Source organism: Engraulis encrasicolus, chromosome 9, assembly GCF_034702125.1.
Source record: "Engraulis encrasicolus isolate BLACKSEA-1 chromosome 9, IST_EnEncr_1.0, whole genome shotgun sequence".
Classification (NCBI taxonomy): domain Eukaryota; kingdom Metazoa; phylum Chordata; class Actinopteri; order Clupeiformes; family Engraulidae; genus Engraulis; species Engraulis encrasicolus.
Window position 1 is genome coordinate 11,613,683 of NC_085865.1, and position 72,089 is coordinate 11,685,771.

Genomic DNA, 72,089 nt, shown 5'->3' on the forward strand with positions numbered 1-72,089 from the left:
TAAAAAAAAAGGAAATTAGGCACAGCAAACGAAAGAAAACGAAAATCAAAACATGAGGTAAACCAACCCCAGAGGCTCAGCTCAGTGCAGTCCCCTAGGTATCCCCACACACACTCACACGCACCAACGTACACACACGCACACACACTGTGGAATGGCTCACCACCAGCTCACACCGAGCCGAGCGCCCACACACACACACACACACAAACGTCCAATTTCCCGAGGCCGGAGCAGCAGCCGAGATACGGGTTCCCGGCTTCCAGAGGCACCCACAACCGGGGCTAAAAGTCGCCGCTCGTGCACCTAAACGCGTGGTGGGTCTGACCACGGCCACACGGATACAACCTGCGAGGGAGGAGGAGAGCGTTAGCCAAGCTAGCAGGACACCCACTATGACACGATTCTGCTGCCGAGAGGTTACCTTACCCGGAGATGAGGGTGCACCGATGCGCGATTCTCACAGTCGGAGTGCCAATACAGAGGTACACGGCCGAGGCGCCGGTAGCGACCACACGCTGAAACCATAATAATGGCCGTCGTTAGCAACCATGGTACGAAAACAAACAGTCAGGGCTGGGTAAAGGCACAAGCTAACCCACTATAATACATACCGGCGTGCAGGAGACGGGAAATGCGCAAGGTAACCGTTGGTATTGTCCACCGAAGTCCTTGCCAGTGGAGAAGCAAGAGATCACTCTAGCCAAGTAAGAGACGCCAAGTTGGAATCACAACCTATAGAACAGCAGACGCGAAGTTAGCCACTAGCCGCTGGCTAGCACATAAACAGCGACAAGAGATGGTCCACATACTCACAAGGACAAGAAATGGTCCACATCTCCTAGATCTGAACTGGACACCGCACTCCTCTCGACGGCGAGGGGAGAAGCAACCACAGCATTCGCCGGTGGCGATGAAACGCGCAAAGGGGGGACTTTGCAGGCTTACCGAATACTAGCCACTGGCAGTGTTTATGAAGAGACTTCCCATAAGCCTCTACGAGCGGCGTGGTGACGTGTGCTGCAGCGTCAGACGTTCCCTTAAAGGAGCAGCGCTCCACTACACCTTCCTCGCAGTTATCTATCTGGTCAAGACAGGGAGGGAGTCTACCTTGGGACAATATCAGTGTAGGATCCCCAGGGACAGTTTATGAGTCCCTGTGCCAGACAACAAGAAAGGCCCCCTTGTCACCAGGCTAGGCAGGCAGCCGCTTGGGGCCCCAAAGCTTATAGATGGTGAATAACAGCTAAGACTTTAAACTACAGTAGTGGCGATTTTTTTTTGCGAATGTTCATTCTTTTGAATTTTCCCTAAAATTGCCTCTGCCCCACTCACTGGGTGTCAGGCGCGGAGTGGCCATCGGCAGGGCTGGACTGGCCATCTGGCGTACCGGGCATATCCCGGTGGGCCCTCGCGCGTCTCGGGCCCTCCCAGGGCCCGAAATAATAATAAATATATATATCAATTATTTTTTTATTGTCTGCACCCGTAAAAAATGACACATCGGCGCCCATTGGATGCTTCTTCTAATGCACATTGGGCTAGTCCAATGAAACACTTCGGTTCTCTAAGGCCCACCCCTCCCTACAGACCCCCACTTGACAAAACTAATCCTCACCTCAATAGTAGTTGACCACCTGGCTTAAAACTCTGGTGGACGATAGGACGCAAAATGGAGAAAGAAGAGTGGCTACATGACAAGCGCAAGAAAAGATAACGCATAGGCCTACCCTAAATTGGACGCGGCAAAATGTGCTAAAATCACTGACTGAAGTTGTTTAAAACTAAAAACAAGCTCGAGCTAATGTGGTTCGGTCCGTCGGAGATGGGGATTGGGGAACCACTGCTGGACGGCTCGATAGGTTGGGACACTGGGGCCGCGAGCGGACAGGTGGTGCTGGATAATGGAGAGGAGGAGGAGGAGGTGTAGGTGTAGGAGAGGGTTCGAGCAGGGGAAGAAAAGATGAGGAGACGGGAGACGAGACGTGACTCAGGGATACTGAGGTTAGTCTTCACCCCAGCACACCCTCTAGCTAGCTAATGCAGTGTAGCCAAGTTTGGCTACCTCTAGGCCTACCGTCTGGTGATAACTATGCGCTGCTTGTTTCGTTTCTCTTGCCTGAGACCAAGTTGTCATCCTGACTTCATCAAATCACTCGCAAACATGTACTCATTTTGATGCCTTTCCCTGCCCTTCTCTTGTAATGGTGTAATGCCAGCATAGAAATCTTTCATTTGTCTTGTCACAAGGCCGTGATGTGTGCTGTGTAGGCCTAGTTATGCGTCGTGCCCTGTCTTCTACTCTAGAAAAAGCTGGCTTCGGCGTTTTTCCGCATGAAACTTAAGTTGTCGTCCCTCTTCACTCGCTCAAATCAGTAACAAATATGTACATTTATTTTCATGAACTTATTGTAGCCATTTCTTTTCATGTGTCGGCTGTCACACGGACGACATGTGTACCGTGTCTTGTAATAGCATGTTAATTACGTCGCAATGGCACATCCCCGCCCTTTCCCAAACCCTACAATTTTTTTATTTTTTTTACTATTCTGCTTGTCGCCGTCTTGTGCAACTACGATTTTATACAAAATGCATTTTTGTAATTTTCCCCTAATGTCATGTCACGTCATAATCAAGACATCTGAGTATTATCTCTATCTGCCTCTTAGATGGATAAGTAAGACGCCGACCAGCCGTGCCATTGTTAGGGAATCGCTATACTACGCGCTCACTTGACCTGCTGTGAACACTCTAGCTATTTGTGTTGTTGTTGGCATTGCAGTGTGTTGGCTATGTTGGAAGTCTAAGCGATACGACTTGGTTTTGCTGTGGTGAAAAAATGGCGAGTGTCCGAAAAAACCCCACTTGTCAGACGTTGACAATCTGAGCCTCTTTTGATGAGTCTCAAGCTGCATTACAGTTCATGCCTAGATAACAACTTTTGGTTTTGGGGCGCGTTGGTAATAAAGGGGGGCGTGTTGTTAACATGCCATTTAGTAAGCAGGCTCACTGACTGTATGAACTGGAGCAATTTGACATTCAACCAAGGAAATTATTATTTTTACGAGATTTTATTATCATTAGGCTATTAGATTTGGTGTATTATATTGCTTATCTCTGAAAGCCCACCTGGGAAACTCCCATTGTGACACTCCACTCTTAATGTGTTTGGGTCTGTGGGACCCATTTTCAGTTTTTGCTTTAGAAAAATGGTATGGATACTTTTTTATATTGAGATTCACTGGCCAGGGCTCATAATCAGGAAAATAAAGTTAGTTGTCCTCCTCTCTCTATCTCCTACCCTCAAACATAGGCTACTCAGAACTTCAGAAGCAGTATGAAGGGAACATGGTGCACAGCAGTGTTAATTTTGTCAGCTTTTTTTGATTTAGTCGTAGTCTTAGTCACAATGACGAAAATCAATTTTAGTCTTAGTCATATTTTAGTCATTGCCTTCCCAATTTAGTCTTAGTCTTAGTCTAAATGACGAAAATCAAAAAAGGGCTTTGACGAAATATTTTAGTCATAGTCATGGTTATGGCTGCTGGACTTCCTGATGCAGAGACCACAAGCAGTACGGGTAGGGAATAACACCTCAAGCACCCTGACCCTGAGCACGGGGGCTCCGCAAGGTTGTGTTCTCAGCCCCCTGCTGTTCACGCTGCTGACACATGACTGCACAACGACCCACAGCACTAACCATCTAGTGAAGTTTGCGGATGATACAACACTGGTGGGCCTCATCACTAAGGGCGATGAGACCCACTACAGAGAAGAAGTAGACCTGCTGGCCAGATGGTGCAAAGACAACAACCTCCTGCTGAATGTCAACAAGACCAAGGAGATTGTTGTCAACTTTCAGAGGGTCCAAAAACAACTGCCACCACTGACCATCGACGGTGATGCTGTGGAGAGAGTGAGCAGCACCAAGTTCCTTGGAGTGCACATCAGCGACGACCTCTCTTGGACCACCAACACTACATCACTGGCGAAGAAGGCCCATCAGCGTCTCTACTTCTTGCGCAAACTAAAGAAGGCAAGTGCTGCACCCTCCATCATGACAACATTCTACAGAGGAACCATAGAGAGCGTCGTGTCCAGCTGCATCACAGTGTGGGGAGGAAGCTGCACGGAGAAAAACAGGAAGACACTCCAGCGTGTTGTGAACACAGCGAAGAAGATCATTGGAGTACCACTCCCCTCCCTGCAGGACATTTACACCGCACGCCTCACCCGAAAAGCACTGATGATCATCAAAGACACAAGCCACCCTGCACACAAACTGTTCAGCCTCCTGCCCTCTGGAAAGAGGTACAGGCGCCTCCGTTCCCGTACCACCAGGCTTGCAAGCAGCACGATGCATCAAGCAATCAAGATACTGAACACTCAACCCACTCTCCCTTCACTGTCAGCCTCTAGCCAGCCAGGCCACTGACAACGCTCCCCCCCCTCATCCCCACCACCATATCTGCGACTGAACATTCCACCTGCACTACTACATCTGTGACTGAACTTTCAACCTGCACTAACTCAAAACATACACATGCACACACACACACACACACACACACACACACACACACACACACACACACACACACACAAGCACACTGCACTTTCTGCACTAAACCCAAACATACACACACTGACACACAACTCATACTCACACACATACACACACACACACACACACACACACACATACACAGGTACACACACACAGACGCACACCGCACTTTCTACCTGCACTAAACACACACACACACACACACACACACACACACACACACACACACACACGCACGCACACACGCACACAAAACACATACAAACACACACACACACATACTGCTGCTGGTGTATTTAATAAAAACCTTTTTTTTAATTATTTATTTCTTCAAATGCTACTATTACTATGTCAGAACGCTATAAAGGACTTTTAGAAAAAAGAACAACAAAATACCTCCTCTTAATGTATGTTCTCTACAAGTCTTCTGTTGTCCAGTCTTGCACTTTAAATGTCTGTATGAGCAATGTCTACGTCCATACTGTCTATGTCCATGTATGAGTACTGTCTATGTCTATACTGTCTATGTCCTTACCTAGATTAGTCTATGTCTGCATGGGAGAGCAAGAAACGCAATTTCAAATTCTTTGTATGACCAGTGCATGTAAAGAAATTGACAATAAAATTGACTTGACTTGACTTGACTTGATGGTTGACGAAATTAACACTGGTGCACAGCAGCTTTTTTCTTCCTTTCAGCCCAGGTCCAGTGGGCAAGAATATCTTCTTTGTAACAAAAACATGACCACCATATAAAGGCCTATACATTATACTTACATTATACGGCATGTCTGTATATATACGCCGAGACAATATCATCATACACCGATACCGATATACCGATATACCGATAGAGGCACTGGGCCCTCAGGAGTCAAAAATTGCCCGGGCCCTTTTCAGATCCCAGTCCAGCCCTGGCCATCGGGAGATCGGGGACTTGTCCCAGTGGGACGCGGCCGTGAAATGTAATATCACGGCCACCATACTTCCTCAGCCGGCCTTATAGGCCAGTCAATCTAGCGTTTGCCTCGGGACAAATTGCAATAGTAATCATTCCAAGTTTTTTGTAATCCCTAGGTATGTCTAAATAACATATTCAAAATCTACAGCTTAATATTTAGTGGAACATACTTTTTTTCCCATAGTGAGACAATATAGGAGATACTTGCGAAATAGGCTAAAATTTTAAACAATGAGATATCAATTGAAACTTTCACAGTAGTTTACTCAAGCAAAGACAAAGATTTTTTTGTATTGCAAGTTGTCTGAAATATAATGATTGAATATGCAAATTAGACCACATCAACTGAAATATGTGACAAATTATGCAACAACGGCATAAGGCAAAACATAAAACAAATTGCAAAAATAATGATTCACACTTTTTATTGATACTTTATCCACCCTACATCACATATTCAAATCTACCTCCATCACTTTAGAGGAACATACTTTTTTTAAGGTCAGAAGTTGCAGATTTCCAGTGCATTTTGCCATTCAGTGGGTAAAATCGGATACTTTTGACCTATGTTCCACTGAATTGATGAAAGTAGATTTTTAATATGTGATGCAGAGGGTTTGAAGGATCAATATAATGTATGAAGCATTACTATAGCAATTTGTCTTATGCTTTGTCTGCTACCACAGATTTGATCACATATTTCAGTACATATGACCTCATTTGCATATTTCATCATCATATTTCAGAAAACTTGCAATACAAAAATTGTTTGCCTGAATGTGAGTTACCAACTGTGAAAGTCTCAAATGAATTTGTCATAGTTTAAAATTGTACCCTATTCACCTTGTATCTCCTATATTGCCTCCCTATGGAGAAATGAATGGGAAATCTGTCAACTTTGACCTTGAAAAAAAGTATGTTCCACTAAATAAAAAGCTGTAGATTTTTAATATGTGATAAAATGGGGTTTAAGGATCACTGAAATGTAAGAACAATTACCATTGCAATTTATCCTAAGTTTAAACATTTTCAGAGCTAAATAAGCCGTACATAAGGCGGGGAAAGGGTCTTTTAGCAAAATCAAAGAGGATCTGGCGCGGGTCTGCTACACGGATCCATTTCACTGCACGGTCATGTGGCTCTGGAACGGTGGCCGTGCGTACTGGTGGCGACACGCTAAGCGGAATCAAAACTGATTTGGCCCGCTGTGCGTTTGGACTCAGTTGTGAGTCCGTAGGACGGACCCGTGCCGGCTTCAGCTCACACCGTACAACGGCTGCGTCCCCACTCCATTACATCTGGGATGTGCATTATTGAGGAAAGAGACGTATGTCGTAAGTAGAAAGGGCCGCCAAGGGGAAAATTCTCCCGGTGGGAAAAGTCCTCCCACTCCGCCCCTGCTGGGTGTTCCTAGTTTACGAAATGATTCAGGGTTTTAGACCAGGTTTGAGAGCCTGTGTTGCCGAGCGGAAGTGGGTCGGTCCCCCGAGAACATTTTAAAATACAGTTGTTAAATACAGTGTGACTGTAGACTGTAATATGAGAGTGCAAATATAAAGGCTAGAGCTTAAAGGCACACTGTGTAAGATTTTTAGTTGTTTATTTTCAGAATTCATGCTACCCATTCACTAATGTTACCTTTTTCATGAATACCACCACCATCAAAATCTAAGTATTCATTATGACTGGAAAAATTGCACTTTTCATTCATGAAAAGGGGGATCTTCTCCATGGTCTGCCATTTTGAATTTCCGGAAATAGACATTTTAGCTGCAAAAATGACTCTACAGTACTTGGGCCATACTAGAAAACATTTGTTTATTACTTCGTAAACTTTCATGAAAAGATCAAAATTGGCAACATGCAGCCCAGTTTCAATTACAGCGTAGTTGCAGTACCTTTTTTGACCATTTCCTGCACAGTGTACCTTTAAGCGCTCCCTTGACTCTTGGGCTTCTGGGTCTGGGCCAAGGAGGCCCGTACACTGGGCCACGAGTCTGAGACTGGGCCTGGACTGTGGACAGAATGTCCTGCATGTCACCTGGAAGAGCAAGATACATTGCATTACATTACACTTAACGTTTTTACTCAAAGCGATTTAAAGCAATTTACAGAGCACTTGATATAGTCCCAAGAGCAATGTGTGGTTAGATCAAGATTTTCTTATGTCTTTCCAATATGTTGTCTCTGGTTAGCCTTGCTTAGGGGAATCTCAGGCATGGATGAAGGTATAGGGAGAGGTAAGGATGGGATTTGAACCAGCAACCATCTGCCCTAAAGCCCATCTCCTTACTGTGTGTACTAGTAGTGTGGATCGGCACTGCCTTCACGATCCGATTCGATGACGATTCGGGAGGTAGTAGATCCGATTCGATTCGCTTCTATTAGATCCAATCCGAACCGATCCGATCCAATCCGATTCAATTCTACAATGCATTGCAATGCATTACATTTCTACTGAACGCAAAGCAAATGTTTAATCAGCCATGATGAGGCAATACTGAGTCAGATACTGAGCAACAATTTATTGGCTGTTTTCTGTATCAGTCTGTATCCGTCTCGCAATGCTTTGAAGTGCTTTTATTTAATTTAACATTCATTTGCTCCCGAAATATCCATGGAAGTAATTGAAACTTAAAAAAATTGCTGGATCGATTCTGGAACTTGCCGGAATGATTCTGGATCGTCCATGCCCCGCATCGATTCGGATCGCCGAATCGATCATTGTTGACACCACTAGTGTGTACTGAACATAGTTGGGTAATGGAGTAGTGAAGATATTATAGATACACTGGGTTTGTGGTCATTAACAGAAGCTTGATAGGGTGGACAAGCATCAACCAAGAAGACATGTCTTGTGACTTTTATCTTCTTCATCGGATTCTTAGGAAACGATATAAAGGTCAGAATGTTCCCACACGAAGGAAGCAGAGGTCATTGTGAAGTCAAAATGAAGAGAGGTGAAATCAAATGCAGTTAATCGCCAAAAGGCTTTTGAAGTAAAAAAACAAAAACCAAAGCTTTCCTTTTTCTGTGTGGTAAGTGCCCCGATTCTTTTGTTGACAATAGTGGCATTTTGGAAACATTTTAGAGAAATCTCCTGTTTTTGCGAAACCCAAAAATGTCAGCGATCGCATGCATTTACATTGTGGTAATTGTCTTTCCCTTTAAAACATATGAGTGCTTCAAGTGTGTTCAGTCACATGTGACATTTGGCGCTGTTAACTATCTAATTACTTTTTTTTATGTCAGTGTCAGAAAATGACATGATTGTGCCTTTATATAATATTCCATACCATTCTGGGTTTTTGTTGGTTTGTTTTTTAATTACTATTATCACAATATTTTCAGTAACGTAGACTATACACGACACAAAGACACATGCATGACAAATGTGGGGGAAAAAAAGAAATGTTCCAGTTATGGAGTCAAGAGCAACTATCCACTTTGTCATGGGCACGTCTGCAATGGCCATTGTTATTGCACCTTTGCTTGTTGTATCAAGGGTATGGGTATCCTACTCAAATCCTTTACATATATAGCAAATATTGTACATGTTATTTGTATAATGCACAAACCTAGGCATAATACATGTATATTTTGTGTTACAGGTCACACACACACCAAAATATACGGCATTTGAAGATGTCGTCTTCAACTTTCAACACTCTATAAAACAAATTGCAGTTGACAATTACCAATTTTTGAGCGACACATTACAACCATTACTGTCAATCTTTGGCTTTGAGACTGTAACATTGCCAATGATACAAGGTACCACCTCAAACACAGACGAGTTTAGCATCCAAACAGAAACACCTTAATTATCTTTTGTACAATGCTCTTCAGCAGCTGTGGTATGTTTCAGATGTCAGAATTAAAATGTCATGTCCACTTTCCAGACCAAGAAAAAGAGATTGCTTTCATACTGGATGGCTCTGGCAGTATTGAACAGCAAGATTTTAAGTTGGCTACAAGATTTATCCGGGTAAAGATTGAAGTTTTGTCAAGATATTCCAGTGTAAGTGATGTTTTCTATGTACACTGTACATACACTCACCGGCCACTCCATTAGGAACACCTCTCTAATGCTCGGTTGGATCCCCTTTTGCCTTCAGAACTGCCTGAACTGCCTACAACAAAACGTGGGTAGGCTGTGGCATTCCAACAAAGATAAATTGGTACTAATAAGCCCAAATTGTGCTAAGAAAATGTTCTTATGCCATTATATCCCCAGCCTGAAATGTTGATGTAAAGCAGGGTTGACCCATGTTTTCATGCTGTTGACGCCAAATTCGGACCATTCTACCTGAGTGTTGCAGTAGATTTCAAGACTCATCAGACCAGGCAACATTTTTCCGATATTCTAGTGCCTTTTATGGTGAGCCTGTGTAAATTGTTGTCTCATTTTCGTGTTCGTAACTGACAGGAGTGGCACCAAATGTGGTTTTCTGCAGCTATAGCCCATTTGCCTCAAGATTTGATGTGCTGTGTAATCAGGGATTCTCTTATGCATACCACGGTTGTAATGAGTGTTTTTTTTATTTTTTACTCAATGTTGCCTTTGTATCAACTCAAACCAGTAAGGCTATTCTCCTCTGACCTCTGCCATCAACAAGCCATTTTTGCCCACAGAATCGCTGCTCACTGCATTTTTTTTTCTTTTTCGTACCATTTCGTACATCTTTGTAAACCCTAGAGATGCTTGTGCGTGAATATCTCAGTAGATCAGCCATTTCTGACATTCTCAAATCAGGTCCTTCGGCACCCACAGCCATGCCATGTTAAAAGTCATTTAAATAACCTTTCTTCCATATTATAATGCTCGGTTTGAACTCTATCAAATCATCTCGGCCATGTCTACATGCACAAATGCATCGAGTTGCCACCATGTGATTGGCTGATAAGAAATTTGCCTCAATGAACAGTTGTAACAGGTGAATGTATAGTGGCCAGTGAGTGTATATGTGACATATCTATTGACTTAACTGTAAAGACTGGAGTCATAGTACTCCCTGGATTCAGGACTCCCCTGCAGAAAAGTTATTGTAACTCAAGGTGGCCACTTGCTGGTCTAAAAAAAAAGATTAAACAAAGTGTCGCCCCCCCCCCAGTTGCAGTTGTCCAGTTTGGAGAGACCATCAGAACAGAATCGCAATGGTCAGAAAATGCCAGAGGCCAAGGCAGACACAAAGTCTTAAACACCATTGAAAACATACAACAGGTAGGTGGCAGAAGTCACTTCATGCTTTCAGCTATCAGATATGTGGGAGCGTACCTATGTTCCCACGCTCCACTGGTCCCACAGCCCATTGGTCCCACAACCCATTGGTCCCACAGCCCATTGGCCCCACGTCACTAGACTTTTTTTTTTTTTCATTTTTTAGGCCCATTGGTCCCACAGCCCATTAGTCCCACTCCCACAGTCCATTGGTCCCACATAGCTTTTTATTTAAATTTTTAGGCCCATTGGTCCCACAGCCCAGTGGTCCCACATCACAAAGACTTTTAACATTATTTTTTAGGCCCATTGGTCCCAAAGCCCAATGGTCCCCCAGCTTAGGCTTGAGTATATGTTCCACAACTCACTGTTCCCACATTTCTGAGTAAACTAATAACAAAAAGGTGTAAAGACATTTAACCATTTACAGTGTGGCCTACACATGCTAACCTTAATTTCCTCAGCTCAGTGTTTTAGCTTCATTTCCAAAAGTAGAAAAGCACCTACAACTGCACTGCTACTACAAACGTTTGTACTGATAATAACAATAGCAATGTCCTTCATGGCTACTCCAATTGGTTTTACACAATAAAATGGGGCACATAAAATATCATCACAGTCAGGGGTGGCGCACTTGAACAGTGTCATTCATGCCCCGGTGGTAAGCTGCCATAAAATAAAATAGGCCTATATAGGATATATGTGTTCTTAAAGTAGTTGAGGAACATTCCCGGGACTAAATGTGAATAATTTCTTAGAAATGTGAGAACACGAAGCAGCAGGAATATGCTGTGGGACCAATGGACTTTAAGAATAGCCTATGTTAAAAGTCTTTGTGATGTGAGACCCATGGGCTGTGGGACCAAAGGGCCTAAAATGAATTAAAAAGTCTTAGCAATGTGGGACCAATGGGCCGTGGGAACATAGGGCTTCAAAATAGGGCATAAATCAAAGTTAACTGCATCATGGCTGCGACAAGCTCACTCTGTGGCACTGCCAGGAAGTATAACCCGCCCTTAATACCAGCCGAGAACACAGTAAGCCTAACTCTGTTTTTTTCTGGCAAAAAGACACAGAAATGTTGTTTTTTCTGGGTTTTTTTGTGTGCATTTAATTTCTATCCTAAAAAGCATTACCAGGAAGTGTCACCACCACTTTACCGACAACACAGTTGTTGGGCCATAGGCCTACAGGAAACGTTGAAGCCTTTTTTCTCAGTTTGCAGTTTTCAGAGTTAGGCTACTACTTCTTGTTTCTTAGGGCAGTAGCGATATAGCCTAAAGTAGAAGTAGGCCTAGCCTAGCCTTGGCTATAGTCTTACAAATGTTATTACAACTACAACATTACTGATAGGCTATATTACATGGTTACATCTTCGTAATATCAAGTCAAGTCAAGTCAAGTAGGTTTTATTGTCAATTTCTTTACATGCACTGGTCATACAAAGAATTTGAAATTACATTTCTTGCTTTCCCATACAGACAGACTAATCTAGGTAAGGACATAGACAGTATAGACATAGACAGTATATACTACTAGTGTTGTACAATATACTACTAGTACAATATACGACTAGTGTTGTAATTACATCTGTAACAGTAGCCTACTTCTACCAAAGATTCTCTATTCTGCATTTAGAACGTCTCTGCTTCTACTTCTACCTTATACAACTCTGTTGGTTTCTAGAATTAGGCTAGGTCTTCTGTTGCAATGACGCGAACTTTTATTTTGAAAAGTCGAGGCTATCTTTACATTCGCAGATGTCGTCGTCTGCTTCACACCCGCCCGGTGGCTGTGTTGTTTAGCGTGGGCTGGCTGGCATAGCCTAGTGTAGACAACTCACTTTTAAAACAACCCACGGTTAAAACTAACGTTAAAAGAAGACGTCTCTTATTTATCAACCATGGAGGACACGCTACGGACCATTAAAGTGGAGGAGGACTGTGACAATTGTCTGCTGAGTGATAACGGAGGAATTGTGTTTTCTTCAGGTGCTTTGGTTTGCAAGATTGAGACCGACTCAATCGGTTGGTCGTCATCATTTGCCTCCTCTAATGGTACAGTGTCGACAACAGAAGCAAAGGTTTTCAAAGAGGAGAACTGTGAATCGTTACTTTTCCCAATGCCTATCAAATGCGACATTGAAGAGACAACAGTGAAGGCCGAAGACTACTTGGAAGAAAGTGGTGATGATGGTGCTCTGAAAAGTAAGAGATGTGTTCTGATTATGCTATTGGGGTCGGCCGTTAAAACGGCAATTTTAACGGTGGGCTTTTGAGCCCGACACACCGGCAGATACCCACCATTGCAGAGGGGTTTGTGATGAACGACACTTTTCTAATGTTGACTCATTTTCACTACCCTGCTGTTCTTGTTTTTACCAGTAGATGGGGCTGACCGCCCTTGCACAGAGCAGACCTCCTCATCTGCAGGCATCAAAGCTGAACTGCAGCAGGTAGGCTACTTGGCGCGTCATTCAGGTGCCCTCTTCCTATTACCGTACACACAGCCAATTCCCTCATTATCAGGCTAAAAAACTGAACCCAGTCAAATTTCACGCACACCCACTTTCTTTAAGCCGGGTGAAAACGTAAAGTTCAATTTAAGGAATTAAATTAAATTACAAGGAAGATCTGCACACTGATGAGCTCCCTTTTAATCCAGTTTTATTGACGTTATCTTCATGACGTTTTGGGCCACCACAGTCAGTGGTGTAGTCTACGTAGAACGCGGGTATACGGAGTATACCCACTTCTAAATTTCAGGGATTTCAGTATACCCACTTAAAATTGAGTGATCCATTGTTTTGAATGGCACAAATATATACAGTATACCCACTTCAAAAAAATCTCAAATATACAGTATACCCACCATAAAAAAGTAGACTACACCACTGACCACAGTCCTTTACGAAACTGACATCAAAACATCACAACTGACCTGAAAACTGTTCAATATTTTAAACTTCAATTAGCGACTGTGGTGCGTATGATGGAATCATAGTGATACCATAGGGAACTTATGGTGGTAGGCTACCACAAGCGAATTCAAAACGTATGCAGATAGTTGCATGAAACCTTCAAAGTTCACAGGAAATATACAATTAGCGCAGATGCCAAAATATGTCCTTTGGTTGTAACCATTTGTGGGTTTTAGGGTCGAGATGGATCAGCCGTGGCTCCTGTCCTGAGCTCTGAGATGAATTATCCTCATCCAGATATAGTGTCACGGTACCAGCTGAAGAGGTTATCAGTACGACTGGTAGACTGCTGTACAAGACGAGGTCAAGAAGGAACGAATGGCAAGAAAAACGAAGATGGGGAGAAACCTGAACCTGGTAAGTTATCTTACGCACATACACACCTCCCCAGAGGCAATCCTCAATTTCCTAAACCCTACAGAATATCACAACAATCACACAGTATGAGAGACACAATCTCAATTATTCTTGTTATTTAAGTGCCTCTGTGGCTTTGTCCTGTGAAGTTGCATTGTTGAGTTATATCATCATACCAAAACATTCCTGGCAGCTGAATTTCTATACTGTTGAATTCTATTCTGCTAAAAAAAACAGCAGAAATTTTAATTTGAATTTATTTTGCAACCATATGAAAATAGGGCAGTGCTCAGATGCTGTATTAAAGGACAAGACGTTTTTTCCCCCCCTTCAATCTGCCCAATATGTGTTGTGTCAACATCCAGGCTTTTTGGAGTAAATTATCTTTTTGCGAGGCTAAGCCAGTGAGCTGAATGAATTAATGAATGGCAGCATTGTCTCACAAAGATAATTCTCCACATAGTCTGGATGTTTCAAACCAAAAAAACATTCACTACACTTTATTAGCAAAAGCTTTATCATAATATCATAATCATACCATATCATAATAATACATTGAAATTAAAATGTAGTTAAGTGCCTGCATTTACTTGCCTGTACAAATGGTGCTCATGGATTGTCCAATATCACCAGACCCAATGTCTTTGGGAGTTGTCCAAATGACGCAAGACTACCATGGGTGAGTAGAGCATGTTGTTTAACACTAACATCAAGGTCCCAATTGCAAAAAATAAAACGGTCTTGCTTTTTAATGCTTCAATAATAATGATTATGATAATAATAATTTCATTTTTTTGAAAATAAGAATACTGAGAACATTTTCTTTGGTCATATTCCGAACACCAAACATTATGTCCATTAATTTAGCAAACTTTTTATTTCAAATTCACTGCTGGGAATGTATAAATTCATGTATACAAGTCAATATTTTCACAAGGTTATCCTAGACATGTGTTTATGTGTACAGTTGTGTTCAAAATTAGTCAACCACCATTGTAATTATGTCTTGTAGCAAGTTTGACTTTCATCTGCAAACAATATTTCTGCTGACATATCATCAAATGTTCTTTCTGTGTTTACATTATTTTCAACATACATTACACACACATAGAGTGACGTCTCTAGCCGACAGCAAAAGCCAGGGAAGTCCATCTTCCCAGTCACGATTCAATTCCACAAAGTAGGCGCGTAACAAGGACTTCAAACTGGAATGGAACCGCTCTAACTGCTGCTGGATATTGAGTGCTTTGACACATAACCGCATCATCCGCATCATTTTCTGGACACAATACAGACACCCATCAGGTCCTCTATTCCAGTCTGCAAATATCCCAAAGCTTGAGGACCTTAATATATTTCTCAATGCCTGCACCATTTTTCAAGTCGTCAAACCATCAAATGCCTGTTTACAAAACCTGATACCTATCTGCAATCCCCACCACAGACATTACACAAGAGACAGAAATCTTTTCTGGGGTAAAAAAAAAAAGAAAACTAAAAAGTACTAGCCTTAGCATATCATGTAGGGGCTTCCAAATATGGAACCAGCTTGATGAAGAGCTTACAAAAATGCAACTCCTTGAAAGTTTTTAAAAAGACACTTAAACGGAAATTATTGCTCACATATGTCCAATAGATTCGTTATAGATATTTAAAATGCCACAATGATTCCACAAAACACTGTGTACATGATTTCTCGTGCGGTCTCATGGATTGGGGTTGGAAGGGATTTCTTGTTTTATGTGTATTGTTTTGTTTTATTTTGTGGTTATACCTGTGTTTTCCTTTTCTTTGGGTTTCCCTGCGGTTAAGCAGCTTCGTTCAGCTTCCTCCCTTTCAATATCAATGTCAATGAATCAATCGCTCTATGTCTCTTTCACCTGCGAAGATATTGAATAAAAACGTCCTGTATCATCTCATCTCATCTCATCATATCATAACCGTTTAGCGATGCGCTGCACCACTTTTCGATGGGGGTTAATGGGCCAACGCAATCCACTATTACATGTTCAAACGGACGGCCCACCGCAGGGATCGGATGGAGATGGGCTGACTTAATGCTCTGATTTGGTTTACCAGTGATTTGACACACATGGCAAGTCTTCATGAACGCGGCAACATCTTTCTTCATGCAGTGCCAGTAGAAATGCTGCAACAAGCGCTTATAAGAATGCGTATCCCAAAATGCCCAGCTACAGTCATAGGAAAAAGTTTGTACGTCACCTCTTTGAAATTTCTTTTCTGTCAAAATTGGTCATAAAACATGGTCTGATCTTTTTGGAAATCACATGAAAGAACAATCAGTCTGTTTTAACTAATTCCACCCAAACATTTACATGTTTAAAAATGTTATTACACAGACGCTTTCTGCGTTCTGCCTTCCTCGGTGTGCAATAAGTGACAACAGGTCTTAAAAACTCACACCCATCCCATTCCATTTCCCCAACACCCAATGGGGGCTCAATGATAATTTACATGTTAACAATATTTTGGTCAGCACCTTTAAAAGAAGAGAAAATTGTTGGGTGAAGCCTGCTCCAACCTTTATGAACTTAAAAATGTTATTACCCATAAGATGTACAAATTCACAGGACAGCAAGGCATAAGTAAGTACACCCCTATATTCAAAAGGTTTTAACTCTCAGTTAGTCGCAATGATCTTAAACAGACGTGTACTGTAGTTGCAGATCAGATTGTAATGTAAGAAATTCCAAAGGTGCGTACAAACTTTTTCTGGCTGTATTTCCCTGTGCACCGTTTTTAACACTACAGTTTTGAGACTGACGGGTATCACAAACCGTTAGCCCTGCCTGCGTGTGGGATCGTTTTAGGTTTCACCTTCTGATCCAGGGGTTGTAACATAATTGGGATCTCGTCCAGGGATTTGGTGAGTGTTTGTAATATTTAATTATGAACACAGTTACAAATGTACAATGAATTCCCTGAAACTGTGGGGTTGAAAGAATTTGAGCACAACTGTATACAGAGGTTTTATGCAAGCATTCCCTGCTGTCTGTTACCCCTCTACAGCACCGCCGCGACCGGCCTAGGGGTCCAGGCCCCCAGTTTGGGAACCATTGGTCTAAATCATGTACTTGATGCCAGGGTCTAGTCTTTAAGTGGGTTCATTAAAGGCTTACTGGACAATCACACGTTGTCTTATGATGTAATAATTCATTAGTAAGGATATTTCGTCTTATTTTTTTTAGTCTTGTGTGGTGGGCCAGAAATGGAATCAATTTCATTTGTTATCCCCAAATCCATGACTGTCCCAGCAATAATGACACATCCACTAACAAAGGAACACTGCCATTCTCTTTTAGGTCAGTACGTCAATGCCAGAAGCAGTTTGACAGCATACCAGCTCATCCACAGAGGAGAGAGGCCCCATGTCTGCGAACACTGTGGCAAAAGCTTTTCACTGCCAGGAAAGCTCATACGGCACCAACGCATTCACACAGGAGAGAAGCCTTATGCCTGCGAGATTTGTGGTAAACATTTTTCACAGTCAGGGAATCTCATAGCACACCAGCTCATCCACAGAGGGGAGAGACCCTACGTCTGTCAACAATGTGGCAAAAGCTTTTCACTGGCAGGAAGGCTCATACGACACCAACGCATTCACACAGGAGAGAAGCCCTATGCCTGCCAGCATTGTGACAAAAGTTTTTTAGAGGCATCAAAACTCAAATTACACAACCGCATTCACACTGGAGAGAGGCCCTATGTCTGCCAGCATTGTGATAAAAGTTTTTCAGTGGCGGGAAATCTCAAAACACACCAACTCATTCACACAGGAGAGAAGTCCTATGTCTGCCACCAGTGTAGTAAACTGTTTTCACGGGCACACCATCTCAGACGACACCAACTCATTCACACAGGAGAGAGGCCCTATGTCTGCCAGCACTGTGGCAAAAGTTTTTCAGACGCAAGAAATCTCAAAGTGCACAACCGCATTCACACAGGAGAGAGGCCCTATGTCTGCCAACATTGTGGCAAAAGTTTTTCAGAAGCAACAAAGCTCACAGTGCACAGCCACATTCACACGGTACAGAGGCCCTATGCCTGTCAGCATTGTGATAAAAGTTTTTCACGGGCACGGACTCTCAAACGACACCAAAGCATTCACACAGGAGAGAAGTCCCATGTTTGCCAGCGTTGTGGTAAATGTTTTACACGGGCAGAATATCTCAAATCACACCAGCTCATCCACAGGGGAGAGAGGCCCTATGCCTGCCAGTAGAGTAGAGTAGAGTAGAGTAACTTTATTGATCCCCGAGGGGAAATTCAGGTGTCAAGCTTATGTTATGTAACTTACATAAATACACATAATGCCCACATGATGTGAGGTAGTCAGTGATCCAGGTTACCAGGCCAGGCTCCACTCCCAGTATTGTGGCAAAAGTTTTTCACTGCTAGGGCATTTCAGACGACACCAACGCATTCACACGGGAGAGAGGCCATATGTCTGCCAGAATTGTGGTAAGCGTTTTTCACTGGCGGTGACTCTCCAATATCACCAACGCATTCACACGAGAGAGAGGCCCTATGTCTGCCGCCAGTGTGGTGAGCGGTTTTCACGGGCAGGGGTGCTCAAAAAACACCCCATGTCTGCCAGAATTGTGGTAAGCGTTTTTCACGGGTGGGATGTCTCAAACGACACCAAAGCATTCACACAAGAGACAAGCCTTAGGGACTGTTGTCATATTTCTGGTGACTGCGTTTACGTGAACGCATTCAATTCATTTTCAATGGGACGTCCCCGCAAAGGCTCCTGGAATCACGACACGGCGACTTTGACAGTTGACACACGTCAAAAAGTAGAGCTGCCTTGAAGTTTGCCAAGTGCTCACGGCCAAGTGCTCACACCTACAGGAGGTCGGTCGTGTCGAAATTAAATATGATATATTCATAACATGAATTCTGTAATGAAATCTGATAGCCTGTGGGAAAAAATAAAATCATAGAAAACAGACAATGGAGGAGCGTTTCATTACCGCTGTCGGGGGGTACCCAGTTATCGACATGTCCCTGACCTCGTACAGGAACAACACGCTAGAAAACGAGGCCTGGAAGAAAGTGGCAGATATTGTCGTGTCCCTGGTGGGTGTCTTTTATCGGTGTTAATTATACAGTATGATCATACATATATTGGTAGTTTAGCCCCCTTGTAACAGTGTTGTTGAGATTTGGTTGCGGCAGGAAGTGAAAAGTTAGATTTTTGCGGCTATTTTTACTTTACTCTTAACTGTATTAATAGTTTTTTTTAAATGTCGCTGAGGATTGGATAAAAGTTTGTCAGTGATTGAAGAAAAAAAACAGTAAGAGTGGTAATCTTTGAGAGGGTGAATATAATTGTCAATGAAGACATTCTGAAGAAGTGCTTTGTAAGATTTCATTATGAATATAGTTACAAATGTACAATGAATTCCCTTAAACTGGGGTTGAATTCATTTTTACACAACTGTATACAGAGGTTTCATGCAAGCATTCCCTGCTGTCTGTTACCCCTCTACACAGGGTCTCCGCGGATCCTTAAAAAGTCTTAAAGTCTTACTTTTAATATTTGTTTTTTAAGGTCTTATAAAGCCTTATATTTCGCCAATTTTTGGATGTGTGGTATTATATTTACGTGGGAGGTCTTATATTTCATCTGGGTAGCTTGAGTGTTAGAAAAAAAGTCTATTTGTTGACGCTATAAACCTTATTTAACCGGCATACGTCCCTTATCAAAATGCGGAAAAGTAGAGGAAACGGATCTGTGTTTGTGGCGCAGCGCAGCCCGCTGGACACACAGCGGGGGGCAGCCGCAGACCTGTGGGCGCAGCGTCTAGCCTACTTGCGTGTTCTAGTTGAAACAGTCGAAAAAGTGGTCGAAAAAATATGAACGTGCATCGAGATGGGTAGATAGATGCACGTTCAGTGTAATGTGGCTTGAGGACAAGAAATAAAACGGTTAGCTGCTATCCAAAGCAACGTCGGAATATGAAGCTTGATGTTAACTGTGTCGGGAGGACGCATAGCCTAATCAGTCGTTATAATGTTGTCTATCGTAAGCATGTTAACCATGCCCTCGCGTTTGGGTAAAAGCGTTTGCTAAATGTCAAGGGTTCATTTCATAAAGTCAATTATGACCGTATTCGAAAATAGGCTAATTGTTCCTCATACAATAGCATACACTTTCAAAATCGCCTCTAGATACGTGACAGGCTATTTGATGCCTCTGTCAAATGCAAAATGATTTCGTTAACATGATGGCAGCATGAGGAAGTGAGCGCGAGGCAATACGAAATCGGATGAGTAACAGAATATGTACGAAGCCAATGGTGAGGTGCGTAATGTCCAAATCGGCGAGGTGCGTAATGATCTGGCGAGGTGCGTAATGTCCAAATCGGTAACCAGATGGGCAACGGTAAACGCGCTAAATGCTTGTTATGGACATGCTGGAAATCGCTTCCAAGTTGTGCGCTGTTTCTTGCGCCCATCTAGACTCTAGAGGACAACAAACTACAGACAGGCTAAGCTCAAAGTTGAACGCTTGCTTCTGCTACCCGTCTCTGATGAGCTGGAGGACGAGGAACGGCACTCAGAGTAGTCATACATTTAACCCTTTTGACACCAGGTGTCCTCTCTCCTAATGGGGCACCTAAGTCTCCACCCCTTCCGGGCGGCTTATGGGGCTGGCAACGGAAAAACTTTTGACTGGGCTGTAATGGACTGATCAAAGCTATTTTCCGACCCACCTCGCATTTCCCCGTCGATCACACATATGCTGTGCCTCACAATTAATAACAACCAATGGTGTGCTTGTTGACTTCACTTGGCAAGCGATTTTTGAGTTGTGAGTGTGCAAAAATATGTAATTATTTGGACTACACAACAGACGTCGCATGTCCGACGTGCAGCCACTTAAGCCACGGTGCAGCGGTAGGGTTGGCTGTGCCTCGGTTCACGTCAGATATGCGAGGCGCAAGTGTAGTCTCCAACACAGTTTTGCACAAAAGCTAAAATAACGTTTCTTGCGTGCCGAAAATGAGTGGTCTTACGACGCAAATCCAAACCTTTCAAATTCACTGTCATCATATGTGAAATCCGGAGCACATGCCAAACGGGATGAGGATTTAGCTTGACTCGCTCCATTGACTCGCATTCAAAATTTTGCGAGCTTCTGCCCCATGGATCGGAAGTAGAAGGGCGTGACTTAGGTGCCCCATAGCAAAGTGCATTCAACTATTTATCCATCACAAATGATGAATTGTTGAGCCATTTTTAATGTGTAGGCTACATTTAAAGGCATTTGAACATTCATCTGATTTTTCCATAGACCGTCAAAACATGCGTGGGACCCTCAATTAAATGCCAGTTGTCAGTAACCATATGCATGCATGGTGTCTGTAGGCCTACAGATCAGTTACACCTTGCTACTGCTTACACTGTGTTTACCCTAGGCTACACTATAAAAGCACAGTAGTCATATAATATTGTTTATTATATATAATTATGTACTAGGCCTACATTTCATTATAGCAATGCAAACTAATAACATTAGCAATATTGCAATGCCTCACCCCGAGCGGTGGTCTTATATTTTATCATCAGAGGTCTTATATTTGTCTTAAAAAGTCTTATATTTGGTGATCCAAAATGTGCAGAAACCCTGTTTACAGTACCGCCGTGACCGGCCTAGGGGTCCAGGCCCCCACTTTGGGAACCACTGGTCTAAATCATGTACTTGATGCCAGGGTCTAGTCTTTAAGTGGGTTCATTAAAGGCTTACTGGACAATCACACGTTGTCTTATGATGTAATAATTCATTAGTAAGGATATTTCGTCTTATTTTTTTTTAGTCTTGTGTGGTGGGCCAGAAATGGAATCAATTTCATTTGTTATCCCCAAATCCATGACTGTCCCAGCAATAATGACACATCCACTAACAAAGGAACACTGCCATTCTCTTTTAGGTCAGTACGTCAATGCCAGAAGCAGTTTGACAGCACACCAGCTCATCCACAGAGGGGAGAGACCCTACGTCTGTCAACAATGTGGCAAAAGCTTTTCACTGCCAGGAAAGCTCATACGACACCAACGCATTCACACAGGAGAGAAGCCTTATGCCTGCGAGATTTGTGGTAAACATTTTTCACAGTCAGGGAATCTCATAGCACACCAGCTCATTCACACAGGAGAGAAGCCCTATGCCTGCCAGCATTGTGACAAAAGTTTTTTACAGGCATCAAAACTCAAATTACACAACCGCATTCACACAGGAGAGAGGCCCTATGTCTGCCAGAATTGTGATAAACGTTTTTCAGATGCGGCGGGTTTCAAAGTACACCAAGGCATTCACACAGGAGAGAGGCCTTATGCCTGCCAGCATTGTGGTATAAGTTTTTCTGAGGCGGGGACTCTCAAACGACACCAACGCATTCACACAGGAGAGAAGTCCCATGTTTGCCAGCGTTGTGGTAAATGTTTTAGACGTGCAGAATATCTCAAATCACACCAGCTCATCCACAGGGGACAGAGGCCCTATGCCTGCCAGTAGAGTAGAGGAGAGTAGAGTAACTTTATTGATCCCCGAGGGGAAATTCAGGTGTCAAGTAGCTTACATAAATACACATAATGCCCACATAATGTGAGGTAATCAGTGATCCAGGTTACCAGGCCAGGCTCCACTTCCAGTATTGTGGCAAAAGTTTTGGTCGTGTCGAAATGAAATATGATATATTCATAACATGAATTCTGTTGTGAAATCTGATACCCTGTGGGGAAAAAATAAAATCATACAAAAAAAGACAAAGGAGGAGTGTTTGATTACCACGGTGGAGGGATACCCAATACTTAACGACATGTCCCTGACCTCATGCAGGAAGAGCACGCTAGAAAATGAGCCCTGGAAGAAAGTGGTAGAGATTATTGATGTCCCTTGAGGGTGTCTTTTATCTGTGTTAACTGTACAGTATGATCATACATACTTGGTAGTTTAGCCCCTGATACTTTCAGGTGTAGCCTATTTGTAGCCTAAGTATGGAAAGCAAGACACTATAAATGCAGTAATAAATACAGCAATAAAAGTTCTGTAAATATAATAAACAGTTCCACCAAGAATTTAAAAGTTGCGGAGTTGTTACAGTGTTGTTGAGATTTTGTTGCATCAGGAAGTGAAAAGTTAGATTTTTGTTGCGATTTTTACTTTACTCTTAACTGTATTAAGAGTTTTTTTAAATGTCGCTTAGGATTGACAGTGTTTCCCACAGAAATTTTGGAAACTATGGGGGCAGCCGGGGTTTATTTTGTCCGGGGGGGGGACACGGGCCTTTTTTTTGGGGGGGGGTTGTATTCTTGCAGCGTAAATGCAAAACGGCAAAACAATGACTACAGTATGACATTGGCGCATGCAGAAACTGGCCTGGGCCTATATTTCAGCCATTTATATTTTGAGAAATAAGGCTACATAAGATTTTACCCATGACTTGTATAATAGTAGTACATTGTCAAAAAATGCAGTACAGTGAATAATTTCTGTTTACAACACAGTTTCATTCGTCCCTCATGCAGGGGTCTGGGAAACAATAATAAAACAAAATAGGAGCAGAGATAAGAATTTAAGAGCACTGTGAAATTGTTAACACATAGACAAAAAGGGTCTTAGAGGGTAGGCTATGCCTTTTCCCCCACACATATCTGTAGGCGTACACATTCTACATGAGGGGTGCTGGTCACAGGGCCAGTTTTTTTCCAAATTCCTCCCATTAAAATGGCTGAACAACATATTACACATTTATGTCTATATTCACATTCATTACACATTAATTTCTATATGCAGCCCGATGTCTCCTCTGCTGTGTCAATGAAGGTCTGTCACCAAACTCATTACAACTGTAAAACAAAGCCTAGGGAGTGTTAGTAAACTCATCCCAACTGTCCCTTCTCTGAAGGTTTTTTATATTGCTCCCAAACCCAAGTAAACTACAACAACTTAACTAGGCTTTTGATCCCTGTCTTTCAAGCACTTGTGGTTCTCTCTATAGCAGGGGTGCCCAACCTTTTTTTAACCAAGATCTACTTTTGAAGTTGATGGTCTGCCGTGATCTACCAAGTCAAATTCAAGGATGTCAGTATGAAAATTTAAGACCACCATTTATTAATCACCATTATTATGAACAAAATGTTTTCAGTAGGCTACTATGGCCGTATCTTTTCAGTGTGTTTTTAAAGTGTGTTGAATAGCCTATCTTTACAAAGCAATGCAGCACTGATAGTATGCAGAGATAATTTCAGTCATACACAAGTCATAAACAACTGAAACAATTTCAAAATGATAAACATTTGGTATATAAAAGGCACATAGGCCCTATTTCTAAAATATGATGAAGCATTATCATGCCTTCAGTGGTATAGGCTACAAATTAAAAAGGGCTCAGAAATTCACCATTTGTTATGGGTAAATAGTAGGCTACTATGAGAGAGAGAGAGAGAGAGAGAGAGAGAGAGAGAGAGAGAGAGAGAGAGAGAGAGAGAGAGAGAGAGAGAGACAGAGAGAGAGAGAGAGAGCAATGAGAGAACTCATTGGATTGGTTAACACCCCTGTTAAGTGTGACTTCTATGAAGGTTTTTTTTTTTCAGCTCTCTGGGACAGTAGCACAGCAAAGGCTTTCTATTGTGAGTTTGGCCAATCGTTTTGTCCACAACTGAAGCAAGAAACAGCACAAATTGAAGTGAATTCCATACATGTCAACAACTAACATTTCCCTTACACGCGGCACGCGATGTAAACGCAGTTAGCGATGATGCATGCGACTAGCGATTTGGACGAAGATCCTCGCATATCGGCGTGTCATAACGCATCGTTGCGCACATGTTCTGTTACTCACCCGATGTTACACGTGTGCACACATGAATCAACTGTAATACCCTTACGGTCACTTCCTAATGCTTTCCCCTCATTCTGTGTTACCGTGGGACTACTTACTAACCAATACAGAGTCTATAGGATGTATTTACTCCAGGAGGAAAATGCGAAGGAAATTCAAAATCGTAATTCAACGGATATCGTTAAAAAAAAAAAAAAGTAAAATTTTTTTTTTTTTTTTTTACATTTTCGTAAACTATGGCGGCCAAATTTAAACTATGGCGGGCCGCCATAGTTTCCTCAATGTATGGGAAACACTGATTGAACAAAAATTTGTTGGTGATTGGAGAAAAAAAACAGTAAGAGTGGTAATCTTTGAGAGGGTGAATAATTGTCAATGAAGAAATTCTGAAGAAGTCTTTGTAAGATTTCATTATGAACACAGTTACAAATGTACAATTAATTCCCTTAAACTGGGGTTGAATGAATATTTACTAGTGGTGGGCCGTTATCGGCGTTAACGTCCTGCGATAATGTGAGGCTCTTATCGCGCGACAAAGACATTATCGCACGTTAATCTATTCTCAAAATATGGATTTGGGGTTTGGGGATGCGCTTCACCATAGCGTTCGATTGACAGACGCTTTCAGACTGCCCTCCAGTCACTTCGCCTCTCCACCTGTTGCTCAGCAGAGCAGACCTACTAAATATGAACAGTGTTTGCATGCTGTAAACATTAATCTCTCTGCCGTGGTAGGTGTTGTTTTAGTGCTTTTATAAGTGGTAGACTAGAGACACGTTATTGTTTGAGGTGAAGCAGACATTATTGTGTACCAGCCCGACATAGCCTATTTCCTCACGCATTGCATGTAACACAAACAACAGTCCTGTTCCAGAAATCTTGCCTGTGCCATACTTGCAAAACATTCCGTGTGATATAGCCTAGATTTTGAAGATTGTCAAACTGAAACTGTCAATATCTACTCTCGCTGAATGTTTGTGTTATGATCGCGCATTTGCGACTCATGTCAGACGGTAATACACCTCGCGGTTGCGCTTGATATAGCCTACCTCGCGGTCGTCGCGCTTGACTTTTTTTTTTTTTTGTAAACTGAATTCATTTGGAGTTGTAACTCCGCTGGCATTCTAACGCAGAGAACAACTGTCAGGGTTAGGCCAAATCGATGTGGGCCAGTGCTTTAGGATCTAGAACTAGCTTTAGAAATCTAGTACCCTGGCTCTGACTTTGCTGTAACTGCTGCGCAGCTCCTCCCTCTCTAAAGGAGCCGCTAGCCTTTTTAACAGTCAGTGGCAGAATCTCTCTCTCTCTCTCTCTCTCTCTCTCTCTCTCTCTCTCTCTCTCTCTCTCTCTCCATTAGAAATTGTTGAGGTAATTTTGTTTAAATAGTCTAAATGTTTGATAGATTTATCTGTATTTGCCTCTACAATTTATAGCACTGTTCATTTTGAAATGTCAGTATATTATGACTGTAAATGCTTCCTAACATATTCGAAACACTTTTCAAATATTGCAGTGATTTTTTTTTCATCACCAAATATCAACCATTTTTTGATGATGAGATGCATTTTGGAAAAAAGAGATGAGCTCTGGTCTAATGCGCCATCTTAAGAAACCCCCTAGGTTTTTTTCCGTCATTATTTCGCTAGCGTGCCTATTCTGAATGAGCCATTTTGATATAGATTAATCTAGATTAATTTCATAATTACAGTGAGATTAATCTAGATTAAAAAAATTAATCTATGCCCACCCCTAATTGTTACACAACTGTATATAAAGGTTTAATGCAAGCATTCCCTTCTGGACTTCCGCTAATGGCGGCGAGCTAGACAAACGCTGGTTTTTAGTCTCTGTAATAATAATATTTTCTACTCCCTTGAAAGACATACAACGAACTCAAACAGGACACAGATGCGTCTTTAAAGCAAGGTTAACTATGTTAGGTACAAGAAAGGTCAAAACTAAACCAAATAATCAACATAGCAAGCCTCCAAAAACTTCGCCAAGTGGCAAACCGCATGCTAGCCCCGAACCAGCAGCAGCTTCAGTGGAGGATAGCGTGAAGATGGACGCAACAAACAGTGGTCGTCGGGATATGCTAAATCAAGATGTTTTAGAGGCCATCGCATCTCTCAAGACTGAAAGTTTGGCGCGACACAGGGAAGTTATTGATGGCATAGCCCACATTAGATCGGATTTGGACGCTATGAAAACCCGAATGGCTACATGTGTTTTTCAAGCTCAACAAAAATGAAACTTCATCGCTAACCAGATGGGATGCCTTTAAGGCTTACATCAGAGGGCAAATAATAAGTTATACCAGTTTTAAATCTAAAGAATTTTAAAAGAAACCGATAGAAATTGAAAAAGAAATTAAAACACTAGAACAGCAAATTGTAACTAATAAGACACCTTCTGTAGAGCAAAGATTAAACACACTTAGAGCCCAATATAATGAATTATCAGTAAATAAGGCCTTAAACAATCTAAATAAATTAAAACAGCAATTCTATGATCAGGGGGAAAAGGCAGGCAAATTACTTGCCTGGCGAATTAAAACCATACAAAATGAGAGGTCAATACATGAGATAGAAACATCTAATGGAACTATGACTTCAGACCCCAAAGTAATAAATGAAACATTTCAGAAATTCTATGAAACACTTTATAAATCTGAATTTTCAGCTGATAAGACGTCTTTAAATAGCTTTCTTGATGCCCTGAACTTCCCTACTCTCTCTCAAGAAGACATGGAAACTCTGGACAGACCATTAGAATTAGAGGAGTTTTATAGTGCCCTTATGTCTATGCAAAGTGGGAAAACTGCTGGCCCAGATGGGCTGCCCATTGAAATATATAAGACCTTTAAAGACATGTTGATACCCCATTTATTCAATATGCTTGAAGAAGCCTTCAGCATAGATTCCTTACCACCTTCCTTCTCCACAGCCCTCATCACTACAATACTAAAACCTGGTAAGGTATCTACTAAATGTGAATCTTACCGACCTATATCCCTACTAAACTCAGATACAAAAATAATTGCTAAAGTCATTGCACGGAGATTGGAGAAACTCCTACCTAGTCTGATTCACGAAGATCAAAATGGATTTATAGTGGGAAGACAAGCTTTTCACAATCTTAGAAGAGTCTTAAATATTATTAATATAGAAGATGGAAGCCCTGATGTGGCCCTGCTGTCACTGGATTGTGAGAAGGCCTTTGACAGGTTGGAATGGCCATATCTATTTGATATACTCCCTAGATTTGGTTTGGGACAAAATATTATTAAATGGGTGAAGTTACTATACAATGGACCCACTGCAGCAGTCTTGACAAACTCCTTGACATCCAAAACATTTAAGCTTAGCAGAGGAACACGCCAAGGATGTCCATTGTCGCCCCTTTTGTTTGTAATGTCCATAGAACCACTGGCCCTAACAATCAGATCACACCCTCTGATACGGGGAATAACAATAGGAAGTTGTGAACACAGAATTAGCCTTTTTGCAGATGACATCATACTGTTTTTAAAAAATTTGACACAATCCCTTCCTGCCTTTCTTAGCACAATATCAACCTTTGGAAAAATCTCTGGCTACAAAGTCAACAAAACCAAGTCTAACATTATGTTCCTAAATGACAAAGAAAGAGATAATCCAACAGTGGAGAACGAATTTCATAATGCATCCAAGGGCTTTAAATACTTGGGGATACAGGTCACCCCCAAAATTCAAGATATAGTCTCAGAAAATTATAACCCAATTCTATCATCTACCAGTAATATTCTGAAGAGATGGTCAGATCTCCCCATATCACTAATTGGTCGAGTAAACATACTTAAAATGAATATCTTACCAAAATTCTTGTATCTTTTTCAATCTATCCCACTTAGTCCCCCACCCACCCTATTTTCTAAATTGAAGGAATTAATGACTCATTTCATTTGGAATAACAGGCGCCCAAGACTTAGGATGTCTTTACTTTATTTGCCATATGATAGAGGGGGCCTACAAGTGCCAAACTTTCTATGGTATTACTGGGCAGCCCAGATTAAAGCAATAATGCACTGGTTCTCAAATGAACCTAAAAATTCCTGGGTTGAAATAGAAAATGTCACCACGTCCCCCTTGCCATTACAGTTGTATTATAAAGAACACACATAACCCCTTTGTTAAAAACTCCATCATAGTCTGGCACAAAGTGCAATCACATTTAGGCATTGACCCAGACCTATCAGGGTTCACCCCAATATGGGGAAACCACCAATTCCCAGCAGGAAGAAATGACTCAGGGTTCAAATCATGGGCAACGAAAGGTATTAGTAAAATTAGGGACATGTACAATGCAGAAAAGGTGTTATATAGTTTCGAGGAATTACATGGTGCTTACAATATACCGAGGAACCACTTCTTCAAATATTTGCAAATTAGGAGTTATATTTTGAAAAAGTACAAACAACAGATAAACAAACCACCACTGTCCAGTCTTGAAAAGGTTATACTAAATCATATGCATAGTCGTGGTCAGGTTTCTGTTACTTATAACTTAATGGTGGAAAACTCCAATGAGTCTTCAAATGAAAAGAGAATGAAGTGGTCCAGTGATATGGAAACAGACATTTCTGAGGACGAATGGAAAATGGTGTGTCACACAGCACAGACTCAAACTATAAATACTAGGTTTAAACTTATACAGTTTAAATGGATTATGCGGACATATATAACTCCTTCCCTTTTACACCGCTTCAATAACAATAACCCTGACCTCTGTATTAAGTGTGGCCTAGAAGAGGGCACACTTTATCACTGCCTGTGGACCTGCCCTAAAATAAGGGAATTTTGGGAAAAGGTGATAGACCGTATCTCTGCAATAAGCTCCACCAGATTGCCCATCTGTCCTAAGTTGCTCATTCTGGGAATTGTCCCAACAGGTTGTCCAATGCAGATAAAAAGATGGTGTATATGTGCTCACTACAAGCTAAACACTGTATTGCAACTTCATGGAAAGCTATGGAGGCACCTTCTGTCAATGTTTGGTTCAAGACCCTGTCCAATACTCTGGCCATGGAAAAAATGACTTATGCTAAAAGGGGGAGGCTACAGAGTTTCTACAAAATATGGGAACAATTTATTGACTTCTTGGAAAGTCAACAAGATGTACAAGATACATAGGTTGTATTTCTGTCAATATTGTAAGAGGGTTTCTTTGTTTTGTTTGTTTGTTTGTTTTTTCTTCTTCTTTCTCTCCCTATTTTTTTTTCTGTCTTTCTGTTTCTTTAATGTCATTTTGTATCAGTGTTTGTTGTTGATGTTTTCTACCCAAAAAAGTATTTTCCTTCTACTATATGTTGATAAACATATTGCTGTAAAAGTTGGAAAATGTAATAAATAAAACTCTAAAAAAGCATTCCCTGCTGTCTGTTACCCCTCTACAATACCGCCGCGACCGGCCTAGGGGTCCAGGCCCCCAGTTTGGGAACCACTGGTCTAAATCATGAACTCAATGCTAAGGTTTAGTCTTTAAGTGGGTTCATTAAAGGCTCACTGGACAATCATAAATTGTTTCATTATCATATAATAATTAATAAGCAATGATATTTGTCTTATTTTCTAGTCTTGTGTGGTGAGCGCTTCCATGCCAGGACACGTCTGACAGCACACCAGCTCACCTGCAGAGGAAAGAAGTCCTACATCTGCCAACACTGTGACAAAAGCTTTTCAGACGCAACAAAGCTCAGAGTGCACAACTGCATCCATACAGGAGAGAGGCCCTATGCCTGCCAGCAATGTGGTAAATGTTTTTCAGATGCAACAAAACTCAAATTACCCAACCACATCAACACTGGACAGAAGCCCCATGCCTGCCAACATTGTGACGAAAGTTTTTCACAGGCAGCGGAACTCAAACAACACAAATGCGTTCACACAGGAAAGAGGCCCTATGTCTGCGAGCATTGTGGCAAACATTTTTCACGGGCAGAACATCTCAAAATACACCAACACATTCACACAGGACAGGGGCCCTATGCCTGCCAACACTGTGGTAAACGTTTTTCAAAGACAAAGGATCTCAAACGACACCAACGCATTCACACGGGAGAGAGGCCCTATTCCTGCCAACAGTGTGACAAACGTTTTTTACAGACAGCAGATCTCAAACGACACCAACACATCCACACAGGAGAGAGGCCCTATGCCTGCCAGCATTGTGATAAACGTTTTTCATGTGCAATGAATCTCAAACGACACCAACGTATTCACACTGGAGAGAGGCCCTATGCCTGCCAGCATTGTGGTAAAAGTTTTTCACAGGCAGGACATCTCAAAGTACACCAGTTAACCCACTCAGGAGAGAGGCCCTATGCTTGCCCACAGTGTGACAAAAGTTTTACAAGGGCAGCGAACCTCAAACGACACCAACATATTCACACAGGTGAGAGGCCCTATGTCTGCCAGCATTGTGACAAAAGTTTTTCACAGGCAATTTATCTCCAAGTACATAACCGCATTCACACGGGAGAGAAGCCCTATGCCTGCCCACAGTGTGACAAAAGTTTTAGAAAGGCAGAACATCTCAAACGACACCAACGTATTCACACGGGAGAGAAGCCCTATGCCTGCCCACAGTGTGACAAAAGTTTTAGAAAGGCAGAACATCTCAAACGACACCAACGTATTCACACAGGAGAGAGGCCCTATGTCTGCCAGAATTGTGGTAAACGTTTTTCAGATTTATGGAATTTCCAACGACACCAAAGCATTCACACAAGAGACAAGCCTTAGGGACTGTTGTCATATTTCTGGTGACTGCGTTGACGTGAACGCATTCAATTCATTTTCAATGGGATGTGACAACGTCCTCGCAAAGGCTCCTGGGATTGCGGCACGGCAACTTTGACAGTTCACGCACGTCAAAAAGTAGAGCTGCCTCAAAGTTAATGCGAATTGCTCACGCCAGACGCAGTGTGTCGTCCAATGAATGTACAGAAGGTCGGTCATGACGAAAATATAATATGAATTCTGTAATGAAATCTGATACCCTGTGGGAAAGAATAAAATCCTTCAAAAAGGAAAATGGAGGACCGTTTGATTGTCGGTGGGAGCCCAATACTTTCCCTTGACCTCATACAGGAAGAACACGCTAGAAAACGAGGCCTGGAAGAAAGTGGTAGAGATTGTTAATGTAACCGAGTGGATATTTCGTTTAATTACTCAGGATAATAATTAACACCCTGTGGTTTATAGTTGCACGACTACGCCACTGGGGGACTTCCACCCCAGAATATATTTGATCACAACTAGTAAAGGCAACACAGGTTCGTTGTACACTACCCAGAAACGAGGATCCCAAATGATTATTATTTTCTTTATTACTTTCAATTACAGGAGTTAATACATACAAATGTGCAAACGACAAATTCAACATACTCATCCACGCTCACGCACTCACACGCACACCAAGGCCACACAGCACACTAGTCACAAAGGTGAGGTTACAGGAGATGATAGGCCAAATTCCTCGCCCACAAATACCATCAATAGAATAAAAGGAAAATAAACCACAGCAAATCAGTAACGTAAATAAACATGCAAATAAATCCACAGGTAATCAAACATCACGAGACATAAATAAGAAACATGCAAAACACTGCAACCGAAAATCAAAAGGGAAAGTTTTACTCATGAGTGGCATTTAAGAGTAGAAAAAGGCCACGAAATCCTGTGTGCCAACAAAACGGGCAGCTAGTGCATTTACGAGTGACCACAAGTAGCTGCGCTCCTGCGCAGTGCCTTCAGTGCGCCTCGCACACAACATCAAAGACAGACAGAGTTCAAGTCTAATAATAAGGACTTCTCCCCAAACAAAACGACAGCTGGGCGGGGGCGTAGGGCACGTCACACCGAGTCCTTGCCCTGGAGGCCGCTGGCGAGAACGTAACGCACGGTGCGCGGTCGTACCCAACTGCTTCAGAGGGGTCACCAAGCCACCCAGGTTGTCCCACGACCAGGTTATCTGACCAAGGCAGAAATGTAGCGCCGCTTCGCACAGCTTATGTGCGCGCTATACATCAATGCCCGTTTAACGGCGGGTCAATATACGATGCTCTAACGCGGCCCCCAGCAAACAACACGGCGTGCCCTCGCCAAAGGTCTGGTCGGAGCGGAAGACGTCAGCCCCGAAGGAACTGGCGTCTCCCCCTTTATAGCCTTCTGCCCGCCTCCCAGCTGTCAGTCAAACCGAACACGGTTCCCAAGCAGGTGCGCCCTGCTACATTAATGTCCCTTGAGGGTGTCTCTTATCTGTGTTAACTATACAGTATGATCATACATATCTTGGTAGTTTAGCCCCCGATACTTTCAGGTGTAGCTTATGTGTAGCCTAAGTGTGAAAAGCAAGATACTATAGATGCAGTAATAAATACAGCAATAAAAATACAATACAGTAAATACAATAAACAGTTCCACCAAGAATTTGCGGGCATTTTCTCAAAAATGCGCGATCCGAAATACCCGATGGTGCATGAGGATTTCCAGAATATCACGATAAAAGTTGCGGAGTTGTTGCAGTGTTGTTTGATTGCAGTGTTGATTTTGTTGCGGCAGGAAGTGAAAAGTTAGATTTTTGTTGCGATATTAACTTTATTACTCTTAACTGTATGGAGAGTTTTTTTTTAAATGTCGCTGAGGAGTGGATAAAGGTTAATTAGTGATTGAAAAAAACCCAGTAAGAGTGGTAATCTTTGAGAGGGTGCATAACTGTCAATGAAGAAATTCTGAAGAAGTCTTTCACTGATTCTTGAGAAAGTGGCTAAAACAGGTTGTAATCTTGAAAGAAAAAAACAAAGTGAATTACAAAATAATATGGTATATCCTCGTAGACAAAGGTCTTGGCTTTTCAGAAATGCACAAGGCCAATCTCCCCATTTTGTTTTTTTTTTTCAGAAATCAGGTTTTTCTCCGATCATATCTTATTTTTTGTCAACACCGTCAGACACAATTAAAAGCAGTAAAAAGTGTATTGATTTGGTTGCATATGTATCTGGAGTTTTTAAGTGATTGTGTGTGTTTTTTGGTTCACACATACGCCTTTAAATGTTGAAAATTCACTTTCATTCTATTTCAATACTGTTTCATGTGTTCTAATTTAAAAAATATGTGCTGTCAGACAACGCTTACTTAATGCCTAAATAGATCAAACAATTTTTTGTAATTTCACAAATATTCATGTAGGCTTACATTTGCTGTTACTTTGATAATTCAACAACTCCAAAGGAAAATTTTGTAAGGACATTCATTTAAAATGTCCAAAACTCCTTCTTAAGGTGGTGACTTAAAAACTGACGGTGGTGACAGTAATCTGAAGGTGGTGAAAGTGACCTAATTATTGCCTACATTTAGCTAAATAAATAGCCCTCTCAAGTCAATGACATCTAGCATAAACACTTTATTTTTGTGTGTGCACAGTATGTTTGTGCTTGTGTTTTTTCTTCATCTGTTAGATACTCTGGGAAGTAGGCCTAGATTATTGAAAATGTGGCATAAACAGGTTTTAAGTTGTTCAAATCCAAAATATAGAGGTGTATTATCATAGATAAAGGTCTTGGCTGTGCAGTGAATATATTGACCAAGCTCCCAATGTTTTAGATTTTTCATAAAATGGGCTCTTTCTTGGTTTTGTCACCAGCGTCAGACAGAATTAGAAGTAAAAAAAATATGTTTACTGTATTTAAGTGAATTACTTTTACAATTCAACATAATTGTAGATACTTATTGGAAGCATATTCCTAAAACTTGTCAAAAACATGTAAAACACATGCTTTTTTGTGAACTACATCAGATGTCACCACCGTCAGGTTTTGTGACAAAAAACCCTCCAAATGCACCTCAGTGGAGGCTAGAGTATAAGTTTGGGTCACAATTATTACTAACATGTCTGGTAATGTTTCATTAACCAGCACAATTTAGTAAAATATGGAACAAGATGATGAGCGGAACAAAATCTGACGGTGGTGACATCTGATGGTGTGAGACAAAAAAACACACTTTTACATATTATGCATTTTTTGCTCACATTAGCCACTTCGTTTTCGCTCTGTTTCTTAGGGGCTTCGTGCCGCTTCTGAAAAAGTGTATATAATTAACATTAATGTAACATAATGCTATTAAACCCCCCGACGCTGTTGACAGTTTATGGTTGGGACAGTACCAGTGTCCAAACAAATTAACAAATTGAGGAGAAATTAGTAAACTTACAGGAGCTTCAGTGATGGTGAAGTATTCAGTAGAGCTAAAGGTTTGAAAAGGGGTCCTAAGTAATGACAATGACCTTGTGCATACCTGATTTTATAGTCTTTTTTAAAAAAAAACTGACGGTGGTGACTAATATGCTGGACACACTTTGAGCAATCAGAAAATAGTAGTAAATATTGCTTTACACGCACTATGTGCATATCTGCAGAACCACTTCAATATGGACTTTCACATCATGGTGATATTATTCAATAATATCAGTGATTTTTACATTTTAAGTCAATTGAAATGATGATGTCTGTCCTTGGGACAGCTGTTTTTACAGGGTGAGGCCAGGGTAGTGGAGTCGTAGGCGTGTGCATTTTTTCTCAGTCATTTCAAATTTGTGTTAAAGTTTGGTTTTCACTCCCAAGTTGAAGTTTAGGGTCTATAGAACAATTTGGGTTCGAGTGTCAAACACACAGATAACAAAATGGCCTGCGGGGGGCGCTCTAAAATATATAAACTGCTATAACTTTTGATTAGTTTAACCAAATTTAACATATGAGGTATGCATGGATTCAGCATTAAGAGGAGGAGTTGGTGAGCTAAGTATTTGGTTACAGGATTAAAAACACACTTTGTCATAAACACACTTTTGGCCCATGGACAGCAAAATCCAAGGTTTTTTTAAGATAAAGGCTGGAAATGTCCTCCAAGTTGCAATGAAACATCATTTATAAAGCCTGGTATATCATTCAACTTCATTTGTTCAGAATATCCCTGAAACAGAAAGATACCTAGGATACCTATACGCAAATATGGCTGCATAAAGCCTATGTGATATGACCCAACTTGCAACTTTGAGTTTATGAATTTAGGATCACGAGTATCAACTTTTTTCGATGAAGCCATATTCTATTCACACATAAAATCACAAAAAAAACGTTATATCTGGAAGAAAATACTATACATCAATAATAATAATAATAATAATGTAATAATAATAAGACTGCATTTCCGGAGAGACGATGCTATTATGCTTGCGGCTTATGCACACACACACACAGAGCTGTTGTATACACACACAGAAACACGAGGGAAAGAGATAGAGGTGTGATAGAGGTGTGTGTGTGTGTGTGTGTGTGTGTGTGTGTGTGTGTGTGTGTGTGTGTGTGTGTGTCTGTCTGTCTCTCTCTCTGTGCAAGAGAGGGAGAGAGAGAGAGAAGTGTGTGTGTGTGTGTGTGTGTGTGTGTGTGTGTGTGTGTGTGTGTGTGTGTGTGTGTGTGTGTGCGTGCATGTATGGAGATGCTTCAGGTGACTTTCAGCAATGGGTGGGTAGGGAGAGGTAAGGGTGGGATTCGAACCTGCAACCCTCTGACAGACCAACACCCTACCCAGTAGGCCACTGCCGCATATTAGGCCACGGTTGCCCAGGTGACAGCAGAGGTCTAAAGTTCTACAAGGCTGCGTGTGTATGTGTGTGTGTGTATGACTGAAGAATCTAAAGGTGACAGTCAATAGCTGAGTAGGCTAATATGTGCAGCCTTATTTTTACGCTGTCTTATCTCCAAAAGTTTTGCAAGTTGTCAGATGATATTGACACACAAATGGCACAACCCTGCTCTTCATGTCAAAGCTGAGACCACTTTTCTTGGCCAAATGGTTCAGTCAAAAAATGGACATATTCAGGCCTATGCGCTGAGCTGTTCACACATTTTTTTGTAAGTGAATGGGGTCACATCATAGGGATTTTAAAACTGCTCTCTTTGAAACATTTTAAGAGTTGGCTTATTCACACAGTTTGTATTCAGAGCCAAGACCTCTCTGACAATACCTTTACCAGTTGATACCTAGTTAAAAACCCCAGGACAGGTCACCTCTCACTCTAACTGACACAGTTTGTGACATCATCATCTTGACCATTCTACCATTCATTTCAATGAGGGGGAAAACAGAGAGGAAAAATGAGGAAAAACAAGTCTGGTGAACGAATGAAAGGGGGTAGGCCAGCAAAAAATACTCCACCCTGAGCCCTTTTTGAGCCGTTCGTTTTGGCAATCGAACCGTGTCTCTATCTTGAATGCTGCAACGATTCAAAGCCGCCGTACTAATGAATGGCGATTCCCATATGCCGAGGTGAATGGAAAAATGTAGAATAATAATAAACTGTTGATGAACAATTAATATGCTTTCCCGCAAGCATACTAAATAAACTATTGGAGAACAATTAGTATGCTTGCTGGGGGCAAGCAGAGGCCTTTGGCAAGTATACTAAATAATACTATAGCACTATTTCATACATGGTAGACACAATCATCTGCTCTGGGAACTGTCCATTTGTTACCAGCGTAGTTGACAGGAATGAAAACTGTTCTTATTATCTGCATTTGCCAGAAATGCCTGCCAATCTGGTAACAAATGAACAGTTCCCAGATTTGGACTACACTACCAAAGATGTAGTTGCCGAAGGTGTATTCCAACTAGAGGTGAAGTGCAGCTGTACTAGTACTTGTACAAATACACCTGCCAGATCTCGGTGCAAGTGCATGAAGGAAGAGTTAAAGTGCACACGTCTGTGCAAGTGCACATACAATTTCTAAGACTCACCACTGACTGTTTTTGTATCTGTTCTCTGTCATAGTTATTGTAGAGTGGAGTATTGGAATAAATGTTAGCCCTATGGTCTTCTGTTTGCTTTTTGAATGCAGGAAAAAATGATGTTCCCTATAGTATTTATCATCATCATCATTATTATTATTATTATTATTATTATTATTGTTATTATTATTATTATTGATTTAATTTCTTCCAGATATAAAGTGTTTAAGTTGTCAATAAAATGATGGCTGGATTGAAAAAAAGCTGGTACTCATGCTCCTAAATTCATAAACTCAAAGTTGCAAGTTGGGTGCTAAATATCACATAGGCTTTATGCAGCTATATTTGTGTATATGTATCCTAAGTATATGTGTGCTTCAGGGATATTCTGAACAAATCAAGTTAAGTGATAACCCAGGCTTTATTTACAATAACTTGTAACAATAAATTATGTTTCATTGCAACTTGGAGGGCATATCCACCCTTTATCTTAAAAAAGCCCGGATTTACCTGTCCATTGGCTAAAAGTGTGTTTTTTACATAGTGTGTCTTTAATCTGGTAACCAACTATTTAGCCCACCAGTTTCTCCTCTTCATGCTGAATCCATACATACATCATATGTTAAATTTGGTTTAACTAATAAAAAGTTATAGCAGTTTATATATTTTAGAGCGCCCCCCGCAGGCCATTTTGTTATCTGTGTGTTTGACACTCGAACTCAAATTGTTTTATAGACCCTAAACTTCAACTTGGAAGTGAAAACCAAACTTTAACACAAATTTGAAATGACTGAGCCTATTACGACCCCACTACAGGTTTATAGCCATGAAAAGTAATACAATTACATTTAAATATTTCAAACCACTGTACATTTGTGTAACAGACCCTTGGGTCTTTACCTGGATTCATTTTGTTCATGAAAATGTAGTTTATTTTCAACAGAATTGGCAGTTTATTGCTGAGACATATTTTAGCCGCTTTCTCAAGAATCAGTGCTTTGTAAGATTTCATTATGAATATAGTTACAAATGTACAATGAATTCCCTAAAACTGGGGTTGAATGAATTTGAACACACCTGTATACAGAGGTTTAATGCAAGCATTCCCTGCTGTCTGTTACCCCTCTACAGTACCGCCGCGACCGGCCTAGGGGCCCTGACCCCCACTTTGGGAACCACTGGTCTAAATTATGAACTTGATGCTAGGATTTAGTCTTTAAGTGGGTTCATTAAAGGCTCACTGGACAATCATACATTGTTTCATTATCATATAATAATTAATAAGCAATGATATTTGTCTTATTTTTTATTTTTTAGTCTTGTGTGGTGAGCGCTTCCATGCCAGGACAAGTCTGACAACACACCAGCTCACCTGCAGAGGAAAGAAGTCCTACATCTGCCAACACTGTGACAAAAGCTTTTCAGACGCAACAAAGCTCAGAATACACAACCACATTCACACGGGAGAGAGGCCCTATGTCTGCCAGCATTGTGGTAAATGTTTTTCAGACGCAACAAAGCTCAAATTACACAACCACATTCACACTGGACAGAAGCCCCATGCCTGCCAACATTGTGACAAAAGTTTTTCACGGGCAAGGGGACTCAAACAACACAAATGCATTCACACAGGAGAGAGGCCCTATGCCTGCCACCATTGTGATAAATGTTTTTCATGGGCAATGAATCTCAAACGACACCAACGTATTCACAGTGGAGAGAGGCCCGCCTGCCATCATTGTGGTAAAAGTTTTCCACAGGCAGGACATCTCAAAGTACACCAGTTAATCCACTCAGGAGAGAGGCCCTATGCTTGCCCACAGTGTGACAAAAGTTTTACAAAGGCAGTGAACCTCAAAGTACACAACCGCATTCACACTGGAGAGAGGCCCTATGTCTGCCAGCATTGTGACAAAAGTTTTTCACAGGCAATTTATCTCCAAGTACACAACCGCACTCACACGGGAGAGAGGCCCTATGTCTGCCAGAATTGTGGTAAATGTTTTTCAGATGCAGGGAATTTCCAACGACACCAACGCATTCACACAAGAGACAAGCCTTAAGCTGGGCTTACACTGCGCGACTTTTGCACCGATTTTGCCCCGATTTGGCACTCGCACAACTTTTTGAGAGTCGGGCCGATTTCTTGCTCAATCGCAGGTCAATCGTGAGTCTCGTGTCGTGCAGTATACATGGAGTAACGACAAGCGATTTCGCCTCACGATCGTGCAATCGCAGGGTCGCAAGAAAATCAAAACGGTTTGAAATTCTGGTCGTGGCTCGTGCGTAAATCGCACAGTTAAAGCAGTGCTACGACCTGATTTGACACTTCACATGCACAAATGAATAGGGCCGTGGGATTCGCTATTGAGCGCGACCTCATCTCCACCTCAGGTGCGCATGTTCCCAGACCGGGGAAACATGCCTGTCGCGTCGTACGGTGGAAGCATTTCGCTCGCATCCGACTGTCGGCTCGTGTAGTGTGAGGACGTGAGTCGTGAGTTGTGAACTTTTAAACAGTGAAATTCCATCGTGCAGTGTGAGCAGAAGCTTAAGACCCACGACTGAAAATATCGCACAGTGTATGCCCGGCTTTAGGGACTGTTCTCATATTTCTGGCGATTGTGTTGACGCGAACGCATTCAATTCATTTTCAATAGGATGCGACAACGTTCTCTCAAAGGCTCCTGGGATTGTGGCACGGCAACTTTGACATTTGACGCACGTCAAAAAGTAGAGCTGCCTCGAAGTTTATGCGAATTGCTCACGCCAGACGCAGTGTGTCGTCCAATGAATGTACAGAAGGTCGGTCATGATGAAATGAAATATGATATGAAAATATAATATGACTTCTGTAATGAAATCTGATACGCTGTGGGTGGGAAAAAATAAAATCCTTCAAAAAGGAAAATGGAGGAGCGTTTGATTGTCGGGGGGTACCCAATACTTGTCCTCGACCTCTAGGAAGACCACGCTAGAAAACGAGGCCTTGAAGAAAGTGGTAGAGATTGTTGATGTCCCTGGAGGGTATCTCTTATCTGTGTTAACTGTACAGTATGATCATACATATCTTGGTAGTTTAGCCCCTGATACTTTCAGGTGTAGCTTATGTGTAGCCTAAGTATGTGAAACAAAATGTAATAAATACAGTAATAACTGGAAGCACTCAGAGAGCGCAGACCTCCGCCAAGGAAGCTGCTTGATAAAACATTTGACTATGTTACACCCTGTCTTTCTGTCTTGTTTTTGTAGAGTTAGAAACTGGAATGTTGCAATTCAATTTGCGGTGACTAGGGGCGTCTAAATGTATAGGCCGGTAATGGTGAAGAATCTTAAAAAACGTCCTGGTTCCGGTTCGTGTTCCGGATCACCACCAGAATTTAATCACTTGTTCCTTGGGTCATTACCAACACCCCCACAAAGTTTCGTCCACATCCGTTCAATAGTTTTTGGGTTATGCTACTGACAAACAAACAAACAGACAGACGGACAAACAGACAAACCAACGTGACCGAAAAAATTACCTCCTTGGCGGAGGAAAAAATACAGTAAATACAATAAGGGTCAGAATGTAAAACTAGTAATCAGGAGCAACACCAGAAATGTTGGGCCCCCTACCCCCCACCCTTAGCACACCTGACTTCTTGTTGCCTATGGAACATATGAGTTTGTGTGGCTTAAATTATGTTTATATTTATACATTTATTTAATTTAATGAAATAATGTAGCAACTAGCAAGACATCCACTGAGGCTTTGTGCTTTCTAGCAGCAGTCATTCACAGGTTTTTCAAAAGTGGTTTATACATAATTTGAATGAACTCTTATGCTCAAATCTGCAAGCAGCTTTCTATGCAACACACAAATACCTTGAAATACTATGGATTTGCGTGTGTTGGGTAGAAAGTGGATGAGTGTGTTCGGATTTTATAGCCATGGCGGAATCTAGGTGGTCAAGCTAGATGCTGTGTGTTATGATGCCGTAATAAGTATGACAGTCTTCCCTTTGGTTTGTGATGGTCGTCTGTGGTGGACAAAATGTACGATTCCTGCAGAATCCAGAAGAGAACAGAGTTATGCTTGCTGGTAAAAAAAAAAAGTTCTCAGGTAAAAAAAAGTGTACTTAATATATACTTATTAAGTATGTATTTTTAATTTAAAGAACGTTATTTTGGGACAACTTATAGTATGCTTCAATACACTTGAAAGATGATTAAGTACAGCTTAAACACATTTTAAGTTGACTTTTTTGTACTAAAATCAAACTTGTACAAGTGTACTGAATGTACTAAAATCATACTTAACTTAAGTACATTTCAAATATACTTACTAATTCACTTTAAAATATGTTTAATGTGTACTTTAGCATGCAGTTTAGTGTATTTTAAGTATACTAAAAATCTATTTCAAGGTCATAAGAAAGTAATTTATAGCATGCTGCAGAAGTACATACTTAAGTTGTGTTATTTTGGGACAACTTATAGTATACTTAAATACATTTGAAATATGATTAAGTATAGCTTAAACACATTTTAAGTTGACTTTTTTGTACTAAAAACAAACTTTGTACAAGTGTACTTAATATACTAAAATTATACTTAACATAAGTACATTTCAAATATACTTACTAATTCACTTTAAAATATGTTTAATGTGTACTTTAGCATGCAGTTAAGTGTAATTTAAGTATGCTACAAATCTATTTCAAGGTCATAAGAAAGTACTTTATAGCATGCTGCAGAAGTACATACTTAAGTTGTGTTGTTTTGGGACAACTTATAGTATACCGTATTTTTCGGACCATAAGACGCATATAAAATCATAAAATATTGTCAAAAACTGCCAGAGCGTCTTATAAGCCAGTGCGTCCAATGTGTGAAAAAAAATCATGGCCGCGAGACTCTGTCGATATTTTAGAACGACTTTGGGGGAATCGGGTCTGCACGTTATGAAAAAATAGGCTACTTGTGAGTAGCCTATACCAGTAATCAAGAGCGTCGCGGGGCAGGCTGTGTACAGTAGCCAGGTTACAATGGCACCTGTTAAGAATGACGCCTCTCTCTCTCTCTCTCTCTCTCTCTCTCTCTCTCTCTCTCTCGTGCGCGCATTGCAAGCTGTTGCATATTATTTGCTCGATGCAGAGTTATGATGGCGTACGCGCTCTTGTTGACATGGTTGTGTGCATGGTTGCATGCATTCGCAAGACGTTATTGCAGTAAAGCATGTGAAAAGCGTGGAAGGGTCGTTGACTGGTATTTCAGTGTCCTTGACTGAAACAAGTTGCAAGACTCCACAATTCAACATCCTTTGCGATCGGCACAACAGTGATTCTTATCAGAAAGCTATTGTGCCTACGCACAGACCCTATAGTTAAATTTCAAACATTAGCGAACATTGAAAAAAGATCAGACAACAACCGTCGGGTAGGTTTATGAAAGCGGGGTTGAGAAGTTCCGCGAAAATGCATCGTCACGTCAGAGAAAGATGTTTGCTATTGTGCGACAACACTACCACTATTTCATGTCTGCCTAAGTGTCTTCGTCATGGATGAATGGGCAACAATGTTTTTTCCAGCCAGGATTGCACTGAAAAGTAGGCTACTCCTGTTAAAAAAGGGCACGGGTGGCCGACGCTGTGCCTGCGCGCGTGTGTGTGGGAGGGAGGGGAGGGAGAGACGCGGAGCAGATCTCGAGGAGAGATGAGGGTCGCGACTCCTGAAATACCAGGCGATTCTTTTTCAATGTTCTATGAATCTTTTGCTGAATAGCCTACATTAAATGTGTTTAAACATTTGTTTTCTTTCAAAGAACATGCGTACAATTTAATGTTGGCTTCATGTCATACTTTAAGAAACTGCTCGAAAACGCTAGTGATATTCGGCAACGTTTGATATTGCGTGTATTCGGCCACGCATGTTATTTTTAGTGCATTCCTAACAACAACAGCATTAGTTATGAAATTATGTCATTAGTTATGAAGTGCGTCCTATGACGCAGTGCGTCTTGTCTGTGAAAAAAGTCACGGTCCTTGGTGGTGCGTCTTTTAACCCAGTGCGTCTTTTGGTCCCGAAAATATGGTACTTAAATACACTTGAAGTATGATTAAGTAGAGTTTAAACGCATTTTAAGTTGACATTTTTGTACTAAAATCAAACTTTGTACAAGTGCACTTAATGTACTAAAACCATACTTTACTTTAAATACATTTCAAATATATTAGCAAAATTGCTTTAAGTACATTTTAAGTGTACTGACTCTAAATGTATTTTCAGTATGCTACAAATAGATTTTACTTTAAGCACATTTATTTTAAGTACACTTTAAATATACTTCAAAAGTATATAAAAAAAACATTAATGTAAGCTCTAATTACTCATTTCCATCGCACATGGTGTTGTTCACAACTGTCATACATACACATGAACCTTCCTTTCGCCTACACTTCAGACAACAACCACTGCCTCAACCGGGATTTGATCCGACATTTAACTGAACAACATACCTGCACTCTAACCACTAGGCCACAACTAACCTGTTCTTCAATAGGCACAATTACCTTCTTGAAGTAATAGTCTTGAGTAGTACACTTTAAGTATACTTTTATATACTTAATAATAGTACTTAGAAATCATTGGTGGTGGTATGCTTTTATCGCATTAAAGCCACTTTTACATGTTTAATTTGTGCACCAAAAAGTACACTTAAAGTGCATTTAATACACTAAAAACACAACTTAAGTACAGACTTCAGTATTGTGCTTAAAGTTTAATGGGTAGGTAAGGCCTTACATGCTTTTTTAAAGATCTGGGTGTGCTCTTCAATATGGTGTTTTTACCATGAAAATACATTAACAAAATAGAAGGTATGGTTTGTCTTGGCATTACGTTATTAAGCGGGCTTGCGGAGCAAGGCCCTAGCAGAGCAAGGCCCGATTATAGTAATCTCTAAGTCCTGTTTCTTTATTAAGCGGGCTTGCAGAGCAAGGCCCGATTCTAGTAATCTCTAAGTCCTGTTTAGTTATTAAGCGGGCTTGCAGAGCAAGGCCCGATTCTAGTAATCTCTAAGTCCTGTTTAGTTATTATTGCTTGGTCTTGTGCAGGGCAGTAAAAATAGAAAATGGATCTCCTCCTAGGCCTTTCGAGATAGAGACACCATTCAAACACTAAAACGACCGGCTCGACTTGGAGATCATTTCTATTTATAGGCTTGTCCGTGTCTCTTGTCGTTTTTCCGTTTTTGGCGATTTTGTGCAAGCTTGGGTCCCCATTGAAAACAATGGTAGAACCTTCATGAACCAAGGTTCCGCCACTCTAGAGATTAGAGTGTAGGAGGGTTTTTCGGTCATAAAACATCAACACTTTCACCTAGAAGTTTAGTTGACACGTTGTTGGCGAGCTATATGGGATGTCTACTAATTGTCAAAGTTTCATCTCCCAACTCCCATTACTTTTTAAATGGCAGGTGTTTTAAAAACGACAGGGCTGGGTCTATGGAGGTTTCCAGTCTTCCCAAAAGTGCCTTTTTCAAGAGATCAGCGCATGTCCCACAAGAGGTCCATTTGTGCCTGAACCGTTTAACCTATAAACTTCATTCAAAGACTGTTAGAGAGATCACATACATGACTCCGATCTGTGCGAAGGACACGTGCCAACTCCTTTTAGTTTTTTTTACAACGATCTTGTAAAGACAAAAAACTGGGTCTCATTCTGTCCTCTGCTTAGAGCACAATACTAACTGCCATACAGTCAATCAGAACAGGTGCTGCCAATACAGGGTTCCATCTCAACTGTCACTGTCTCTCAACATTCTATTCTTAACGAGCAGGTGTGAGCAACCATTCTAGAAGTCTATTGTTCAGCTCTTCAATGCAATGTGATATAGTCTTGCTGGACTGTGCATGACAGCCAGCTGCTTGGCTCAATGGGAATGCTGCTGGATTAGAGATATGGAGGTTGAGGGTTCGAACCCCAGACGAAGCCATGTTGATTTTCAAAATGATATCATATGCAGTGTTCCTTAGCCAACTTCAAATATCATGTATTGTATGTCATTTAATATCAATGGCAAAGGGGCTGGATTAGTAAAGTAGAGCTTTAACACATTTTAAGTTGACTTTTTGGTACTAAAATCAAACTTTGTACAAGTGTATTTAATATACAGGTCCTTCTCAAATAATTAGCATATTGTGTTAACGTTCATTTTTTCCCCATAATGTAATGATAAAAAAATAACTTTCATATGTTTTACATTCATTGCACAACAACCGAAATATTTCAGGTTTTGTTTTGTTTTAATATTGATGATTTTGGCATACAGCTCATGAAAACCCAAAATTTCCATCTCACAAAATTAGCATATCATGAAAAGGTTGTCTAAACAAGCTATTAACCTAATCATCTGAATTAACCAATTAACTCTAAACACTGGTAAAAGCTTCCTGAGGCTTTAAAAACTTTTTCAAAAGTCTCAGCCTCTTTAATTACTCAAAACCACAGTCATGGGTTAGACTGCTGACCTGACTGTGTTTAACATTGAAGTCAATGGCGGTGGCATTGCATGAGGGTTATGAAAGCCCAGATATCATTGATGCTTAGCTGTCAGCTGTTTTTTGTTCTTTGATCTGGTGACCCACACTTCCCTCTTCATTATACTCCATAGATTTCCATACCAAGTTTTTGTATTTTTAAGAAAAATCAATTCTAATTTGCCAGACAGAACTTTCCATTGACTTTGAATGGGGTTTCATGTCTGGCAAATTAGAATTGATTTTTCTATATATAAAATATATATATCTCATTACTTTAAATCTTGTACTACAAATTGCTCCAGCAGTTTAAACTGATGTCTATTAATAATGCATTACCTTTAAAAAAAAAAAAACATTTGCTGTCAAAATTAACTGTCAGACTGATTAATAAATTTAAGTTAACTTAATGTATATTGACATTTACTGTGGGGAGCATTTTTCAAGATGGCCACCACTGCTATTAAATAGTTAGTGTAAAAACCATTTACTTTGATACAAAAACATGAAATTTGGCTGAAATACTCTCTAAGGGTCACTTTTTAGAAAAAAAATTCTGGCCACACTAAAAGTCAATATGGCAGCCATTTTTCAAGATGGCCGCCTCTGCTACTATTGGTTAGTGTAAAAGCCTTTTACTTTGGTATAAAGACATGAAATTTGGCTGAAATACTCTCTACGTGTCACTTTTTAGAAAAAAAAGCACTGGCCAAGCGAAAATCCAATATGGTGGTCGTTTTTCAAGATGGCGGCCATTGCTACTAAACATGAAAGTTGGCAGAAATACTCTCTCAGGGACACTGTTTTGGAAATAAGGCCCTGGCCACACAAAAATTCAATATGGCAGACATTTTTCAAGATTAGCACCAATGTCCTTGACCATCTCTACCAAGACGGCATTCAAAAAGATGGTTTGAAATCCCTTTTCCAAGCCCACTCTGATGGCAGCTATTGCCCAAGGCTATGAGACTACAAGGCGCCCACACACGGTCAGGCTATGGGGTCGCAAAGCTCTCACCATACTGGCTCATCAAAAGCTATACACCGCTAGCCTTGTTGGATTAGGAAAGACTGGACCACATGAACATTGTCGATTGCCAGGTGGTATACTGTTGCTACAAACTGTAAATTTCCCATCGTCAGGGCTGGATTAACCCACAGGCTAGTTATGGCTGCAGTCTAGGGGCCCCCACTTGCCAGGGGGATCCAGCTGGCTAAAGGGGGGTGGGGAGTGTGGAAGACAGAATTGTGACAAGAGGCAGTACTAAGATTTGTCTCCATATGTTATTTTTAATTTCTAGCTCAGAATTATGACGCTGGCCATGTAGTTTTGCCGCGAAATTTCCTGTCAAACTGTAGCCTAGAGGCCCCAGTCCATCTTAATCCGGCCCTGCCCATCATGCTTTGCAACATGACTGACCACAGTGTCCTTGCAGATATCAACTAGACTGCCTGTGCAGTCGCCTTCGACTGCTTAAGGTATATCCCCGAAACGCGACGCTTCCAGTCCCCCATCATTCCTACCACTCCCGTCCACCATTTCGTAAACGTATATACAGACGTGACATGACGCGCATAGGCTTAAAACCAAACGACTATTGTGAAAATGAAGCAAAAAATGGGGCAAATGGTAATACTGTTTTAATGGTTCAGTGGATATACCACATTAGGTACAGTGTAATAACCAGTGTAACAATATTTAATACAATGTAATTTTTTTACTTACATCATGTGTTTGTGCGTAAGTGGTATTACATGGTATTGCATATTGTTACACTGGTATTACACTATATTACATGGTATTGCATACTGTTACACTCGTTACTACACTGTACCTGATATTGCATATTGTTACACTGGTATTACACTAGTATTAAATGGTATTAAATATTGTTACATTGGTTATTACACTGTACCTAATATGGTAGATTCACTGAAATGGTGAACCATTAAAATAAGGTGTTACCGGGCAAATCAATCCACCCAGTCAGAAGTTATGGGCCAAATGAAAATTCCGCCATTTTGAAAGTGTTGTCTTCCAAACTCGAATCAGTTCATGAACCTACCCTAGAGCATTCACACACAAAATCTGGGACAAATCCATCCAACCGGTCAGTAGTTATGGGCCAAACAATAATTCGGCCATCTTGAATTCAGCCATCTTGAAAGTGTTGACCTCCAAACTCGAATCAGTTCATGAACCTACCCTAGAGCATTCACACACCAAATCTGGGACAAATCCATCCACCAGGTCAGAAGTTATGGACCAAACAAAAATTCGGCCATCTTGAATTCAGCCATCTTGAAAGTGTTGACCTCCCAACTCGAATCAGTTCATGAACCTACCCTAGAGCATTCACACACCAAATCTGGGACAAATCCATCCACCAGGTCAGAAGTTATGGACCAAACAAAAATTCGGCCATCTTGAATTCAGCCATTTTGAAAGTGTTGACCTCCAAACTCGAATCAGTTCATGAACCTGTCCTGGAGCATTCACCCAAAAAATCTGGGACAAATCCAAACATCCGTTCAAAAGTTATCGCGTTAACACGAAAGACCTTACGTGGCGGGGGACGCGGCGAACGCGGCGGACGCGGATGCGGCGGCGGCGGCGGCGCACGCAAAACCATTACATCCCCGACGCTCCGCGTTTCGGGGATATAATAACCCAATGTGTCACCTCATTTGATCCCAGCCAACATGCTCCTTGTGCGCCTGAGTCATCCTCTGGGCTACTCAGATTCAAACTTGAGGATTCACCTATCCCTGAGCATTGGAAGAGATGTGTTACCGAGAGATGGCCACACCACTGTAATAAAGCACCACATTGAACTGCAGGACGAATGCTCATCCCCAATCCACTGAATGTTTTTGGTATCATGTGGGCACTGCTACTGAGAACTTTTCAGAAGTTTTCAGTGATGACAAAGATGTTTCGTGTGTCACAACTGTCTGGTTCCAGAGACAAACAGGTAGTCCATGCAGATGAGCTCCAGTGGGTACTTGGTGGTAATGCTCTCCATTGGTGCAGCTCTCTGAAGAACAAATTTCCATCTGAAACAGCACTCACTCCTCAAGCACTTCTCTTCGATGTCATTGGCCATGCCAGGCCATAAAAACCGGGCACGGGCAAGTTATAGGGCTCATTCTGCACCTACGTAGATGCCCAACCTCATCATGCACACCCTCTAGTGCTCTCTTCCAGAACTGTTTGGGTAGCACCAGCTGATACACATGCCTGCCGTGATCGACCCTCTTGCAGTATAGCACACCATCTCTCTGCTCCAGCTTATGTCACTGAGCTTGACCTCAGGAGGTTCTGAATGGACTGTTGTGTGACTGGACTTAGTCACTCTCCCTACAAGGCCAACAACTTGACGGAAGTGTGGTTCATCTGCAAGACCTTGCGCCAATCTGACAATATCATCCATGGCAGAACATTTTGACCAAAAGAATTGGGGACTGATGATGCATCAATGGCAAGTAACTCAGCTACTGTATGACTGTGCCTGAGCAAAGGTCATTCATGGAGACAACACAGTGACATCGGCATTCAGCAGAGAGCACTTCACAAGAGATGGATGGTCCAGCCACATTGATGAGGCTAGATTTGATATGTTTGCCCAAAAGCAACCAAAGGTCAACCAAAAGCAGAGAGTCCTGCTGACTGAGGACGGAAAAAGCTTGGTAAACAATGGACTGCAAATCTAACAATTGCAGAAAGTTGTGAATAACTATCAAGTGTGGCTGCAAAACAGAGCACCAGGGAAAATGCATATGTTTTAAATTGGGTTTCAGTTGCACAGAACTTTGCAGCTGTAAATGTGAATAGAGGATATGTGATTCTAGACCATGATTTACTGTATATGTACCAATTTTTAGGATTGTACCGATACCACTTTTTTGAAAACCGATATAAGTACGAGTACATTAATGTGTGTACTTGCTGATACCGAGTACCGATACCGAGTACCGATACCGATACCTTTTACCACCAAAATACAATGCAAATAAATGCATGGCCTTGTTTTTTGCCACCTGTGATATTTTTATTGTCTAGATGTTTGTAGTGTACTTTTTTCCCATGCTGCTTTCAAGTCCACAGAACGTGACAAGATTTTGCATTGTTTTGTGTAATAGCAGTATCGTTCCTGGTATCGGCAAGTGCTTGACGAGTACGAGTATAATGAGCAGTATCGGCAGCCGATACCGATACCAGTATCGGTATCGGTGCATCCCTACCAATTTTAAAAACAGCATTAGCAATGGCAGCCATCTTGAAAAATGGATACCATATTGTTTTTTGTGTAGTCAGGGCCTTCTTCCAAAACAGTGGCCCACAGAGAGTATTTCTGCCAAAACAAATGTTTCTATACCAAAGTAAACAACTTTTACACCAACTATTGAGTAGCCATCTTGAAAAATGGCCGCCATATTGAATTTTTAGGTGGCCAATGCCTCTTTTCCAAAACAGTGGCCCTCAAACAGTATTTCAGCCAAATTTCATGTTTTTATACCAAAGTAAATGTTTTTTACACTAACCGTTTAGTAGTTTTTTGTAGCAAAGTAAATGGTTTTTACACTAACTATTTAATAAAAGTGGCGGCCATCTTGAAAAACGGCCGCCATATTGAAGTTTCGCATGGCCAGTGCTTCTTTTCTAAAAAGTGACCCTTAGAGAGTATTTGAGCCAAATTTCATGTTTTTAAACCAAAGTTAATGGGTTTTACACTAACCATTCAGTAGCAGTGGCGGCCATCTTGAAAAACGGCCACCATATTGAAATTTTGCGTGGCCAGTGCTTCTTTTCTAAAAAGTGACCCTTAGAGAGTATTTCAGCCAAATGTCATGTTTATATACCAAAGTAAGTGGCTTTAACACTAACCAATAGTAGAAAAGGCGGCCATCTTGAAAAACGGCCGCCATATTGATTTTTGTGCGTGGCCAGTGCTTTTGACTAAAAAGTGACCCTTAGAGAGTATTTCAATCAAATGTCATGATTTTAAACCAAAGTTAATGGGTTTTACACTAACCATTCAGTAGCAGTGGCGGCCATCTTAAAAAATGGCCGCCATATTGACATTTTGCGTGGCCAGCGATTTTTTTTCTAAAAGTGATCCTTAGAGAGTATCTGTGCCAAATGTCATGCTTTTATACCAAAGTGAACGATTCTCCTGAAAAAGGCCTTTAATCTGCTCTACTATACAAGACTTTGTCCGTAAGATTTCATTATGAACAGTTACAAATGTACAATGAATTCCCTAAAACTGTGTGGGTGAATGAATTTGAACACAACTGTATATAAATGTTTTATGCAAGCATTCCCTTCTGTTACCCCTCTACATTACGGCTTCTACTGGTCTAGGGGTCATGACACCCAGTTTGGGAACCGCTGGTCTCAATCATGTACTTGATGCCAGGGTTTAGTCTTTACATCTTTTTGTAATTAGTTATGATATTTTGTCTTAATTTTTGTTTTGTTTTTCTTTTTTTTTGTCTTCTGTGGTGGGCCATGAACGGAATCAATTTCATCTGCAATTCCCAAATCCACGGTTGTCCCAGAAATAATGACTCATCCAGAAACAAAGAAACGCCGCCATTCTCTTTGTGGTGAGCACTTCCATACATTGACAGTGACCTAAATTTCAACAGTCACATGAAAGCTATTACTAAGTCTGCATTTTATCACATAAAAAACGTCTCTAAATTTAGGGGCCTGATGTCTAAACATGATCTGGAGAAGCTAATACATGCCTTCATTTCTAGTAAAGTCGATTACTGTAACAGTCTGTTTACTGGCCTCCCAAATAAGACCATTAAACAGCTTCAACTGGTACAAAATGCAGCTGCAAGGGTTCTTACAAAGACAAGGAAGTTTGACCACATTACTCCAATTTTAAGATCGCTGCATTGGCTCCCAGTAAGCTACAGAATTGATTTTAAGGCAATGCTACTTGTATTTAAATCATTAAATGGAATGGGACCCACATATCTACTGGATATGTTTCAGCTGTATGCACCGACCAGGGCCTCGTTTCCCGATAACGATGGTTCTTAGCCTTACGTGTGTCGTTAACCAGTGATCCTACGAATGTTCTTAGATTTCCTACGACTGTTTCCCAAAGACACTCGTACATGAACGCGCGTGCACAGCCTCTAAGATCATTCGTAGCGTCGCTCTTAAGGATCGCTGTCCACATATGTGGTGCTGAAGTGTACTCGGAGTGAACTGCGCCGTCATCTGCTGCTAAACCATTTACAAAATGTAAGGCATGTGTCAGTATCAAAAGTTGTTTTCTATAAGGGTGGGACTACATTTGTAGCAGTTTGCAACTATCGACAGGAGTTATTGTTGGCAAATGAAATAAAATGCACACACACAATGAAATCATGTAAAACTCCCAACTGACGGTAATAATGAGCTACGCCGTTAAGACCCAGATAAAGCGCGTGCACTTGGCTACTGCAGCTTAATATTTAAGAAGACAAGTAGGCCTAGGCCTAGTTGGAGTTCCAAATTGGGATGCGCAAAGTTACAACCTCAAGGCGTTCAAGGCTTGACAACTGTCGGGAGCACGTCAGCATGCTGTTATGAAAAACAATGTTCATCAAAATTGACACATCCCCTCGCTGCCTTTTTGTTATTGCTTAGCCTACTAGAGTCGAAATAGGGAGAGGAGCTTGGCACATGTGGTGAGCGGTGCGCAAAGTACCGCGCGCTCAAGACTTTCACAACTGTGAGGACATTTTTGCACGGCAGTCTGCTGTTATTAAAACAAAAAATGTACACGAATCCCCATCGCTGCCTTTTTAATTTTTGTCATAGCTTCCCTTCGCCTACAACTATCATGTATTTTCGGCGTCGCCTTCCCTTTCTTAGGCTACTTGAAAATGAAAGAGGGTGCAACAACTCGCTGACCATTTTTCTTCAAAAAATATAAAATAAATAAAGTTTCGGAAGTGGCCTTCCGACATCAACACTCTTGTCTCTGGTTGCCGAAGCCCCTTATTCATTTTTTTTGCATTGTTCTTGTTCATGAAGCACCCACACAAATTATGATTGATCACAGTTTAATTATGCCCAGGTTTATCAAACACAGTCGAACTATTTTACTACCTGTAAAATATTTCCAAACACATTAGGCCTACTTTTATTTTATAGGCCTACACATCCACAATTTATGTTACCTTCTTATTTTCGTTGCAGTGTCAACTGTGCTGCCATGATATTTAGGCTACACTCCCGTCTTAAAACATCAACTTGAAGCGCAAGTTTCCTCTTTTCCTATGGGTGTCTCCACTGTGCCATGCCTCTCGCGTCTTAAAACAGCAATCTTATGCGCAGGTTTCTTCTTTTCCCTTCATATCCTGTGGGTGTCTCCACTGTGCCATGCCGCTACGATCAATCTTAGCGCGTTAAGACTACTCTAGACCACTCGTGGATTGCTCTTAGAGTTACGTGTCAACCTGCGATGGTTCTTTGCTAAGTTGGCTTTGGGAAACGCTCCGTGAGCTCTACGATGGTGTTACGTGTGAACTTAAGTAGCACGTAGCGTTAAGTAGTACTTAAGGCCCTTTCGGAAACGAGGCCCAGGTCACTAAGGTCAACGGAGAAGAATTTGCTGGTGATTCCAAAAGTCAAAACAAAATGTGGAGAGGCAGCCTTTAGCTTCTATGCTTCAAAGCTTTGGAACCAGCTTCCAGATGACGTAAAAAATGCACCCACTATTGATAGCTTTAAATCTAGACTCAAGACAAAGCTGTTCTCAGATGCTTTCTTAAATTATTGAATGAAAAGACGGTAAAATAAGAGAAGTAAATAAGTAAAATAAGAATTGTTTTTCAAGGTTTTATGTTTATTTATGTTTTATTTTATTATTATTTTTACCTTATGTTTTATCTTAATGTTTTAAATGTTTTTTTTTGACTCTAATTCATTTCCCTGTTTTCCTTTCATTTACATTTGTTAACTTTGTGAAGCACATTGAGTTGCACCTGTGTATGAAATGCGCTATATAAATAAACTTGCCTTGCCTTGCCTTGCCTTCCATGCCAGGACAAATCTGACGGCAGACCTACTCATCCACAGAGGAAAGAAGTCCTACGTCTGCCAACACGGTAGTAAACGCTTTTCAACCGCAGCAAAGCTCAAATTACACAACCGCATTCATACTGGAGAGAAGCCCTATGTCTGCCAGAATTGTGGCAAGCGTTTTTCACAGCCAGAACATCTCAGACGACACAACCGCATTCACACTGGAGAGAGGCCCTATGTCTGCCAGCATTGTGGTAAACGTTTTCCACGGGCAATGATTCTCAAACAACACCAACGTATTCACACAGGAGAGAGGCCCTATGTCTGCCGTGTTGTGAACATTTTACACAGGCAGAACATCTCAAACGACACCAACTCATTCTCACAGTAGAGAAGGCCTACGTCTCATCAGACCACACAACATGGTTACAGTGATTCATATCCTTGGTATGTTCATCTCTCTTGAGACCAAGATAAACAAATTTGCTTTAGATGGCATCAAGCATGGTGGTAAACAAGTGAGTTTTACACAAGAAGTGCATCAGCTGGCCAGTCAAGCATGGTTGTGGGACTGACATTTGGGGATGTATGAATGCCGTCAACATTGGAAAGCTGAATTTCACCAAAAGAAACATGCATGTCAACATGCACTGTGACTACTGACTACTGAATACAAAATGTACAATTTCAATGTACTGAAAGGTTGAAACACACACCGATGACCTCCATTTTAATTACTTTTTTTTTTTCGAAATGAAAAAATGAATGTAGTTGCTGCCAAAGGTGGTTCTACAAAGTATTAAGCAAAGGTTGTGAATACTTATGATTTCTTTGTCTTTTATTTTTATAAATGTTAAATGTTTTTCACATGGTCATAATGGAATCATTTGTGTAGGATTTTGACAACAGAGATTCATTTGTAGCATTTGGAATAAGGCTGTAAGATAATAAAATGTGAAAAAAGTGAAGCGCTGTGAATACTTTCCGGATTGACTGTATATACAGCAAAATACAATAAATGCAGTAATGAATACAGTAATAAAAATACAGTAAATACAGTAAGGATGGCTAATAAGAATGGCACAAGCATTAGAGAACTGATGTAGGACTTTATCGTTCAATTAAGATTCACATGATGGACTGGACGTTTTTACTTGAAAATAGACCCAAAAAAAGAGTTTATTGAAATGTGTGGGGCCATCAGTTGTGCCGTGTTGACGTCAGGTGGATAGACGGCTGACATTGCTGGTGGACCACAGCTAGAATAATATTTTTTGGTAATCAGCACATAATTCTCTACATGTGTTCATGCACAGTTTTGATGCCCTCCATGAATATACACAAATGATGAAAATCCAAATAAAGAGAATGCATAAATGAGAAGGTGAGTCTAAACTTTTGGCCTGTACTGTACACGCCTGAAAACTGCACCATGGTCATGTTCTCATGAGGTGTGTTCATATGTCATTTTTAATCAGAGAAAGCCTGTAGGCAGGGGCGCATCTTGCCACCACGCAAGACAGGCAGCCGCTTGGGGCCCTTAAGCCCCCTAGATAGTGAATAACAGCCCACTCTTTACCACAGACAACAAAATGAAAGAAAGGAAAAGAAAGAAAGAAGGAGAGAGAGAGAAACAGAAGTGGGGCCGGGGCCTCATCACAAATGTGGTGGCGTTAAAGGGCCATGAATGGGGTTCCTGGCCCCCTTCATACAAACCAGGGAGACGGCAGAGAGGGAGAAGAGAGCACACAGAGTGAATAGCCCCCAACTTTTCATATCTAATGTCCTTTTGTTTCAGTTTATTGTGTTCAAAAATCATGTGCACTGCAATACTGAAGTACTGTATACATTAACACGATAACTGATTCTACCTTTTACTCCCCTCGTGGCCTTAGTTTTTAGCTTTCTTCCATTAGTTTTAGGCTTCTATCTACCTAAACGGCTTTTAACACTCAGTTTGTTTTGTCCTCTATGTGTTCTGTTTGTACTCTAATGTCCTTTTGTTTCAGTTTATTGTGTTCAAAAAACATGTGCATTGCAATACAGAAGTACTGTACACATTAACACAATAACTAATTCTATATGTACTCACCTCGTGGCCTTAGTTTTTAGCTTTCTTCCATTAGTTTTAGGCTTCTTTCCTTAAGCCACTGTCTTTTACACCTTTTATGCACCTATACTGATTTTAACACTCTTTATGTACTGTATCTTATTATTTTATAGTACATCATCTTTTAACATGTGTTGGACATTGCTGTCAGTGTTGCAACTGTACACTGTGTCTAGACGTCTTTGTTTATTATCTAAATTTTGCTTTTTAACACTTTTTTATGTATCTTATTATTTTATGCTAGATCTTTTATCATGTGTTGGACAATGCTGTCAGCGTTCGCCTTTTTCACCTGAACGCCATCTTGCGTTCTAAACGTTGCTTGGGTGGGTAACGGCAACGTTCTATCAATGTCTCTGGGTTCAACATACTGTAGTAGTCGCTTACATGTCGTCCTACTGCTGTGTACCTGGCTGTAAATCTTACAAAAAGAACGAAACAGGGTGGAAGTTTCCACCGTTTCCCCATATCTCATCACACCCGTCGGGCATGGATAGCCAAAATCAAAAGAGACATTGGACCTCATTTCCAGGTAAGTTGTTCACGTTAATGTCAACGGTATATATAATGGTATATAATAGATCTATAATTTACTGAAATGACACTTTAAATGACAAGTGTAGTACAAGGTAGTAAAACTTGTGTGGCAAAATGTGGCATTTCCCTAATATATTTGGATCTGAAGTTTTTTGTTTTTTTTCGAGCTTATTGGCAGAGTGCAGACTGCAGACACTCTTCTACCACCTGAAAAAGGGTTCGTAACATTTTACTTGACGTCGGTGTCATAAGCATGTCATTACAGCATCATTATAGTGCCAATGACACAGTCATAGAGAAGTCATAATCATTATGTCCATGTCATAAACATTTTATGACTTTTGGCCTCAAGTGACATTTGGTTATGGCAAAGACAACCCTTTGCACTTATCTCAGAAAATAGCTGAAAATCCCATCACGGTACATGCACACCAAGAAATGTGCGTTCACTGAACGTGTCCGGGAGCATTGCAAGCCCGAGAGGTTCGCGGGCTGCCTTGCACACTACACATTCAGCGTCCACATTCTATCCGCGCGCAGCAGCCATTCATTTTTAAATAGAGCCCGCTCATTGAACGCGGACGTCCTCGCAGGAAAATAGACTCGAATAGAGTTCTATTTTCAAGGAGCAACGCGGACATGTCCGGTTGGGACGGACATGCGCAGTGCTTAAACTACGCTAGTGTGTGCTAGGACACGTTCAGTGGACGTCCGCGCTGTCGGTGTGTATGCACCGTCACTAGTAAGCTCGGCGCATGTCCGGGCCGGACCAATACTTTCTAATCCAAATATTTTACAAATTACACCTCGAAATTAAACGAAATTCAATCAGTATGCAGATAAAACTATATTATTTGTGCTGGCGATGTCAGATTCTAAAGCCATGGCATATTTTTTTTAACAAAGAAATGACATGACGTGAATTTGTGTTCTGAACGCTCTCACAGCTGTATCATGACTTTGTGTGCATGTCGATTGATTTTCCCTGCTTTTGCACCAGAGGATTAAGATCAGTGTTGCCAGATTTTCTACGAGAATAAGCGGCTGACGTCCTAAAAACAAGCCCAAAAGAAGCGACTGACTGTTGTCGTGAAAACAAGCCCAAAAGAAGCAACCGAAGGGATGGGTCGTCAGTCGCGTGCCTAGTCAGGGAAAACCTTGATCTTTTCGGAGCATGGGCGTTTTTAGACAGGGGCCAGGGTGGGCCTGGGTAATTTTGGGCTAAAAACGCCACTGTTTCGGCGGTCTGTGTGGCAGCTAAAATCCCCACAAGTGACCACAGAGAGTGGGAGTTAGCAATGCTGTAGTAGGGTAACTTCGAAGGATGACTGAAAAAAAGCGAGCTGCCATTGAGAAACACATCCAAACACATTCAAATCATCGGCAGAGAAGGAGAAAACTTCAAATCCAACCCTGAAAAGAAGAAGCCCAAAAAAAAAATCGCAACCCGAGACTTTACAAAACGTAAAGCGACTGCTCAAAAAAAAAGAAGCCCAAGTTCGCTTATAATAAGCGGAATTGGCAACCCTGATTAAGATATATTGATACGTTTGTGGTCAAATGTACCACAAGTGTAGCTAATGGGTGGAGTCACACTCTGAAGTAGACTAGCGCTGTGTGTTACTTGGGGCTGCTGAGGTGCTGTCTGAACCAAGGAGGGAGAGATATACAGGAGGGTGTACTGACGTCATAACAGCGTAGTACGGAGTGATGGCGAGCGGAGTACAATTCTTCTTCTACGGTCAGGATTGGAAGCATGGTTAAGTGCAATGCCACTTCCGCGAGGGTCGGAGTGTGGAACAGGTCATAGGACAGCGTAAATGTTTGTCAGCCGTCCATAATTACCCCCAGCAATTACTGCTGACCAACAGCTGCAGTTAATTTGGTCACACATTGAACACTGACAACCGGATATCATCGTGCGGCACATTTTTGCGGAGTTCCGGATTTTGCGGAGTACGGAAATTGTGGTGTCGCACCACTGACCATGCCCAAGGGAGTTCATTTTCCATCCACTCGTGTCCTCAGGCCACGCCCACTTCTGCTACTATGGCAAATGCATTTACCCCCGAGAGATTGTTCTTCTGTGTGTACCTTCTTCGGTTTCAATTCAGGTGCTGTTTCCACGTAGCTGGATATTTTTATATGTGGATATTTTTTTCTCCTGATTGCATTGGTTTTGCATTGGTTTTGGCACTCCGTTTCCACGTAGCAGATATTTAAAAATCCAGGTGCAGGAGAAAAAAATAGCAGGAGAAAAAAATATCCTGTTTAGGGGTCTGAAACGCATTTGTTACATTGGAGGATTTTTTTTTATCCACATGTTGCGTTTACACCTAGCAGGAGAAAAAAATACCCTGCTAAAAAAATATCCTGCTACGTGGAAACAGCACCTGATCCTCATGGAATTACTGCAGCTCTACTTCAACTCCACCCCATCAGCAGTGTTGCCAGATGTGTCTGACCAAATCCCGCCAAAAAGCTTCTCAAATCCTGCCCAAAATGCGCTACATTCCGCCCAAATTCAACAAATTACATTGACTTCTACGGGCCCAAAACGACTGAAAATAATGCCAAATGGCCAATTTTACGATTTTTACCCGCAGACCCTCATCCTAAGTAGCCCAATTTGGCAACACTGCCCTTCGGGTGTTTCCAGATATGGATAGGAGCCCCCTCAAAGTCACCACCAAAGAAACTCAACAGAAGAACAATCTCTCTTGGGGGGTGCATTGGCCACGGTGTAGTACCGGGGCGTTGCCTGAGGACACGGGTGGTTGGAAAATTAACTCCCTTGCGCATGGTCATTGGTCAGTGGGTGCGATGGATACAATTTCCGTACTCCCTTGGGCATGGTCAGTGGGGGCGACACCTATGTTACATCTGACATAAAGGATTGTATTAAGACGAAAAGGCGGGCCTTTCGGAACAATGACACTGTGGAACTAAAGACTGTCCAAAAAGAACTGAAATGGAAACTAAAAGCGGCGCGGGACCAGCATAGTTTAAAGATCAAAGAAGCATTCCTCGCTAAGGACACAAAAAATATGTGGGAATGTATAAAGGACATGACAAATCTAAACAACAAGGAGAGAGCACTCAGTGTGGACAATGAAAAGGAGCGTGCAGATGATTTGAATATTTTTTATAAAAGATTTGACACTGGGGGGGACGGGGGCCTGCCAGTAAACGTGGTCTGTGGTGTTGATGATAGAATTGTCATAGACACACCTTCTGTAATAAAAGCTTTTAAGGCCTTGCACATTAGGAAAGCTAGTGGACCAGACAGGATACCCCCACTAATTTTACACAATTTTGCTTGGGAACTTTCGGCAGCTTGGTGCCCGGTGTTTCAGCTCTCTGTTGATACACACACCATACCCACTGAGTGGAAAAGATCTATAATAATTCCTGTCCCTAAAAAACCCTGCCCAAGAGAAAACAATGATTTTAGACCAGTAGCGCTAACTTCAGTAATAATGAAATCCTTTGAACGTGTAATGTTGAGTAAATTAAGACCACAAGTCCAAAATCTACTTGATCCCTACCAATTCGCATACAAAGATAGGAGAAGTACTGGGGACGCTTTATGCACGACATCCCACCTTATTCTGAAGCACTTGGAAAACAGCAATGATTAAATGGTATGAGGCCTTCCTTACTAGGAGGACACAGCAAGTAAGGCTTAACTCCACACTATCAGACTCTTTGACTATCAATATTGGAGTCCCACAAGGCTGTGTAAGTTCCCCGTTATTGTTTACTTTGTACACTAACGAATGTAGAAATTACCATCAAAATAATTTTATAATTAAGTTCTCAGACGACACAGCAATTCTGAGTCTTTTAATGCAGGACTCTGATATCTCTGGCTATCAGGAAGAAATAGACAGGGTGGTGAGGTGGTGTGACTCTAATAAACTGGTCTTAAATGCGACTAAAACAAAAGAAATAATCTTTGACCCAAAATCCATAGGAAATCATACTGTGGTGACATTGAATGGGGAGGCGGTGGAACAAGTAGCCACATTCAAATACCTAGTGTGGGTCTTTTAGTTCCACGCTGCTAAGGTTGTATACTCAGGATTATTATTATTATTTTATTTATTTTATTTTTTGTGTGTAAATGTTCTAGGTCTATTGAATTGGTGTGTGAGTGTGTGTGTGTGTGTGTGTGTGGGGGGGGTTGAAAGAGTCATGGTATGATATAATTGTGTGTATATGTGCATGTTTGGATGTAGGCTACATGTTTACATGTTTTATGGTCCAGTCCTGCATGTTAAGTGTGTTTTTTTGTGTTTGTCTAATGTGTTGATATGTGTTCTGTGTAAACGCTTAGACTCTCTGTGCCCATACCAAATTTCTCTCTAGAAGAGACAATAAAGGCTCATCCTATCCTATCCTATCCTATGATGGATAATTTGTGGCCAAATTAACGGCAGCTGTTGGTCAGCAGTAATTGCTGGGGGTAATTAAGGACAGCTGACAAACATTCACGCTGTCCTATGACCTGTTCCAAACTCCGACCCTCGCGGAAGTGTCATTGCATGCTTCCCTGATGCTTCCAATACTGACCGTAGAAGAATACAATTTCCGTACTCCCCTCGCCATCATTTCGTACTACGCTGTTATGATGTGAGAAAGCCCTCTTGTCTCAAGCCTCTTTGGTCACCACTACTTCAGAGTCCAGCTTAGGCCTACTCCAAGCAGTAGTTTAGGCCTACTCCATGTGATAGCTGTCGAGATACAGGAGTTAGCAACTATTTTAGAATCTAATCAGCAAAGTTGCTAGTAGGTTAGCAACTCAAGTTTTGAGAAATTAAGCCCTGATCTGTAGCTGAGACCGTATATCTTGCTTAGTTCTCGAGTTGATAGTTAGCCTACAGCTGTGAAGCATTTTTTTTTTTTTTTAAGGAAGCTGAACCAGATATTTTAAAAATAAAACATATAGCCGTTTGTTTCCAACATGGGAAGTTGCACATTTAATACATTTTAATAGTATTTTACGATAAAGGCAAAGTCAAGACAGTTGAAATTTTGCATTTAGCCAATTGCTGTTAATTCCAGAGGGGGGGGGGGGTCAATGATTTTAGTAGATTTCAAATAGTCCTAGAAATACTAAAGGGCTTAAAGCGCTCAGGAGACTTTGCAGGGTAATATTACTCAGGTGCTCATCTGTACCGGGTGAAGTGTAGGTCCAAAAAAGGAAGGAAAAAGCAGAGGCACTCTGAGATTTGAGAAAAATATTTAAAAAGCCTTTAATTTAACATGGCAAATTCAGTTTAAAAGCACATGGGCCTACGCGTTGCGGCATGTGACCAGTAAGCATGTTCAGTAATTGGCTGACAAGAATGACTAAAAGCCATTACTAGTAAGAAAGAGAAGACATTCATTTCAAAATGGGGGAGGGAGGGGAAAAAAATGACAACAGATAATTAAACAAAAAACAATCATCACACTTGTTTCAAACAAATATCACAGAAAGGGAGAAAAGTCACATTCCTCATTCAAGCCTGGGAAGGAGGTAGCCTTCAGCTTACTAATCCAGAATGTTTCTCTCTGGAGGAGGATTCTCAGGTGGTCTCCACCTCTGAGAGGTTTGGGCACCACTTCTATCACCATCACCTTTAGGGAGGAGACGGAGGGATGTGCGGCCTGTTGATAATGGACTGCCATAGGATAGGCAGGATTTTTTGTCCTAATGGCATTCTTGTGTTCCGCCACCCTGTCCTTCAGTCTTCTTTTTGTTTTGCCGATGTAAAAGCATCCACACTCACACTCCAGCCTGTAAACTACACAAGTGCTGTTACAGTTGGCAAAGACATTAACAGTGAAACTGTGGCCAGTAAACACATCCACAAAAGTACATGATTGAGCTACATTTTCACAGTGGTTACAATTTCCGCATCTGTGATTCCCTTTCAGTTTCTGTAGCCAATGTGTTTTTCTTTTCACTGGGAGGTGACTATGTACCAGTTTATCCCTTAATGTAGGTGCACGTCTAAAACAGAATGAGGGGGGGTTGGGGAACACGTCACTTTGAAGTATGGCCCAGTTGTTCTTTATTATTTTCTTAATCTTCATTGCTGTTTTACTGTATGTGGTGGAAAAATAGACTTGATGGTTGCTTTTTGGTTTCCTAGGCAAAGAAAAACCTGACTTTCTGAACTACACTGTGTGGAATATGCCATCATGGGGGTGGGCAGAGATTTAAAAATATAAGTAGAAGACAAAAACAACAAGGCAAGGTAACAGAGTTGACGGCCATTACTAGAGTATTATACTAAGTGCAGGCCGCAGAGCTTATCAGGTTCTAAGGCATATGTTGAAAACACAGTTGGCAGACAATTTTCCATCAAAAAGTATGGATTAAAATATTGACAAAAATATTGAACTCAAATCTTACCAAAATGTCTTCACATTACCATCCAAAGAGGTAATGACATTAGCCTTATTTGAGATACGGCAACGGCTACATGCGCATGTACTGTAGACAGCAATGCGTTTTGGATGGAAATGTTGCATGACGGTTAGATTTCCTGTCCAACTTAATATATATGTAACCGTTACATATATTCATTTTCTTTGTAGAAAATGACGTTCTACGTTGAATTTGTCTATTATATAAAAATAAATCTGTGCTGATGTACAAAAGATCATTGGTTGAAGTTAAGTGAAATTGACAAATCATGGACTTAAAAAGTTACTCTAATTATAGAATCACATTTTGTCACAATGTTGTCCAATACTGATAAGGCATAGAGTTCATAGAGTCAATCAAGAAAGTAAGAAGGTAGGGCTTTGAAATCTCATATCAAATGACTTGTGAAGAAGCCCTTCAAACCTGCTTCTGAGAAGAGCAAAGGCCCTCACACCACAGTACATGAGAAAGCTTTCCTGTTTCAAGGTCACATTTTTAAGATGACAATCCCCTCCCTTTTTCTCCCCCACCTCCTTTATAAGCCTCAGAGTGTATGTTTGCACTGACACACACACAAACATCTTTTTCTCTCATTCCAAGAGCCTCTCTGGACAGCGCATCATCAGTGTCATCATGGCCCAAAGCTACATGGCCTGGTCCATCTTCAACACCTTCTGCTGCTGTCTCCCACTCGGCATCGCAGCAATCCACTACTCCTCACGAGTAAGTTTCTCAGTCTGTGTGTGTCTGTGTCTGTGTCTGTGTCTGTGTCTGTGTGTATGTCTGTGTCTGTGTCTGTGTCTGTGTGTGAGACAATCCCACGCTGTACTGTGATCTCTGATTATTTCAAACACAGAGTTCAGATGCAAAACCCCCTAACTCCATTTCTAAAGACCTGCACTTCTATATTTTTAGAGAACCCCATTGTTGGTTTGGTTTACATTCATGTACTTGATAATACATACAAATAGTTATATTACATAAATAAAATAAAAAGTATGCAATTTTGATAGTTTTGTATTAAATAAAAATTAATTAAGATTATTTATTTTCTGAAAAGGCACTTAGGGGGTTTTGCATCTGAACTCTACAATTTACTCACAAAAAACATTTGTCGAACCTAAGAAATAAATTTAATACCGGCAGTGTTGCCAGATTGGGCTGTTTGCTGCCCAATTGGGCTGCTTAGGATGGCTGTGTGCGGGTAAAAAATGGTATTTAGCAGAAAAACCCGCCCAATTTTTGCCATAGAAATCAATAGAATTGGGCTGGACTTTGTGCTTCTATGCGGGTTTTGAGCTTTTTTTTGGGCTGCAAATCAGTAGCCTCATCTGGCAACCCTGAATACCGGTATCTTGATTTGCAAATTATCACGATCATAGGCCTACCTGGCTTTTGCCTAGGTGCACTAGTATGAAAAAGCGGCTTTACTGTGTTCACTGTGCATATCTTAACATTCTGAGGCGGTTGATTCTTGACTGTGATTGATTGGGGGTAGCCGTGACTTGAGCAAGGCACCTCACCCCATTTTGCTCCAGGGACTGTAACTCATACCCTGTATCTAAATAACTAAGCTGCTTCGGATAAAAGTGTCAGCTAAGTCTAATGTACGGTAATGTAAATGTAATGGGTAACCAATACCCTATAGGCCTAACTGAGTTCCTATAGAGTAGCCCCATAAGGCACGCCATTCCACCAGTAGAACTCTGTAATAGTCATTGAAAAGTTAACTACAATGACATAACACAGGGGGTTTAGCAATGCACTGCAACTTGGTCATTGCCATTCTGGTAACAGCAAATGTATAACATTGTGTCTTAATGAGTTAAAGTCAGCAAAGTGTAATTGTGTGTGTGTGTGTGTGTGTGTGTGTGTGTGTGTGTGTGTGTGTGTGTGTGTGTGCGCGCGCGCGTGTGTGTGTGTGTGTTAAAGGTTAGGAGTGCCAACGCAGCCGGAGACCAGGCACAAGCAGAGAGTGCATCCATGACAGCACGGAAGGTGAACATTGCGCCACGGTTTTGGGCATCATATTCCTCATCGTCTTTATTGTGTATTACTCTGGTGGGAAGAATAGAATTAGCGTTTGAAACGGCATACAATGGTGGTTGGGGTCGCTGCCAGAGGATTGTAACCAATGCGCTCGCCAGATATGGCTCTGTATTCATATGGCTGCAACAGACAGACATACTGATTGGAGAGATGTTGGATATGAGGCACGTACATGATCATACCTGTCAATGCTAGTTTGGGTTTATTTCCCACCCTCTAAATATCACCGGACATCTTTGAGTGTCTGGTTATGGTGAGCGACAAGAATGCTTTTTTTCCTGACAATCAGATTACCAGGTCTTGCCCCCAGTATACTTGACAACAAAGAAATAAAATATGCATGTACTGTATGTTGTATGTACTCAATTCATTTAGGCTGCTTATTATATATACTGTATAGCCCCATTGCTTTGCTTGCATTTTTTGTAAGTGGCCTCTAAAATACACATGCACACACACACATGCATGGCATGCAAAAGTGACGTACGGTAGCCTAGGTGTCATGTGACCTTTCAATGATGATGAAACTAAGGAGCAAGACTTTATATCTGGCCCAAACTCAGCACTGAAGTTCAGCTGAAGTAGATTCTGACATTCCTTAATGATGTGATTCATACTCCTGTGTAATTTTATTGATGCTGCAAATCCAAAACCCCACGTATAACATCAATGTGAAGGGGGAAAAAATGCTAAGAAAAACATTTAACAGGAAATCAGTTCATTTCCATAAAGACAATATTCTGTCCTTTGATATGGCTTCTGGGCATTGTTATGAATGAAAAGGATAACACTTGTTTATGGAGTGAGTTACACTTTAAAATGTCCTAAAGCAGTGGTGTAGTCTACGTAGAACACAGGTATGCGGAGTATACCTACTTCTAAATTTCAGGGATTTCAGTATACCCACTTAAAATTGATTGCTCCATTGTTTTGAATAGCACAAATATATGCAGTATACCACTTCAAAAAATCTCAAATATACAGTATACCCACCATAAAAAAGTAGACTACACCACTGTCCTAAACAGTACATTGACTTAGGGCATGCGACCTGTACATATTTTTTAATAACAAATTTAGATTGAAACATTTAAATGCAATTTAGTATTATGTAGCCTACATATTTGCTACATTTACACGAAACATTTAATTCGGAATTAAATGACTTTAATTCTGAATAAAGCTTAATTCCGCTTTGAAAACGTCATGTAGACACCTCTTAATTCGGAATTAAGGGAAAGATGAAAGTAAACTCGACGGAACTATTTTATTCTGAAGTATTAATTCGGAATTAAATCCGCCATGTAAACGTAGCAAATGTCTTGTATTTTCCCAACAGGATATTACAGCTAGGTTATTCTACTTGGTGCTATTTATACTTATATGTGAATATAAGCACAAGACAAAACAATAATCATAAATATAGATTGAAATGTGAATACAATTTAAATAATGAAGACGATAAAGATTTTTGATTAATAAATCAAATACATGCTCATTTGTTTTAGCCTGGCTCTCACGCAGGCCCTTCGTGCTTTGTGCATCTTTGTTAAACTTTGTGAGCTCGTAACAACCATCGTGAGAACCAGGTTACATTTGTTTTGCCTTTTAAATCAAATTATGCCCACAGTGAGCTGACAGGAAACCCGCAAACTTGCAGCACTGAGGTAAAAGGAAATCTGAATGTCAGCATGCGTGCATGCATTACTGAAAGAGTGCCCACAAGGTGCACACAAGATGACAAGAAAATATTTCCAAAACAAACTGTAGATCAACAGCCATAGTGCCACAGGAAAACCTCAAAATACAACTTGATTCTGCCTCTCTTCACGGTGCTTCTTTCATTCTCTCACTTACAAAGACGAATAGTTATACTGTAAATGTCGATAGGCCTTTATAACACACTTGCAGTGACTTTTTCAGACATTTTCAGGTTTATACAAGTTTGTAATTCAAATTTTCTCAATTTCTTTAGGTGAAGGTATAGAGCTGGCATCTGCGCCGTTGTCGTTCAAGGAAGTTAAAACATAGACACAAACCTTGCTGAAAAAAAAACATGAAAACCACGAATAACCATGGTCTATGGTTAGTTAGGAACCACGATTTTCATGGTTACCCAAAAAAAACTAATACTATGGTTGGTTCAGAGTGCTTAGAGAAACCATGACATATCATGGTAACATGGTTACTACAGTAGTACCATGGTCAATTTCCGTAAGGGTAGGGCCTTTATTTGCAGACACACAAGACAAAAGCTAAAATAACACAATGACATAAAACAAAAGATACAATGTTTTTCAGTCCTCAAAAAGGCAACATGATATTCACTTACAAACAGCATAATAGTAATGGCTTAATTTATACAGAGAGTTCAGAAATCAATATTTGGTGGAATAAGCCTGATTTTTAATCACAGCTTTCATGCATTTTGGTATGCTTTCCACTAGTCTTTGATCTTGGATGAATTTATACCAGGCCTGGTGCAAGAATTTAAGTTGCTGATCTTGAATTGATGGCTTGTGCCCATTTGTCTTCCTCTTAATCACCTTGATTGGCCTGGAGATTGGGCTGGCCATGACAGGGTATTGATCTGGTGGTCCTCCATCCACACCTTGATTGACCAAGCTGCATCGCTTGGAGCATTGTCCTGTTGATAAAAACAATCTTCTGAGTTCAGGGGCATTGTCAGAACAGAAGGAGGCAAGTTTTGGTCCAAATAGCAAGACCCTGAATCTCCCCAAAACCCTAATCTCCAGGCCTGAGTCCCGTGAAAAGCCTCTGTAATCAAAAGGGAGAGGGGTGGTCATAAGGGGAGCGTACCATTGTTCCCACGCCCCATTGTTCCCACAGCCGATTGGTCCCACGGCCCACTGGTCCCACAGCCCATTGGTCCCACAACCCATTGGTCTCACAGCCCATTGGTCTCACGTCACTAAGACTTTTTTCATTTTTTAGGCCCATTGGACCCACAGCCCATTGGTCCCACAGTCCATTGGTCCCACAGCCCATTGGTCCCACATTGCTTTTTTATTTGAATTTTTAGGCCCATTGGTCCCACAGACCATTGAAGTGTTTGTCATGTGGGACCAATGGGCTGTGGGACCAACGGATAAAAAAATATGTTAAAAAATCTTAGTGATGTGGGACCAATGGACTGTGGGACCATTGGGCCTAATTTTGAAAAAAACGCAAAAGTCTTAGTAATGTGGGACCAATGGGCTGTGGGACCAATGGGCCGTGGGAACATTGGGCTGACCCCGTCACAAGCCATCAAACAAAGCTCAACAACTTCAGTCTTTGCACCAGGAGTGGAATTATGTCATCTAAGAGCAATGTCAATGTCTGAAGAGTTCCTTCAGAAACGCTAGTGCAGCAATGTTTGAGGAACATGGAGCTTTTGAGATTTTATGAACTTTTGGGTGGGGATCTCCCCACTAACCCTGACTGCTGGAGCTATAGAGCACGGGAGAAGGCTCTGAGCTTGTAGTCCATCCACCGGAGGGCCCGTGGCATGGATTCACCCTGGCCAGAGGTATGCTGCTTCCCCTACATGCATCCTTACCAATGATACAGTACTAAGCCATACATTGGACCGCACACTCTTACTGCCATGTTAATGCATATGTGGCAGATTGGGTTCCACCTCTTACTCTGACTTGTGCTTTCCTCCTTTGTCTGTGATTGGCTGGCTCATTACTGGCAGGACTTTTATTGTGGCATAAAAGTACCCATGGCATGTGACTGGGCCCCTCTCCTTCCTGCTGTACTGTTGTGGCTGAGCACCTGTGTGGTGGCTGGCACCAGGGCTCCAGTTAGCTTGGAGCTGAGTTGCTAAGGGGCCTGCAACTTGGGGCTCACTCCATTGAGGATTGCTTGCTCTGTGGTTGAGCACTTAACTTCCCAGTGTCTGGTTCTATGGTGAGGATGGCATACTGGATGACTGAATGCAGCTGACTACTGCTGAAGTGGCAAGTTTGAGTCGGCCATGTTGAGCAGTGTGCTCGCTACTCGCCATCATCCCAATCATTTGCAGTGGAGTCGCTGTTCTGTTGCCATTGGGTTTGGGTCGCTCCATCCATTCTACATGCTCTGTTTTGGCAAACCCCCCCTTCATGGTGGTTTTTCTTATTCATTTCATGTGTAGTGGCCAGGTATGAGCATTTCAAATGCAATGGCTATATGACACACAGATCATCCTTGTGTGTTGCGGTGTAGACTACAGGAGTCAAACAACTCCTTGCATGTTTTGTTTCTTTTGCGTTTTCATTCCCTTTTGAGTTTTATTTCTATTTCTTTTTTTTTTGCTGTGTAGTTTGATTTGCATGTTGTTGAACTGCCTGTCATGTATTTATTGCAACTTTGATGAATTGACAATTGAGCCAGCCATGTCTGCCATTTTACACATGTTCCTTTTATGAAAGACCTACCTGTCTTGAGTGATGCTAAAAACCTGAAGTGTGAGAACTGAAAATAAACAAAAAGGAACATGGGACTGCCTTATCTCTGTCTGTTCTTATCTGATCCTGTGTGGGGAGTTGTTTTGATATGTATACTGATAGGGCTGTCTCACCCTCAACCGAGACTGGCGTAGTCGTAGAGCGAATGTGTAACACCACCCTGTTACACATAGGCTACATAGCGTTAGGAGTTAGACAGGGAGATGCTAACTACCTAGTAATAGAAACATGCAAATGAAGAGGGAAAACAAGCAGTGCACCTCCAAGCAAGTTGAAGGATTGGCTCAGACTCATATAGGGTTTTCACACCTGGTCCCTTTCAGCCATTTAAGTGAACTCAGACCTGTGACTCAGCATTTTCTGTGCATATGTGAATGCTCCAAAGTGTACCCAGACCCCTTGGAAGTGAACCGTACTGAGACCTTTATTGACGTGGTCTCAGTACGGTTCGCTTATGAGTCCTGACAAGTTACACTTGTGACTAGGTTTAATCACTCATGTAGAGCTCTCGATGACCTGGTGTGATCAATAAGAGGACTCTCACACCATAAAAGCCTAACATGACCAGACAGATTAGCCAGTTCTTTTTGTAATACACTCACAATATGAACAAAGACAGAACTGAGTCCTTTTCCTGTCGGTTCACTTTTTGGTCCACTTAAAGAGGACTGAGTTCGGTTCACTTAACCCATTTTGTCCTAAGCCCTTTTTGGGAAAGGGTGCCCTCTGCCTATTAAATCCGAAATATCTCAGCCTCCGAAGCACATACAAACATGAAATGAGTTACATTTAAAAGCCAAGACCCTCCTCTTGCATTATAATGTGTTCATTCAACTCTAACATACCCACATATTTAATAAAACGGCTCAAATCTCAAAATCCTGAATGCAGCGTATGTGTCTCCGGGATTGGACAGGTAGGTGTTAATACCTGCTGGGCATTGCTGCCTGTCGCACCTCCTCCGGTGCCCATGGGTCAGCGAGAGAAAATAAGACTTGTGACACAAATATCTTTATTGTATAAATAAACATAGGGAATACACATTCATCATGCATGCACAGGAGGTGTGCATGCATGATGAATGTGTATTCCCTATGTTTTTCAGGACACAATGGGTTAAAGGGGACTAGGTGTGAAAATGACCCCAGTCTACAGACAAAATGAGAGATTGTCTCAGGTTCAAAACAACAGTGCCTCCCTCTGTTTGTAACCTAGTATAGTCACGCCCGGCCCTTCCATGGGAAGAAGGAAAAAACAATGGCTGGGACTCAAAAGAGAGACTCACATTTTTTTCTTTCTTTTTCTTTTTTTTCCTTTTTTTTTAGTTTTTAAAGGTGTAAAACAATCACTTTATGTTAATGTATTGCATCTAGTTGAAAAATTTAACACCGGTGGTGTTCGGATCGTTTTCAACCATGATATTTATTTATTTTTTAAAATTAAATAAATAAAAATCAGGTCATAAAGACATAATTACTGCCAAAATATGAATCATAACTGTTCTGCAGGGCAAAGTAGAGTGAGTCTGCTCATCTGATAATGTAAGCTGTTGGGAAATAATATTTTGGCTTATTTTTGTATGTACTGGTATGCAAAAATACAACAAATTATTCATATTAATTTATAATAATATGATTTATAGTATAGTATTTATGTCCAATTAGTACCAATCAAACATGAGACGAAGATGTCACCGTAGTCCTTTGTCATGTGCTTGATAAGGAGCTGACTATGTGACTATTTTCAACCAGAAGATGATACAACATCAGACCCTGCCTCAAAATGGCGAACCATAGAGAAGACATGTATGAAAAGTGCAATTTTCCCAGTCATAATGAATACTTAGAATTTCATGGTGGTGGTAAGTATTCATGAAAAAGGTAACATTAGTGAATGGGAAGCATAATTCTGGAAATAAACAGCTAAAAATCTTACACAGTGCACTCACCTTTAAGAGAATAAAACAATGGGCTACAGTGTATCAGAAAGTTTGTTAAGTTAAGAAGTTGGGATTTCAATTTAGACAACTTCAAAATATGGCCTATTTAAGCTGTCCAGCAGGGCGGTCATTATCACTGTGGCTTTAGCCATCCTTACATTAGTATAGCCATCCTTTCATTAGTATAGCCACCCTATATTGATTTTGAAAAAAAAAAAAAAACATTT

General features: G+C 41.2%; 1 protein-coding gene across 6 annotated transcripts; it reads left to right on the top strand.

Moving 5' to 3' along the window:
• Nucleotides 1–12,527: 12,527 nt before the first annotated feature.
• On the top strand, nucleotides 12,528–40,503 carry LOC134455437 (zinc finger protein 501-like). 6 transcript variants are annotated; one of them, XM_063206489.1, is made up of 6 exons: nucleotides 12,528–12,956; nucleotides 13,134–13,204; nucleotides 13,906–14,086; nucleotides 22,048–22,215; nucleotides 30,574–30,750; nucleotides 39,108–40,503. In XM_063206489.1, the coding sequence occupies exons 1-6, from the start codon at nucleotides 12,653–12,655 to the stop codon at nucleotides 39,851–39,853; spliced, it is 1,647 nt and encodes a 548-aa protein (XP_063062559.1). In that variant the 5' UTR covers nucleotides 12,528–12,652; the 3' UTR covers nucleotides 39,854–40,503. The 6 variants fall into 6 exon arrangements, with proteins under 6 accessions (XP_063062559.1, XP_063062561.1, XP_063062557.1 ...); XM_063206491.1 differs by lacking the exon at nucleotides 30,574–30,750; XM_063206487.1 differs by lacking the exon at nucleotides 22,048–22,215 and having other exon boundaries at nucleotides 30,574–31,392.
• Nucleotides 40,504–72,089: the final 31,586 nt, after the last annotated feature.

Excerpts from the sequence above, each read along its gene's own strand:
- LOC134455437 (XM_063206487.1), top strand. The coding sequence starts at position 12,653 with ATGGAGGACACGCTACGGACCATTAAAGTGGAGGAGGACTGTGACAAT. Across the intron at positions 12,957-13,133 it reads TGATGATGGTGCTCTGAAAA|TAGATGGGGCTGACCGCCCT; the intron begins GTAAGAGATGTG and ends TGTTTTTACCAG. Across the intron at positions 31,393-39,107 it reads ACACCAACATATTCACACAG|TCTTGTGTGGTGAGCGCTTC; the intron begins GTGAGAGGCCCT and ends TTTATTTTTTAG.